This window comes from Tamandua tetradactyla, chromosome 4 (genome assembly GCF_023851605.1).
Source record: "Tamandua tetradactyla isolate mTamTet1 chromosome 4, mTamTet1.pri, whole genome shotgun sequence".
NCBI lineage: Eukaryota > Metazoa > Chordata > Mammalia > Pilosa > Myrmecophagidae > Tamandua > Tamandua tetradactyla.
Genome location: NC_135330.1, coordinates 2251672 through 2323760, shown reverse-complemented (window position 1 = coordinate 2323760; position 72089 = coordinate 2251672). Strand labels below are relative to the sequence as shown.

General features: G+C 43.0%; 1 protein-coding gene and 1 pseudogene across 1 annotated transcript; one reads left to right on the top strand and one right to left on the bottom strand.

The window, feature by feature from the left end:
• Nucleotides 1–25058: 25058 nt before the first annotated feature.
• On the top strand, nucleotides 25059–27783 carry IVL (involucrin). Its single transcript, XM_077155659.1, has 2 exons — nucleotides 25059–25102; nucleotides 26149–27783. Exon 2 carries the CDS (start codon nucleotides 26172–26174, stop codon nucleotides 27444–27446), a length of 1275 nt encoding a protein of 424 aa, XP_077011774.1. The 5' UTR covers nucleotides 25059–25102; nucleotides 26149–26171; the 3' UTR covers nucleotides 27447–27783.
• Nucleotides 27784–28120: 337 nt separating this feature from the next.
• Nucleotides 28121–33063, bottom strand: LOC143680107 (cyclic AMP-dependent transcription factor ATF-4 pseudogene; annotated as a pseudogene).
• Nucleotides 33064–72089: the final 39026 nt, after the last annotated feature.

Below are 72089 nucleotides of genomic sequence, written 5' to 3'. Positions count from 1 at the left end.
CTGGGGTTGCAGAAAGTAGAAGTGGAGAGAGGCTGCGCTTGGGCTGGGCCACAGTGCGTCAGTTTGAAAGTGACAGCTCAGCGGGTACAGCTGTCAGCCCCCATTGACTCACCGAGCCCCGATTTAGTTCAGGAGAGCTGGGTGGGGGGGAGCCCAGCTCAGCACAGCTAAAAGCGTGACAGCCTTGGCCCTGTGCCTCCTGCACACTCAGGGGTGACGTGGACACCAAAGTAGGTCATCAGACACGTATCCTTAGTAGCCACCTCACAGTCAGAAAAGCTGCCCTCAGCATCTAGGGCAGGAGGAGGCGGCTCTCTGAGTCCCACGGGGACTGTCAGGAAGCCGCTGGTATAGGAAGGAGATTTCAGTTCCTGTGCCCAGGCCCTCCAGCCCCACCCCGGCCCACCTGCAGGACACAGAGGAGAACAGAGCCAAAACACGAGGGCTAGGGCTCCATAAGCACCTAATGAGAGGGTGTGTGGGGCAGGACAGGGAGGGAGTGGCCTGCTGGGAGTGCAGGGAAGGGGGAGGACGGGGAAGGATTTTCTGGGAGGGCAGATGGAGGGCGGGAACAAAGCGCTTCATGTGAGCTGCTCACATGGGCTCCACTTCCAAAACTTAACGAACACGGGGCCCAGCTCAACAGCTGCTGCCACCGACCTCAAGTTCTTCCTTCCTTGTGCTTGTGCTTTGGCGTGCACACACACACACACACACACACACACACACACACACACGAGCCTGTGTGCTTCGTGGAAAGCCCACAGAAATAACTGGTTCAGTTCAAAGAACCAGTTTGGTCCAGAGGCTTTTTCAAAACTCCTGGAGGCTGGAGGGTGGTGGCAACTCACCTCAGCAGCTGTCACTCCAACATCCGCAAGTCCTTCTCCACCCAGATGACAGGGCTCTGACCCACACATGGGTGTGTCCTTGTGGGCTAAGCCTCCAGCTGGGGGTACAGAATAAGAATCCATAGTGGTGGAGAGAGTTGTAGAACCAGGCCTGGAGCTCAGGTCTTGTGATGCTGATAGCAATGTCCTCTCCACTTCACTCGGTGTCAGCTGACTTCCTCGGGCTGAGGTGGTGCACTCACACAGGTGTGGCAGTGTGGGCGAGCACATGCCCTGGGGTGGGATGGGCTGAAACCCCACTTAGGAACAACTGAGCTAGCTCTCTAAACTTCAGTTGTCCTCACACGTAAAATGGGGTCAAAATGCCAACTCTTAGGCTGATAATGACTATCACATGAGAGAATGTTATGGACTTAGAATCCAGTTTTTAAGGATCATTCTGTTTCCATTAGCTGAGAGAGCATAGGACAATTTCTTATGTGTCCTGGTCTCTCAGTTTCTTGACTGTGAATGGCTTCCTTGTGGGGTCAGATGAATGGCACACGAGAAGGGGCAGAGTTAAGGACCTGATCCTGCCTCGTACGGGGTCTTGTCCTGCTGACCCAGCATTGGCTTCAGTCATCACCTGCAGATATGTTTGGGGGTCAGGGGAGGGGGTAATGAAAGCAGGCAGCTGCCTTTCCTTCTGATGAGAATGCTCTCCTCTTTTTTCAAGGATCTCCCAATCTCAGGAAGATGTGTGACCAACCGAAGTGCAACCCATGCTGCCCAACGCCACCCCAATGTTGTGTTCAGTCAAAGTGTTGCTGCTTGGAGGCCAAGCCTGAGTGCATTTGCCTCGACAGGGAGCCTACACCCAAGTCATCCGAAATTCAGGAAAAGAGCTCCGAAACTCAGACCCAAGCCCAAAATCTACAAAGTGGGCCCAAGCCAGGGCAGAAGAAGCCAAGCAAATAGTTTGTCTCTGGGGCCATGCCTGCCACTTTGTCAGGGGCTGGGGGGATAACCGAAGGCCAAGCTAGACCCACATTTAGAAAAGCTGTTGTTTCATCAACCACCCTCCCAACCATTGGCCCCTATTTCCCTTCATAGCCCCCATTCTAGGGAGGCTCCCAAGTGAAAATGGAAGGTAGAAGAAGCTGGAATCACCTTTCCTAGTGGCCCTGATGTTTAGATAGCACAAAAAATAAAAGAGCAATAAAAAAAAAAAAACGCCTCTCTTTGTTCCTAATCTACTTATGAAGTCATGTTTGATCTGCGAGGTCAAAAGCCCAAGAAAACATTCTGGGCATATCCTCTGCTGAGCAACATTTAGTGTGACAGACTTACCCTGGTTTTAAAATGAAAGTCCTTGCATCCCAAGAGCCCCTTCAGCCCAAGGCAAATAGGGATGACTGGTCAACCTAAGTGCAGTGACTCCAACACCCCTTGTCTCTGGGGCCTTGATCAAGAACATGCCCTTGGGAGTGATTTTCCTTCTCCATCCCATAGATTTTAGGCATGAGGTAGAGTAACCAGGACTTGGCTGGAGGTTTTAGGCTGGTGACAGGCAGTGAAAACCAGAGGCATCAGCATTGGCTCTGGAGTCAGAGAACAGTCATTGTAGAGCAAGCTGTGTAGAGGGCTCTGTTTCCTTATCTATAAAGTGAGGATGATGGTGCTCACCTAAGAGGCAATGGTAAGGTTATTATGAGAGTTAAATGGGGTAATTCATTTAAAGGGTTTAGATTGGGTCTGACACACAGCTGGTATTCAATACCTGGTTCTCCTTAAACTTCCCTCTGTGGCCGCCAGGACCTTCTATCTCTCCAAAGAAGACCACACTCCAGTGATTTCCCCCAAACACACCCTTGTTAGTCTACAGGTGCCAGAGGAGGTAGAGAAAGCTTCACTCCCCACACTTGTCCACTTCAATCTTTGATGCTTTCTTGGTGTATAACTGACATGTCACCTTGAAAATTAGCCTAATGCCCCTTCTATCCCTTTTCTTGTCTCTCTCCACCCACCAATCCCCAGAAAGCTACATATCTCTTTTCTGTCCCTATGCATTAGTTTGCATTTTCAATAATTTTATATAAATGGAATCATGTAGTATATATTTTTATATCTGGCTTCTGTCACTCAGCTACTACTTTGCAATTTAACCATGTATGTATCAAAAGTTCATTCCTTTGTATTGCTGAATAGTAAACATTTCACTGCACAAATAGACTGCAATTTTTTTATCCATTGATCTCTTGATAGACACATGGGTTGTGTCTATCATGGGTTTTTGCCTGTTGCACAAAAGGTGCTATGAATATTCAGGTACACGTCTTTGCATGGACACATTCTTTCATTTCTGTTGTGAAATGACTGTGTCATATAGTAGGTGTATATTGTAGTTTTTAGGAAACTACCCAACTGCTTTCCAAAATGTTTATTCTACTTTACATTTCCACCAGAAGTGGATGTGTTTCAGTTGCAAGCCAATATTTTGTATACTCAGTTTTTTGTTTTTGTTTTTATTTTTAGACATTCTGATCTGTCCTTTTATTTCACTGTAGCTTGATTTGCATTTCCTTGATGATGAAGATTAACTACCTTTCCTCGTTGTTATAAGTCTCCATGAATCTTGTTTGGTGGATTAACTGCTCAAATCTTCTTTACCAGTGAAGTCACCCGTTGCTGGGGCTTCTTGGGGGGAAGATTTTCAATTGAAAATACAGTTTCTTTAATTGAGATAGAGTTTTTAGATTATCTATTTCTTTTTGTGTAAGTTTGCTGTTCCAATCTTTTAAGGAATTCATTCATTTCATCTAAGTTTTAAAATTTATTGTCATAAAGTTCATAATATACTCTTATTATTTTTAATATGTATGGAATTCATACTGTAGTTAGTTCCTTCCTTCCTGATCTTTATAATTTACATTTTCTCTTTTTCCTGCTTAGTCTGGCTAGAGTTTTATCAATTTTATTAATCTCAAAGAATCAAAGAAGTTTTTTGTTGCCTTGGGTTTCTATGTTTTCAGCTATTTCATTGATTTCTATTCTGAATTTTTATTACTTCCTTTCTTCTGCTTACTTTGGGTTTAATTGACCCGCTTTTCTCAAAGTGGAAAAATGTGGAAGCTGAGGTAATTAATATGGGATCTTTTCTTTTTCTAACTTGGGCCTTCAATGCTACAAATTTCCCTCTACGTACTGTGTTAGCCATGTCCTCCACATTTTGATTTGCTGTGTTTTCATTTTCTAGATCAAAATCCTTCCTAATTTCCCCTTCATTTTGTTCTTTGATGCATGTATAATTAGAAAAATTTTATTTTTCCAAATTTGGGGGTATTTTTAAGAGATCATTCTGTTATTGGGTTCTAAGCTTACTGTGGTCAGTGCACACATTTCGTATGACTTGAATCCTTTTAAATTTATTCAGATTTGTTTCAAGGCCCAGAATATGATTTATCCTGGAAACGTTCCACATGCACATGAAAAGAAAGTGTTTTCTGATGTTGGGTGGAATGTGTTGTACATGCAAACTAGATCAATTTGTTTGACAGTGCCGCTCACATCTTCTCTACTACCACTGACTGTCTGGACACCTGGTTAATCAAGTTTTTAAGAAGTGGCATTGAAATCTCTGGCCATAACTTTAAATTCTTCTATTCACTCTCGCAGTTCTAACTGTTTGGATTCATGTATTTTGAAGCTCTGCTGTTAGGTGAATAAATATGTAGGATTCCTTCTATCCTTTCTGTGAATTGACTTATCATTCTGAAATGACCTTCTTTAGTCCCCATGATGGTCTTTACTCTAAAATCTTCTTGAAAGTCAATTTTAGCCACCTCAGTGTCCTTTTGATTGATATTAGGAAGGCATTTGCAGTCACATCATTTACTTTTTTTCTTTTTGCTTGGGCAGGCACCAGGAATCGAACCTGGGTCTCCAGCATGGCAGGCGAGAATTCTGCCCCTGAGCCACCATCGTACCGCCCTCTCATCATTTACTGTTAACCATTAAAGTGGGATTTTTTGTAGGCAATATGTACTTAAGTCTCTTTCTTTCTTTTTTTTTTTTAACAGTTCAAACTGACAATTTCTGCCTTTCAATTGGGGTATAATTTCAGTTACTTTAAAAGTGAATGTTGATATGGTTAGTATAATCTATCATTTGCAATATTTTTTCTAGTTGTCTTACCTATTTTCTGTTTTTGATTGTCTTTTGCCTTTTTGGAAATTGAGTTTTTTAATAACCCCATTTCATCTCCTTATTGGGCATATTCTTTAACTCCGTTGTGTTGTTTTGGTGGTTATTTTAGGATTTATTGAGTAAATATTTACCTTACATCAGTCTATACTGTTTTTATACCACTTCGCTAGTAGTATAAGAACCTATTATAGTAAACTTCCATGTCTTCTGAACTTTATGCCACTGTTACAATACATTTTCTTCTACATGTTAAAAGCTCACAACACATTGTTATAAATTTTGCTGTAAACAATCATTTATACTTCAGTTAGTGTCAAATAATAAAGTCTCTTCATTTTAACTCATTTAGTTCCTGTTTAGAGTGTTCTTCCTTTCTCTGTGTGGGTCTATAAGAGGCAGCAGTTTAAAAGCTCACCTCTGGCAGTTTCTTGCCTCTCAAGAATCCCCGTCATTTCTACAAAACTCCCAGGAGAAAATGTAGAGAAGCATCTTCAAGATTTTGTGTTAGGCAGTGGTTCCTTAAACTGTACACCCAAAGCACTAGCAATGAAAGAAAAAAATAGATAAATTGGACCTCCTCAAAATTAAAAACTTTTGTGCATCAATGGAATTTGTTACAAAAGTGAAAAAATGGAAGAAAACATTTGAAAGCTACGTATCCTAAGAGGATTTAAAATTCAGAATATATAAAGAACTCTTACAACCAACAGCAAAAAACAAATAACCCAAGTTAAAAATGGGTAAAAGGAGGGGGTGCAAGAATGATTCAGTGGTAGAACTCTCACCTGCCATCGGGAGACATGGGTTCAATTCCAAGTCCATGCACTTCCCCCCAAAATAAACAGACAAAAACTAAACAAACAAAAAAATTCAACAAATGGTGCTGCAATAATTGAACACTCACATGAGAAAGTAATGAAATGTGACCCTGCCATACAGGATACAAAAAAAAAAAAATGGGCAAAAGACCTGAATAAACATTTCTCCAAAGAAGAAATACAAATGGCTCAAAAGTGAATGCAGGGCAGTGAGATCGTGGCTCAGTGGCAGAGTTCTCGCCTAACATGTTGGAGACCTGGGTTCAATTCCCGGTGTCTGCCCATGCCAAAAAATACAAAACAAAACAAAAACAAATGAAAAGATGCTCAACATCACTAGTGATTAGGGAAATGCAAATCAAAACCCCAATGAGATATCATTTCATACTCACTAGAATAGCCACTATCAAAAAATCAGACAGCTACAGGTGCTGGAGAGAATGTGGAAAAATGGGAATCCTCATTTATTCTGACAGGAATGTAAAATGGTGTTAGCCACTGTGGAAAACAGTTTGGCAGTTCCTCAGGAAGCCAGGTATAAAATTACCATATGGCCCAGCAATCCCGCTACTGGGTATATACCTAGAAGAACTGAAAGTGGGGACTTGAACAGACATTTACACACTGAGGCACATAGCAACATTATTCACAATTGTCAAAAGATGGAAGCAACCCAAGAGTTCATCAATCGGTGAATGGATATATAGATATATATACACACACAATGGAATATCATTCAGCCACAAAGGGACGAAGCTCTGAAGCATGAGACAACATGCACGAACACTGAGGACATTATGCTGAGTGAAATAAATCAGACACAGAAGAACAAATACTGTGTGATCTCACTGATATGAACTAATTACAATAAGCAATAGAGTTAGAATCTAGACTGTGGGTTACCGGGAGGTAGATTGGGGTTAGAGAATGGGGAGTAGATGCTTGATTTGTACAGAATTCCTATTTCAGTTGATGGTAAGGATGGATGGCGATGATGGTAGGATGTTACTGTAAGTGCAACTGACAGCTCTGAACTATAGAAGTGAGTGTGGTTGAAAGGGGAAACTTAAGCATGCATTTGTTACCAGAATAAAAACTAAAAGGTAAAACGTAGGACTGTACACAGAGTGAACCCTATTGGGGATGATGGTTATAGTTAACAGTGCAAGCGTAAGAGTATTCCATCGTGAACTATAACAGACACTCAATACAAGGTGTTAATAAGGTGGGATATGGAAAAAATCCACCCGTCTTATGGAGGATACGTAATACTATCAATTGTGGTATATATTCCACAGCAATGCAAGGTGTTGGGGGTGGGGTGGGGTGTGGGAATCCTGAATTTTATGCATAATTGCTTTGTGAATCCACAACTTCTCTAGTCAGGAGTCACCGTCCTTCATTGCCTGGTATCTGTATCTTGAGAACCATTGCCCTATATGCTTTGCCTTTTATTTTTAAAAACTGTTTCAGGCAGAACGATCAATCTGGTCCCTTTGGCTTTGTGTTCACCAGAAGTGGTGGCTCACTGTTTTACCCAGTCATTACTGGGCACTGAATAGCTGCCAGGCTGCACGTGACGCCCACCAGACGCAGTGATAAATCACGTCTGTCATGGGGTGCTTATGGTATGGAGAGCAAGGCAGACAAAAAGATGGTTTCAGTACAATGGTTTTCAGATAGAAATAAGTGCTGTAAACTTGGCAAGCACTTTTTTTTTTTTTAAGTTGCAACAACCTAACTTTCCTAGAAATACCTTCTTTCCCCAGGGATCTCTTTGGGCTCTTCCCCCACAGAATGAAAAGCAAAGCCATGTGCTGTTTGCTGAGGCTGCAGTAATAGGAATCAGGTCATGGGCTATGGTCCAAGGCTGAAATGACTCAACAGGCTAATAATAAGGCTGGAAGCTTAAAAAATTTGTGGTGAGGAAATCTCTTGGGGCCTTCACAAAGGCTAATGAAAACCCTGGGTGGAGGGCATGGAGGTTTGGAATGGATGACAGGTCCCTGAGATCCAGTGCCTTCAGGCTGCAGACCTGCTCCGGAATCTGGAGACGTGGCCCCGAGGTTACAACAGGGGCCGGGGGTCCCTTCCGCTCTGAGAAGCTGGATGCATGAGAGGTCAGGGCAGTGAGAGAGGGAAGGCCAAGGGAACATTTTGTATTAAGAATACTTTTAATGACAGAAACCCCAAGTTAGGAAACTGAAATATTGGAGAGACTTAAACGTGTCTTTAAAACTCGAATATAGCTAGTTTCTCCCCCAACACTGGAATAACTGCTGGTTAGTTGGTTAAATACCGGATGAATAGTTAGGTTGCATTTAAGAGTCATGGATTGAAACAAAAAGGCTGCATTTTTAAACACAGTCATCATGCTCACACAACAGAACAGCTCAAGAGGCCCAGGAGCTGAGATGGGCTGGGCCTCTTCGGTTCACCTCACACTCTCCCATAGCCTTCTGCACGGATCAGGGAGCCTCTCCCCTCCTCCATATGTAGGTCAAATACAGAGCAGGCTCCCCGAGACTCAGACAGACGAACGTTCCCCCCCCCCCCCCCCCCCCCGTGTCACGTCACACTGCAGCTTCCCTGGTTCTAACTCTCCTCCTCTCCCACCTCCACCCTCCTTGAGGTGGGCACAGAGTCCGCCAGCGATCTCGGCGCTGCTTGGCTCTAAGGGGTGTCGGGGTTGGTGGAGGTGGCAGTGCCGTCTTTCCTGACCTCGTCCCCTTATGTAGATTCCACACTTTGTTTGGCCTCAAGGCCGGTAAATAGTGTCTGCTGCTTGGAGTTCTGGGGGGAGAGAGTGGTTGTGATTGCTGATACTGCCAGGGCTGTTGGAGGCAGTGGAGGAGTGAAACTCTAAGCATGGAAAATCACCAGCCAAGTGCCAGGGCAGATACAGGAGAGAAAACAGGGTCTGACTGCTGCCTACAGAAGCTTGGGGCCATTAATGGGGAGGAAGAGACATTTACAGTCGGATGACCACTGCTGCCAACAAGTGGAGAGATCGTTACATGGGGCTGGAAGTTTAGAATATTGTGACCTCAGCCTTTTTCTCACGTGAAGCTTTCTCAGCGGCCATCCCCAGGCCAGCCTTAGTGAGGGCCTACGGCTGGATCATGAAAGCAAAGAATTAAAAAGTCTTAAGTTTCTATCTGGGTTTTTGGAATTCATTACAGAGTTCTGAAAGTTCATGCTTCCCACTAAGCATACTGCAATAAATCTCAGGGATAAGAGGAGAAGCTGTGGGAGAGGAGGTGCAATGTTGCCTGCAAGATAAGCCAGAGTTGACCAAATTACCTCGAGCTGAACACATTCAGTTTTCTCTCCTCAGGAAGGGTGACTAACCACCAGAGGTTTATCATATAAAATCACAGCACCATATTTTTAACGTGAGTAGACTCATTCCTTCAATAAGCAGTTAGGAAGGTGGACATATTGGAGAGACCCTGCCAAATACAGCTCTACGCTTTGTTCCAGCTCTCCTTCTAGTGAGAAAGGGGAAAAATCAAGTATACAAATCCATACGTATCATAAGCTTAAACAGAAATGTGTGCCATAATGAAGTCACACAAGGAACTGGGGCAGACTAGGATAGAGCAGGAAGTCTATCTTAGATAGGGTGACTAGAGGAGCCATCTCAGCAAAGTGACATTTCAGTAGCAGCCCTAATAATGCAAAAAAGAAAGTCACAGGGATATTTACATAAAAACTACAGGAAGAGGGAATTGACTGTTCTCCAGGACAAACACCAAGGCTGGCTCCAAACTCGTACTTAGTTCCACAAGTAGGAACTAAGAAGAGGCAAGACGGTGTTGAAATGAGCAGGGTCTACAGAGAAGCCAGAGTTTCAAGGGCTTTGGTCCCTCGGTGATACCTTCTTGGTGGAGAAATAGCAGAAAGCAATGAGCAGAGTTAAGAAGAAGCGGGACAAAGGAAATCAGCACTGGCTCTTATTCCATTTACCTGTTTCTCTTTACAACAAAATGTTTTGGAAACATTCTCTATCCTCACTGTTTCCAAATCCTTTCGTCCCATTCACTCTTGAACCCACTTCAATCAGGCTTTTGTCCTCACCGCTGCTTTCAGTGTATTTGTCAAAGTCATGAGCCATCTCTACGGTGCCCCATCCAATGGGCATTTTCAGTTCTCCTCTTCCCGGCAGCTCCCTCCATCCTCACCCCTCCCCCATGACAATGCGACTCCTCCTGCCTTATGGGATACGGTGTTCTCCGGGTTTGAATTCTACTGCCCACTCCTTCTCAGTTTTCCAGACTTGCCCCTTTTCATCTCCCTGGCTGCTCACCATTGGAGTGACTCAGGGGATAATGTGCCTTTTCTCTTTCCTATCTGCGCTTATTCCCTTGATTCTCTCATCCTGGCTCATGACTTTAAATGCCACTGATGTGCTGATACAGCATGAATCTCTTTCTGAACTCAGGTCTAATATATATAATTGCCTCCATGGCAACTCTGCTTGGATATCTAATAGGCACCTCAAATTCAATACGTCCCGGAACTCACTGCTGACCTTTTGCACCAAACCAGCCCTCCTGGAGTCTCCTCCATCTTTGTTAATGGCGGCTCTTTCTTTATGGTCGGTCACACCAAAACCTGCTGAATCATTGCTGACTCCCTACTGATACCTTAAACATAGACAGTTAATAAATCATATTGGTTCTTTTAAATTGTATCTACAATTAAATAAGAAATTAACTAATTATACCCATAATTCTACTAGATTGTATCTGTATTTCCCTCACTTCCACTGCTATCGCCCTAGTTCCAGGCCACCACTAAGTCCTGCAATTCTAACTGCTTCCAACATTGCCACAGATTCTTTAAAAATGAAGATAACTAGTGTCATTGTTCTGTGCAGTTTTCTAATGGCTTCTCATTCCACTCACTGGGAAAGCCTAAGTTCCTACTTGATTTCTTTCCACTGCCCACCCCCACCCAGTCCCCCGGCCTCACCTTTTAGAGCTCTTTCCCTTGTTCATGCATCTTCAGCTACCCAAGTCTTGCTGTTTCCAGAACATGCCAGGAGAACTCCTCCTCAGTGGATCTGCCTTGCTGTCCCCACTTCCCCAGCTATCGCCATGCTTGCCTCTTTATCCTCTCTTGGTCCTTGCTGTGAGGCCTTCCCCGACTGCCCCATTTCAGATAGAGGACATCTCCTCCAGCAGCATCCAGGAACTCTTTTCTTGTCATTCTTCTCAACACGGTACTTCTTAACAACTAACATGCTTCATATTTCAGGCATGTACTTATTTTAGTTACTGTCTACCTTCCAACCTCGAGTGAAAGCTTTAGGGTATTAGGGATTTTGTCTGTTGGTACAGTGCTGTACACCTCCTTCTCCAGGGGCCTGGAGCAATCCCTGGCACGTAGAAAACTCTAAATAAGCAGCAACTGAATGAAAAAAATCAGTCATTAGAGCAGATGGTAGAAAAGGCATTTCCAGCGGACAAAAATGGAATGCACAAAAGTGACGAGGTGAGTAAAAGCCAGCTCAGGAGATCTACGACCTGTTCCAGACCTGCCCCTGACTCTATGACCACGTGCAAAGCCTTCCCTCCTCAACAATTCTAGGCTGTCATCTGTAAAAGCGAGTGTTGAACTCAATGACCGTGATGGTCCCGCCAGCACCATCTTCGCAGGCTTTGACTCTGAGCTGGGCAAGATAGTGGCTCCAGGTAACTGGGTCCTGAGGCTCCTGGAAGAAGTGCCCCAGGAGCAGACAGAGGAGAAGGACAGGTGAGGCTGGCCTCGAGCACGCAGGCACTTGCAGTGAGAGGAACTCGATCTCGCGTCTCTCCCCTCTGTGCTCTGTCCTCTCTCCCCTTCTGCACCCCACCACCCATAGCTGGTTTTCTAGTAAAACCTGGGCGGCGAGAAAATAACTTTTCAGCTATTCCAGCAATCTCCAGCTTGCCTGATTTCTGGTTTGCAGCTGAAAACAAAAGGACTCCAGCATGGACATTCAACAGCCATCTCTGTCTTCAGGAGTGGAGCTGCTGGCAGGAAGCAGAGCTGAGTGTGACCCACTTGCCAGATGGGAGACGACTGCAGTTACTCCACTACCCTGAGCCTCAGCTGTAAAGTGGCATTTACTGGGTCTTTTGGGGATTTGACAAGACAATGAATGAGGAATTCTGCAGCAGTGTCTGGTAAGCACAGGCTTTGAAGTTCTGCTTCCTTTGCGTTCCCCAGAACGCTGACTCAGCCTTGGCTCTGTTCACACCTGCACCCGGAGTCCAGTTACTGAGCGCTCACTTCGTACCCATCTCAGCCTCTCCATCAGACAGGAGTACCCTGAGACCAGGAGCAGGGTCCCCCCGAAACTGAGGCTTGCTGAGGTCAGGGATTGGATCCCCTTCTCGGGCTGGGAGGTGTGCCAAGGTGCTCCTCAGGGCCCAACGGGGACCCCAGAGACCCGCACTTCCCCAACTTTCGGCCTTGCAACCTGTTTGGGGGTGGGTCGTGAGGTGGGGCGGGGGCACAAAAGAGGGGGTTGCATTGTTTCAGGGAGGAGGGAATGGGCACATCTTTCTCTCTTTTCTGCTCTGAACTAGACCACACCCATCTCGAGGCCTGGGGCACCCCAACAGCTTCAGAAGAAATGCTCAACAGATACAGAGAGCACTTAGGAAGTACCCACAGCCCGGTCAGAAGGGCTCCCCAGGACCCAAGACAGGGGGTGACCATCTCGTCCAGGACCAGACACTTTGCCCAGATTTGACCCACCCCACACACGTCACATCTGAGCGGCACCTGAGGGGCCTCTGCAACCACTTCCAGGAGTAATTTTAAGAGGGATGATACCTCTCGGGAGGATCTACCATGGGTCAGGTGTTCCCCTCCACGCCCTAATTAGCAGGGGGAGCAGGGCGGGTAGAGTGAGAATCAGGAGCCCCGGCCAAGTCCCAGGAAGACCCCTGCTTCTGTGTGCTGGTCTGACCATTGAGGACACTTCGAGGGAGGCTGCACGACCGGGCTTGATCCCTCTGCTCCCCGTTAGTTCCGCAGACTGCCTCTTCCCCCCTCTGATGGTTCCTCCCCCTCCCTACACCAGGAACCCTGCTCCTCTCTTCTGTCGCCTCTACCAAACCGTGCCCCTTCCATCCCTGCCTTCCTCTCCGCACATGCATCTGTCCCCACAAAGTCCTCCTGCCATCGTCCCGCATGGCTCTTTGCCATTCAGTTCCCATTTCACATTGCTGGCGGAGCTCTGACTGTGTGATGTGACTCCAGCTGTTCTCCTCACACTAAAGATCTGGATTCTACTTTCTAGGTCAGATTTAGTCCCGGACTGCTGTTCTCCTGCCCAAGCAGGCCCCAGGTCCTTCCACCCACACCACGCTTGGGGAGTTCAAACCAGTTTCATTCAGACTGGTGAGCCCCCACGGGGGCACCAGGCCACGCAAGGCACAGAGTCTCACTCGCCACACTTGTGAAATACTACCTGAGACCCAGCCGCCTCCTGAGAAGGAGGAACGAATGGTAATCAGGCAGCCTGGCGCCTGTCCCTACCGTGTGACCTTGGATCTTCGGTGTTCTCATTTAACTGAATGAGAAAGTTCAAGCTGATGACCTCGGAAGCCCTTCCATTCTTAAACTCTATTTTGGGAAGGTAATGCATTCCATCCACAAATATTTGCCTTGACTCCCAATAATAAAACAGCGAATTTTCTGAGTACAAACTATGTGCTGAGTATCTATTATTTCATCTGAACCACACAGAAATCTAAAGAAGCATTTTTATCCCCATTTTACAGAAAAGAAACTGAGGGTAATAGAGGAAAGTGACTGTCTAGAAAGCAAAATGTGCATCTGGGACTCAATCCCAGGCCTGACTCCAAAGCCAGCATCTATCCTGGAATTCCAATACCTTTCTCAATCGGATTCACCAGAGCTGGCAGGAGACCGTTGGAAGACGCCTGTGAGGTCACCCAGTACAACTTGACAAGCGGCCATCAGACGCTCCGGCACCTGGAAAAGCTGCAGCTCAAGTGAGTCCTCGCCCAACGCGCACGGAGCCGGTCAGTAGGCGCAGGATTTTGAGAAGAGAAAAAGTTTCCTTAACAAACACTAGCCTTGCAAAGACAGGACAGTTTCCTCAAATCTGTCTCCCCCAACTTTTTACAGCATTTGGACGCAGGCTGGCGGCTTAGGATAATACTCTAAGATGACAAGAGCTGCTGTGGATGACAAGGCCAGGGGCAGCCTACTTGCTGAGTACCCACAGAGTGACGGCACGCTGCGGAGACAACTGCTGGGCCCTCTGCCATCAGACCAGCTTGGTTCAGCAGGATAGACTAGGAAGTTGGGGTGCTTCCCTCTGGGCTGACTTAGATTCACCAGCAAGGGTCCTGAAAGGGCCCTGCAAGGGCCCCTGACTTCAGGATTGCAGAACAGGAAGAGACACAAGCAAAGTCAGCCAGGAGCTGTTTAGGTAAGAGGGTGTAGTTTCAAGGACCAACATCAGGAAAACAAATGAGCTGGGTTACAATGAGCTGAGAAATGGCAACTTTGACAATTTCGTCAGGGAGGAGCCACTTTGGAATGTGGTTCACAGGGGGGCAGGGATGAAAACGGGTCAGGACCCACTGCAGTTCCCCACTGCTGATGTTCCTTTTGTCAGTTTTGAGGAAATGGGGCGATTGTATTCAGGCTGCTTCCTGCTAATTCAGGGCATAGCTGGGGAGATGGAAGGAGCCTGGAACGTCTTGGCTTATTGCTGAAGGAACTTGTCAGCTCTGGGGACTCCAGGGCTCAGCGGTGACAGCGTCCGGTTAGGCACAGGTGACCACTTTCCCCTCGCATGGAGGTCAGGCTCACAGAGAGGGGCAGCAGGAGTAGGTTAGTAATATGGTGGGAAGATACATTATTGCTCCGACAATTGAAAAAGTGACTCTAACTCTGGCCATAAGCAAGCCTGATGAAGTATAACAAAGGTTATGAGACTTATTGCAGCAACAAGAGATAATAAGATACAAGGCCGAGCAGAACAATCGATGCTCTTTACTCACCTGGTGGCTTGTCTCGAAGAGGAATTTCAGACCAGAGGTTGGTTGGCAGGTGTCCGTAGATGAAGCTGAGCTGTTTTTCTTCCTGATGGGAGGGGTATCTCCTTCCTGGACGGCCTGGAACTTCACTCTGGAGCGCTGTACTCGCAGCTTCATTCCCGGAAATGAAAAGATGATGAGTGACAAGTAGGACCACACAGGGCCCTTCCCACTGAGGTGTTAAGTGGCCACCTGGGTGCTGAGAATTCCAGGCCTTAGGCTGTACCTGCTCTCCAGGCTGTAAACGTGAAGAAACATCTGCGGGAATCAAGAGATGGTCAGAAGCATAACTACGAATAACTGACAGTGTAGCCGCACGATAGCTAACACATTTACTAGTTTTTATTTCCAAGGCTAAATGACCATTACTGTGGTGGTTGTTTTTAAGGCCAGGTCCTCCATATGGCATAGAATCTAAGTCTGCTTTGGGGGCTACTCTAACCCAATGCATGGCGATTGGTAACACTTTGATTCAAGTTTGCTTTCGGCAAATTTTGGCTAAGGTTTTCTTTAATGTTTGTTTCACTTTTTTCAGTTTTTCCAGTAAATTTTTTAGTTTCTCCAGTCAACTCTCCAGTACATTTCCATGTGCTTCTAAGGCATATGTAGGTTCCAAGAAAAGATGTGAAGCTTTTGACACTTCTTGGGTAACTTTAGAAGTCAAAGCATCAAAGCATTGCTATTATTATTTTGAATAGATTTAGGCAACCTGAGCTTAGGAGTGATTTTTATTTTTAGGAGGGTTTTAACTACTTCAAATGGGTCATGCTTAATGTCTTCATTGCTTGAAGTTAAAAGTATTCTTTCCTCGGAGGTAACTCTACGAGATGCACCCCTGAGAAGGTATCTTTAGAATCAGCGTGAGGGTTAACTTTCTTTGCTGAGGTGCGAGCTTTGGTGAGTGCAGTGAGTTCAGAGTCTCGGGCTGATGTTCCTGCAGGAAGACAGAAGCCTTGAGGGTCTTTGAAGACTTAGAATAGCGTACCCTGTTCTCCAGGGCCTGCTGCCGAGCAACTCCAGGTCAGGGCTTTTCAGAGGCGCGTGTACAGGTCAGGGCTGCTGGAGGACGCTTCTTTAGTTAATTGTCTGCAGTCCTGCTTAGGTTCCTCCTGGTCCTTCTCTGGCAGGAGAGTTTCTGGGTTTAGGCAAGTGATCGCCTTGAGCCTTACATTTGGGTCATTAAGTAAAAGGGCCTGGCACTTGTTGAAGTGTCCCGCGGTAAGCCAGCATCCGCCCTTTTGCTGTCGATGGGCTGGGCGGTGCAGACCCTCCTGGGCCTTCTCTCGGCCTGGACTGCAAGCAGAACCTTGTTTGGCACGTCTGGCACCAGAGAAGACCCGTCTTCGGATGAGGAGGGCTGCTTGGAAGGCCCAGGTTTGGTCTGGAGGCCCTTTAACATCTATTTTCTCAGCAGGAAGGCGACTTGAGCATTTAGTTTAGACAGGGTGTCTCCGTTAGGCACATATTCTGGCTGTGCTGAAGGTGAGTTCCCCTGATTGGCAATGGAGCGGCTGTGAGGACTCTAAGCACAGGACTGACCTGGCAGATGGACTCTTGTTGATCATTTAAGGTGGAGCAGGTTGTCCCCGTGTCTACGAAAACATTTTCTCATTTTTAGAGATCCCGGGGCTGCTGGTGGGTGATGGCAGTAGAATTACTAAGGTTGGAAGGAGCCCCAGGCCCCTGGTTCTTGGTTCCTCTTGTTCCCTGTGAATTACGAAGCTGAGACCTGGGTGTAGCAGAAGCCTGGTTTCCTCCTACTTCAAGGGTGTCGGGCGCTCTGGCTTCCTCGCAGCCGGCCACAGCTGTGGTCCTAAGAGAGGAGAGGGTCTTGGCGTCGTGGCCGGGGGCCCAGGGGGCTACCTTGTGTTGCTCTCCTCTCGGGATCCTCCAGTTTTGTCGAGGCCCGGCCAGGCCTTGACTGATGCCTGCACCTATCAAAGCAGCTTGATGTTTCACCTGCCTTGCTTGGGCTTGGTCCCAGGTGTTCGAGAACTTAGGTTGAGGCGTGGGCAACCCTAGTCTGCCTTTTAAGTCTTGTTCCCTGGAATCAGCAGTGAGGGCTCCTGCTTTAATGGGTATTGCGCTGCCTGGGCTGGAGCAGGGTCCCGGCCGCATCGAGTCCCCTGTCCGGTATGTGAGGGTGGGACCCGTCCTTCCTGATACAGGGGTCAGCTGTCGTCACGGCCTGGGGCGGGCTGGGGCGGGAGGGAACGTTCTTCCTCTGGATTTTTCCCAGAGGGTGGTGGAGTTTTGGAAACTCGAGGTGTAATGAGGTAACTTTTCATCAAAATTAAAATCGAGGAATGCCTTCTTTCTCGGGGACTGAGTTTTCTGGTGTCCCGTGGCATCTTTCTGAGCCATAAGCTGACAGTCTTTTTCCTTTTCCTATCATGACATAGAAGCATGAGGCCTTTTCCAAATGAAGCTACTTTTAGAAACAAAATACTTGATTATTAACTTGTATTGAGATTATTAATCATGGACTATAGCAGAAGTTTTTCCTGCTTCTTTTTCATATTTTTACTAAGGTTCTGTTGCTGCAGAGGTAGCATATAATTTATACACTTGCTCTGCTTTTCATTTAAAGCTCTTTCTAACGGTTGCTGTTGAAGATACATGGAGTTGACTATGACCACGTTCAGAGAAGTTGGAAAGTAAAACGTAACTGCTAAGGAAAGCTGGTTGTGTCTGTGACCTGTAATTTCTTTAAATAATTAAAACTATGATTGGCAACACTCTCCTGTTGTCTAAAATTATGCATTCCAGTAAAGAACAGTGTTGTCTCTAGGAATTTTATAAATTAAAAAATATATTTTTATTTGAACATTTTTGTCCCTTCAAATTTCACTAACAGTCAGAATTTTTTTAATTTTTATAACAATTTTAAACATTATTTATGCAACTTATATCAATGAACTTAATTACTTTAAGTTCTTCATTTTTTACAAGGTAAAAGAATAAATCCTTCCCAAGTGTTTGAAATAAAATGATTCTCTTTTAGGGTTCGATTTTTAGAAAGTAATGTTAAAGTTGTTAGGTTTAAACATTATGTTAAACAGAAAAATGAGCTATTGCAAAGCAATATTTGGTTTCTTATTTAAAGTTAAGGAAAAGACGTTTCTTTTAAAAGAGAGAAGACTTGATTTTTTTAAAACAGCCAAGGACATAATAAAGTCAACATAAAGTACAAGGAGATATTCTGATAAAACAGAACACTTTCTGCCTTTTACATTGTTTACCAAAAAAACTTGCAGGGCGGGCCACGGTGGCGTAGGGGTAGAGTTCTCGCCGAGACCCGGGTTCGGTCCGGTGCCCGCCCACGCGAAAAAACTAAAAACTTGTATAGTTTCTTACTAAAAACAGGTTAATCTAAAAAACTTTGTTACTATAAAAGAGAGAAAACTAAATTTTAGTTTTGTGTCAATATGTTATTTGATACCAAGGCTTTTAAAAGATTTTGTAGTTAGAGGTATCAAATTTTACCTAACTTTGACCACAAGAAATACATTTCCTTTTCCATGGACTTTCTGAAACTTTCTAAATCTAAAAAGTTTATATATAAATGCAAAAGCTTATATGTAAATAAAAAATAAAAACTTAGATTTAGCTCCACATTTTCTTCTTTCTTATTCTGTAACAATCAGTCTTTTAGGACAAAATTACTCTCTTTTTCTTTTAATAAAAACACAGCCTTCATACCTTACATACTTAAGTTGCCAAAATGATTCTGGAAACTGTTTTGAAGCAAATGTCTTACAATGTACAATTACTATCACAATCAAACTGGTCAGATTGATACTAAATACTTCAAACACTGTAGTCAATGCGTTTTGGAAGCAGTAATATACAATCTTTTAACAAAGATGAATGGCACATATAGATATTATACTGTCCCCTAAAAAGACAATGTACTGTGTATGATTTAATTTTATACAAATATTGAAAACTATGGAGATATTTTGCTTTACAGATTTGTTAAATCTTTGGTAATTAGATATAAATACAAATTTAATTCACGTAAAGCTTGGAGAGAACTCTTTCCCTGAAGGAATTACTTTTATTTATGAAGACACACCTAATAAGCATCTAAAATATTTATTGTAAATTCTACTCCATTCCTGTTAAAAGACTCTTAGAATGCAGTGCATTGAAAGACATTTTGCTTTTTTTAGAAGTCTAAGAGTATTGGTGGCATGCTGTATTTTTTCAGAAGGATTTAGGGACTTTCTTTCCAAAGTCTGGGCTGTTTATAGTAATCACAAGAACGTGCGCTTTGAGCCTTGGTGCAGAGAGGGTTTGGTGGGCTTATTTAGCTCTAGTTTTAGCTCAAGAGGATCTCTTTTTTCTCTTCATTTTTTTTGTTCCTAACAGTTTTGTTTATTCGTATATAATTCATATGAATTAATTGGCAAAGGCTGACTCTCCAGGCTCATGAGTCTGAATTATAAGATTGAATGCTTTGAAAGACTCATTGAATCTCCAGTAGGATTTGGAAAATCTTGTCATTATAAAAGGGGAATTAGGCTAAGCAGAATGCACAAGGAGAAGACAGGGCGGTGTTTTTTAAGAATACCTGACTCTCTGTTTCCTCAATTTTCTGGGAGTCTGGGTGTATTCATTTACACACAAATGCATGTGCACACACACTCATTTATCTTTAAGCAATTTGAATAGAGCTCTCTCAAAAAATTCGTTTATTTGGTATTACCATCTGGAGGTAGGAAAATATACATTAAACAGAAGGATTGTTCTAGTTTGCTAGCTGCTGGAATGCAGCACACCAGAGACTGATTGGCTTTTAATAAAAAGAACTATTTCATTAGTTCTTCAGAGGAAAGGCAGCTAACTTTCATCTGAGGTTCTGTCTTATACAGGAAGACAGGGTGATCTCTGCTGGCCTTCTCTCCAGGCCTCTGGGTTCCAACAACCTTCCCCAGGGTGATTCCTTTCTGCATCTCCAAAGGCCTGGGCTGAGCTGCGAGTGCTGAGATGAGGTGTGCTGAGCTGCTTGGGCTGTGCTACGTGGTGCTCTCTCCTTTAAGCACCAGTCAATTAAATCAAACATCATTCATTGCAGCAGGCACGCCTCCCAGCCGACTGCAGATGTAATCAGCAACAGATGAGGTTCACATGCCATTGGCTCATGTCCACAGCAACAGAGCTAGGTACCTTCACCTGACCAAGTTGACAACTGAATCTAACTACCACAAAGACTCAAATAGAAAGTCAAATGTTGAAAACAGAAGTACGTAAAAATATGCAACTCATTAGTTTGAACAATAATTCTGCACTCTTTTCTGTAAATTCTTATTCTGGTAAAGACGCAGAAGATTGTATTCATGGGAGAGCATTCCAGCTTTCTTTTCTTTTATAATATGACCCTAATTGTAATATAGTATTTTCTCTAGAGAATCGTTCTATTCTTTTTCATTAAGTTCATAACTTAGCATTGGCTAGTGATCTAAAATTCATTTAAGAGGGTTGTAACTCTTTTTAGTTGCTGTTCATGGTGCCTTAGGTGGAATTAAAGCAACTAGTCAGAGATGATCAGTACAATACGAGGTACCAAATCCAAGCACCATAGGAGCACGTCAGTGGCCAACTCTCTCAAACCTTGAGTCTGCATCTGGTAACTAAAAGGTCTGAGGTGCCATTCCAACCCACGATCTTAACCGGTAGCCAAAAACTAAAGTGAGTTTAGCCCACAACCAAAGCAAACTTAACAGAGTTGGAGCAGGAGGGGGCACGTACACAAAGTTACTCACTCGAGCAGTGTCTGTTCCCAGAACTGTTTCTCGCCCCAAAATGAAGTGCCATTGGGATCAGCAACGTGAGTGGGAATGGAGTTGAGTTTCAGCCACCAAGCCTCTGGACAAAGGAGTCTTGTGACCACCAAGAGTCAGCAGCGGACACCCTCTCATGGGGTTACAGAGTCCTCAGGCGAGGGGTCTTAAGGACCCTGCCCTATAGTGAGTGCCAAATTGCTGTGGTGTAAACGTGAGTCTTCGCCCCATGTGCACAGAGCCAACCAGCAGGCACTGGGATTGTGAGAAGAGAAAAAGTGTATTTATCAAAGGCTAGCCTTGCAAAGACGGAGGGACAGTTTCCGCAAATCTGTTTCCCTGAACTGGCAAAACTTTCAGTCTTTTATAGCATTTGGACATAGGCAGGTGACTTAGGACAATACGTAGGGTAGATGACAAGGCCAGGGGCAGCCTAATTGCTGAGTCTCCCTACAGTGACCGCACCCTTTGGCGACTGCACACACCTGCTGGGCCCACTGTGGTTAGAACTGGCTGGGTTCAGCCGGATAGCTTAGGAATTTGGGGTGTTTCCTTCTGGGCTGACTTATATTCATCAATAAGGGGCTGTGTGCAGGCGTGCCCAGCCTCAGGGGGCTACGTGGAAGGCACCTGACTTCAGAGCTGCATGACAAGATAAGGGGATATGGCAAGTTCAGTGAGGAGCTGCTGTGGTAAGAGGGTGCAGTTTCAGAGCACAGCATTAGTGAAACAAAGCATCTGGGTTACCGTGAAAAGAGGGGACTCTGACAGTGCAGTGAGGGAGGGAGCTGCTTTGGGAAATGGTGAACAGGGAGGCGGTATCAAAAACAGGTCAGGGCCCACTGGACGAAGTGCCCCCTGCACTGGAGGTCAGGACACTCGAGTCCAGCTCTCGGCAGACTTTGGGCTCTGGTGCCCATCTGTGGGAAGAAGGGCTGAAGCCCGGCGGAGGGACGAGGCTGTGTCAGGGAGGCTTCTGTGCACGGGGCACGGTGCGAGGCATTCCCCAGGCACGCCCGTGCGCTCTCTAGGGACTTCAGCTCAGAAGTTCTGCTGCGGGGACTCAATGACAGATGACCCAAGGTGGGACGTCACCTCCAGCGGGGCCAGTGCGGAACGAACGTCTCCTTTACCCCACTCGTGTTTGCCTTTTAAGCCTTTGCCCCATTGCTGCCACCATGAGCAGGATATGATGGCCCTCCACAGCTCTCGGATGCATCTGCAGTACCCATCCAGCTTTAGAGGCTGAAAGTGAGAGCCTGCGATCCAACAGCCAGGCAGGGGAAGGCGAGGGAGATGTCCGAGGGAGATGTCCGGGAGGCAAACAGGAGATCAAACAGATCTACCCAGGGCCCAGGAAGGAAGAGTCAGCCCATCTGGCCATTCCTTGGTCTCCCCTCCCTCCCTTGCCTCGTTCTCCAAGGAGCAGTAGAGGGAAATACAAGGCAAGTGGGGAACAGCGAGCAGTAAAGGAGAGGTGGAGGAGGGGCCCTCAGGGCTTGAGCTGCGGTGTGTGGGGAAACCCTGGAGCCGGTCCCAGGCCTAGGGCATAGAGGTCAGGGCGTGGGCAGTGCTGGGAGGGGGCCTGGAGGGGACCGGAGCCTGTGGGTGGAGAGGGGAGGCAGGGACACATCGCCATACTGGGCAGCAACCCAGGCATGGGCAGACAGGAGGGAATGTGCAATCTGCTGGCCGGGTCACCTCCCCAGGAGCACCCGCCATCGTCCATCCTGGCCATTTGTGAGAGTTGTTCTCAGCATCCCTCCCCCAGGGCACTGAATGGACATGACTAACTCTTCTTCCCCTGCAACCAAGCAGTGGTTCAACCAGGTCGTCTCACTCGGGAGAGAAAGAGAAACCAACCAGTTCTGCTTCTGGGAGCGAAGTAGTCAGTTCTTCACGGGGCTGGCACCGAGCCCTCTGTGTGTGCAGTGGGACGTGAGCTCATCTTCGCTGCACTGCGTGGGGGCGGGAGGGCACACAGACTCATCCTGTGGACCCAGGGCCTGTGAGGTCACACAGGGGCTGAAAGAAACTCCCAGACTCATGCACACCTGCCCCCAAACGGGGCCATCCCTGGGCAGGCAGAGTGCGGGGCTTCTGAGCCCCTGAGAGTTGGGGACGTTTTCAGCCCTGCACGCACAGACACACACCGTCTCACTCTGCCTTCCTCCCTCCTCCACACCCCAGCTTCGCCCAGTGGTCAGAGGTTTGCACACATTGTCCTCCCCACAAAGCTCTCATTATGCCGTGAATCAGAGGGTGGGAGCCGACGTGGCAGATGTGGAGCTTCTGAGAACCCATAAGACCAGTATGACTTCCTGGGGCCTCGCCTGCTCCTTGGGACAGGTAATCACAGGGCCAGGGAGAGGCAGATTCCTCCCCTGTGAGGTCAGCTGCCAAGCTCTAGGGCGCCAGCGTGACCCTGTGAGGCTGCTCGGTCACTTCTCCCCAGCAGGGACTGGTGGTAGAGGAGAGGAAGCAGCGCCTTCCCTGCACAGGAAAACCCAGTCCTCGGCTGATGGGGAAGCAGTGTGGAGTCCCGGAGAAACTGTGTGAAGCGGGTGGCACCCCAGAGGCTGTGCATCGCTCCGGATCCTCCATTTGTCTTTCCAGACTGACCATCAAAGCGTGGCAGACAAAGTGCTGTGAAGAGTATTGGGGCTCAGAGGACGGTCCTGCTGGGAAAGCTGGGGAGAGTCAGAATGCTCCTCAAATTCCAGAAATCAGTGAATGTCCTCATGTTGTTCCAATTGTCCTTTTTTTTCTGCTTAGGTTAGAAAGATGAGGGGATAGGGTTTAAATAAATGTGTTCATTAAATAAGCTATTAACCAACTGTTAAGTCAAAGCTAGGCACAACCTCAGTCTTGTTTCGACGCACTCACATGCACACGGGCATGCGTGCACACCTGAGCACACTCTAACACTGACATGCCCACTCGTCTCTTCACGGATACTCACAGAGCCCTGTCACATGCAGCGGTTGTCATAGGTTCTGGGGAACCAGCGGGAAACACTCCGGGCAAAACCTGTGCTTTTGTAGAGCTAATCTTCCTATGGGAGGTACAGACAATAATCCAGCAAACAGATGCAGACGAACTAACTCTGAGTGGAATGAAATGAGACTGAAGGACCCTTTAGATAGGGCGGCCAGGGAGGCTTTCTAAGGAAGTGACACTTGAGCAGCCACTGAAAGAGGGGAAGGAGCCGGAGACCCAGGAAAAGTCTGCCCGCAGGGTCGGCGCCCGGCGCGTGGTGGCACAGCTCTGCCCTAGTCCTGTGAACTGAGAATGCTCAGGGACGCAGGGGCCCAGCTGCCGGGGAAATGTCAGCAAGGGTTGAGGCCCCCAGAGGAAGGCAGAAGCCAGGTCTTTCCAGGCCGTTGTAGTGAGTTTGATTTTATTCCAGGTGTGCCAGCATGCCTGGAGGAGGGAGGGACGTCCCCAACCCCCTCCTGGAAGATGGTCGAAGCAGTGTTCAGAGAATGATTTAGAGAAGGCAAGTGGTTGATTTGGTTTTGACTGTTATGCCTTTGTGCATCTCCAAAAAATGTATGGAAAAATGTTATTTTATCATCCTAAAAAGCAACACTTACTATTTCATTCATTTTATATATTTAATGTCTTTTTTCTTGCTTAATCTCACAAGCTCGGCATTTGCGTGGGCTCTTCTGTAGCTACAACCCTGGGCCAGGGGACTGGGCAGCTCCTGGCACGTAGCAGGAGACCCCAGATGCCTCCTCTTGGCCTAAAGGCACCCACTCCCTGCCAGCAGCACAGTTTATTTCTATGCAGAATTGGGTTATAGATACACCCAAGAGAGAACAGGCATGTGGGCTTGTGGTCAGAGACTCCTCCAGCCATCCCCGTCCTTTCATGACAAGCGACTCTTCCCTTCCTGTCGCCACATCCTCAAGCCTGGACATCCCAGAACGACATGGAACTTTCCATCACATGCCCTTGGAAATGAATTCCACGGTCTAATAATGAGCATAAACCTATTTTACAGATGAAGACGTTGAGATTCAGGGGACAAGTCTGCTGAGGTTGCAGCACAGCAGGAACAGGCATGGGGGGCCCCCCAGTGCCTCCTCACCCGGCCCCCCGTGCCTGCAATGCGAAGCCACCCTGGCATGGCAGCCCCCAGGACTGTCTGGCCAGGCAGGAGCAGTGTGACCTGTGGACAGGGGCCCTGAGGGATTCGCTGGTTACGGTGCCTGTGATGAGTCAGGAAGGGGCTGGAGGAAATTGACCAACTTGAGTGGTGAAACCAGTCCATCCCCTTCAAGGTGAGGAGGAGGGCAGGGTGGGGAACCGTATAAAACCTGCCTGGCTGCTGCTCAGCTCAGCACTCCACTAGAAGCCGCTGGCTTGTTGCCGTCCGTGACCTGGTGAGTACCAGCTGCTGTGCCGGGCTGAGCAGCATGCCTCTTCCTGTGGGAAGGCTCAGGCCACTGTGCTGAGGGAAATGCCCCATGGCATGGAAAATGCAGAACAGAAATCATTCCCTCCCCTTCCATTTTTTCTTGGACCTTACTTTGCACGGTGGCAGAGTAAGAGCTCGTTTCATTTCTAAAACTTGTTTGATTTCACCTGAATATGTTTTGGCTTACTTTAAGGGGCAGGAGATTTCCGGGGAACACTTGCAAACCTTGGCTGTGCTGCAGAAAGGGAGACCTGCAGAGGATGAAGCTTTCTGTTGGTAGGAGTCCAGGAAGAGCAGGCAGTGGGAAACCCCACTTAGAAGTGCAAGCCTTGAAAGAACCAGCCCCCAGCAATCAGTAGTCTTCTGGTTCTCATTGCACCCTGGCCAGGAACTGGGAGCCAAAGCTCAGAGTCAGGAGAACCAGAAGCTCTGGAGCTTGCTGTGCCAAGCTGCTAAGTTTTCTTCTCAAAGAAGAAATCTGAGGCTCAGAGGGGCTAAGTGACTTACCCAGGAACACACAGCAGTTTAGTGGGAGAGTGCACCCTAGCAAATGTCATGTGACTCCAGGGTCAGGCTCTTGCAGGACCTCTCAGATGCTTCTCAGCGTAGGGCACTGGCCTTCCAGGCCTCAGGGCTTCCCAGAGACCTTTCTTCTCCTAGTACCTCACCTCTCACGTGGAATAACCTTGGAACTCCTCTCTCCTCCGTGGGCTGTGCAGGTAGCAGGCAATGCCAGAATCAAATTAGGGACAGGAGCAGAGGGTTAAACGGCACCCAGCCCGCCCCTGCAGGACAGCGCTGGACAAAGGGCCCCCTACTGCTCTTGTTGAGGACGAGAGGCTCCCTGCGGGGCCTCCCTGTTTCTCCCCGTTCCCAATCTTCCCCTCTGCTACTCGGGGGGAGAGAAGTGTCCCATCCACGTGGAGAGAGGGAATGCTGAGAAACCACACGGCGCTGCACACTCAGTTCCTCTGTCCGTGGTGTACTCCTCTGAGCCCTCCTGTTTTCCAGGTTGACCTGACGCAGCCTTCAGGATGTCCCAGCAGCGCACACTGCCCGTGACCCTGCCCGCGGCCCTCCTTCCGCAGACCCTCGAGACCGTCTCCCCTCCAGCCGACCCCCAGCAGGAGCATGTGAGACAGCCAGCGCCACTGCCTGTCCCCTGTGAGCAGCTTCCCTCTGAGTTCCCATTGGAGGGCCTCCTGCCCGTGGAAGTCCCCCTGGGGTCCGGGGACAAGCACACAGCTCCGCTGAGGGGAGCGTCCGAGCAAGGACCGGCGCAGCAGCAGCAGGAGCAGCAGGACTCACAGGAGCATCTGGAGCAGCAGCAGCAGCAGCAGGAGCCCCAGGGGCAGGAACAGCATGCGGAACAGCATGTGGAACAGCAGCAGCAGGAGCTCCAGGGGCAGGAACAGCATGTGGAACAGCTACAGCAGGAGCCCCAGGGGCAGGAACAGCATGTGGAACAGCAGCAGCAGGAGCCACAGGGGCAGGAACAGCATGCGGAACAGCATGTGGAACAGCTACAGCAGGAGCCCCAGGGGCAGGAACAGCATGTGGAACAGCAGCAGCAGAAGCCCCAGGGGCAGGAACAGCATGTGAAACAGCAGCAGCAGGAGCCCCAGGGGCAGGAACAGCATGTGGAACAGCAGCAGCAGGAGCCACAGGGGCAGGAACAGCATGTGGAACAGCAGCAGCAGGAGCCCCAGGGGCAGGAACAGCATGTGGAACAGCAGCAGCAGGAGCCACAGGGGCAGGAACAGCATGTGGAACAGCTACAACAGGAGCCACAGGGGCAGGAACAGCATGTGGAACAGCAGCAGCTGCAACAGGAGCCACAGGGGCAGGAACAGCATGTGGAACAGCAGCAGCAGGAGCCACAGGGACAGGAACAGCATGTGGAACAGCTACAGCAGGAGCCACAGGGGCAGGAACGAAAGCAGCAACAAGAACATCAAGAAGCAGAAAACCTGCAGCAGCAGGTGAAGCAAGAGAAAAGAGAAAGGGAGCAGAAGCTGAAGGAGCCGTTGGAACAGGAGAAGAAGCTACTGGACCAGCAGCCAGATCAAGAGCTAGCAAAGAGAGAAGAGCAACTGGGAAAGGAACAAGAGCATCTGCTCAAACACTTGGAGCCCCAGAAGCAGCAGCTAGAGCCATCAGCACAGCAGGAGGCGCAGCCGGAGCAGCTGGTGTTCGTCCCGGTTCCTAGCCAGATCCAAGAGACCCCGCCAGTGCAGGCACCAGATGCGGAGGTCTCGGCCCCTGCAGAGCAGCAAAAGCAGAAGGTGGAGTGGTCCCCGAAAGCATAAGGAGCCAGCCGCAGTGTCCCAGAACCTCTCAAGCCACCCCACACAAGTGAAGAGAGCCACCGCCCTTGCTTACCTCAGCTCCCCAGCCCGGGCGGCACCCCCGCATCTGCGAACCTGCCTGACCCCGTCCCTCTGCCAGTCTCTCTGTCTGTTAGTGGAAGTGGGAAGGAGGATGCAATTGCCTTGATCCCACCTCCTGTGACCCCAGTCTAACCTCAGGGAACCAGAGCCTCTGCTTGAGTGACTGTTCCTGCAGTCACGGTGATTTCTTCCTCAGTTCCATGACTGCATCTGTGAATGTATACAATAACGCATAATAAATCCTAAATTTCTGGCATCATGTGTACTCTTTGACTTCTTCTTCTCTGCCTCTCACCGTATCATAACTGTGTGGGGTCAGTGGTTGCAAGTGACTGTCTTGGTCCCTTTCTAAAGGACTGACATCCTGTCTCATCTTTTATTCTGCTCCCAAAACAACCCAACACATGCAACAGCTGCTGAAAGAGAAACAAAACCCAAGCGAAAGAAACCAACATGAAAAGGGGTTAAGTTATCTGACGGGGGAGTGGGAGGAGGGTCTATGTCTCAGTAGAGCAGGGTCTTACACTATGCACAAATAGACCAATCTCAGCACATGCCAAGCTCAGCTCTACACTTTTGAGCCCTGACTCATCTTACACTGGAGGGAGAGGGCACTGGAAAGCTGCCAGGGGGCTGGAGGCTCCCGACTGGGCTCTGGTCCTTCCCTGGGGACGTTGCCAAGCCTCCGCCTGGGGTTTCTCCCTGCAGGGTGCTCTGCTGGACCCCAAGAGTCTTACAGTCTGCCTACGTGGCTGAGGAAGAACTCAGAAGAACAATGGAAGCAGGACTGGGCAAGGTGGGAAGAGGAGACACAACCAAGGATGGGCCTAACTGTGAAAGTGACAGACACTTCTGGAATTGTAGAGACCAAAAATGCTGAATGAGCTAGAGAAATATAGCTCCAGAGCCAATGCTTCCATTCTTCTCCTCCTTTACCCTGGCTCCCTGACAGTTCCGTAGCCTCCAGGCCATCAGTCACAGCAGGACTTGGGCTCGCTCCCTCCTGGGATAAGCTCTACCTTTAACTCTTCCAAACACTTGTCCAGCTCCTCAAACACATCATCCCAAGCAGGTCGTCTCAGTCATGAGAATATTAAAGTACCCGCAAAAATTCAAACTCATTAGATCTGAATGGCACTGGGTCTCTCCTACTCCCCACCCCAGCCCAGCAGCATTCATCACGATTTCCCCTTTGGTAACGACACTGTGTGTGCCTTCGCCAAGGCCAGAAAGGGCATCAGTCTTCCTCACTCCTCCTCCTCCTCCCTACCCTTCACCAACAATCAATCAATCTTACTGTCTCTACTGTGACGGTTAAATTCCTATATCAGCTTGGCTAGGCAATGGTGTCCAGTAGTTTGGTCAAGCAAGCACCGACCTGATTGTTATTGTGAAAGTATTTCATGGATTTAAATCATTACTCAGTTGACTGCATCTGTGGCTAATCACATCTACAATTAACAATGGTGAGTGCCTTCAGAAATGAAGAAGTCTCACCCAATCAGTTGAAGATCTTAATAGGAGAAGTGATGATTTCAGCAGAAAGAAGAATTTCTATCTTGACTTTAATCAACCAGATTCTCCCAGGAAATTTATCAAAACCTTCCATACAGCAGCTTGCAGCTTGCCCTACTGAGCTCAGAGGTGCTCATCCCCATGGTCACATGAGCCAATTCCTATATAACTCTTTTAATATTCCCATATATTGATGTTTACTTTTCATATTTGCATACATAATATTTGCATATTTTGTTTGTCTGGAAAGCCTTAACTAATACACCTACCAACATCTCCAAGCTCAAACTGAGATCACCTCTCACCTTCACTATTCCAACGTGTTTCAGGCTGGCCTCTCTTGCTCTCTGTCTCCCCACGTACTGCCACCCACCATCACACAGAGGACAGCATGTTCTCCTTAGAATTCTGATATGGCCACATCACTTCTTGGCTCAGTGCGTCCGTGGTTCTCCTTACTTTGTAGAGCATGAGAAAGTGGGGCCAAGTCCTCCAGCACTGGAAGGGCTGAGAAGAAGCCCGAGTAGGGTTGGGTGGAGAGAATGGCAGCAGAGGGGAGACACAGTCAGAAACACCCAGAATGTGTGCAGATTGTCTTTGAAGTCATTTTTTACTAGACTCCATCTTTTAGAATAGTTTTGGATTTACAGAAAAATTGAGATGATTGTACAGATGTTCTGCCCCTTTCATTGTAGAATGGTATTAGAAACCAAAATCTGGACATTATGTGTTTCCATTGCCGCTGGAGTGTCACTTCCTTTAGGCCTTCTCAGCTGATGCAGTAAGAAATGTGTGTGTGTGCTAACCTGTGTGTCCATAAACATTTCTAAATGTAACCACCTGTATCTGGATTAAAATAAATACAAATTTATCCTGATTACTCGACCCTTACCCATCACCACATGGATTGTCCAAGCCTCCTTTCCTTTCTTACCTGTAAATTCCTTCTCCAAAAGCGAGAATCAAGCGCCCACTATCTACCATACATTTATATATTTCCAGAATACATGTATAGCAGCAAAGGAATTGTCAACCTATACCCTCATGTCCCTGGGGGAAATATCTTTATTGGAATATATTGCTTATGGTCAGTTCCTGTGCTTTTAAGCTTATAGACTCCACTCATTTCCAAAGTTACTTCCATCATCACCTTTACTCCCTAAACCTTTCAGTGAAATTGTTTCATACATTTGTTCTACATTAACAATCCTGTCAAATCTGCATTTCTTCCCAGGATCTGCCAACCTCCTCAGTTATTTTCCAGATTTGTGTGCATTAAGGTACACTCTTTGTGTTGTAAACTTCTATGGGTTTTCTATAGTTTTGCCTTTCCAGAATGGTCTATAAATAGAAACATACATAGACTGACTTCTCTCACTTAGCAATATGCATTTAAGGTTCACCCAAGTCTCTTCATGGCTTGATAGTTCATGTATTTTATTGCTGAACAATATTCATTCATACGAATGTGACAATGTGTTTATTCATTTACCTATTAAAGGACATTTTTGTTGCTTCTAGCTTGGGGCAATTATGAAGAAACTGCTACAAATAGTTATGTGTAGGTTTCTGTTTGGACATCAGTTTTTAAATCAGTTGAGTAAATCCCTGGGAGAGGGATTGTTGAATCCTGTAAATGGTCAGAATGTATTTAGCTTTGTAAGAGACTGCCAAACTCCCTTCCATTTTGTATTCCCACCAGTAATGAATGAGAAATCCTGTTGCTTCATATCCTTGCCAGCATTTGCATTGTAAGCTTGTTGTATTTTAGCTATCTTAATAGCTCTCTAGTGGTATCTCATTATTGTTTTAATTTTCAATTCTCTAATGACAAATGATGTTGAGCTTATTTTCATATGCTTATTTTCCATCTGTATATCCTCTTTGGTGAAGTATCTGCTCAGATCATCTACCCATTCTAAATTGGGTTATTCATTTTCTTATTGTTGGGTTTTTTATATTTTCAGTTTATCAGATATGTGCTTGGAAAATATTTTCTACCAGTTTCAGCTTGTTGTTTAATTGTCTTAACAGTGTCTTTCACAGAGAAGTTTTAAATTTCAATAAAGTCCAACTTATCAATATTTTCTTTCATTGATTGTGCTTTTGATGTAGTATCTAAAACTTCATCATCAAGCCCAAGGTCACCTAGATTTTCTGCTATAAGATCTTCTAGAAGTTAGATACTTTCATTTCATGTTTAGGTCTATCATAAATTTTGAGTTGGTTTTTGTGAAAGGTGTAAGGTGTGTGTCTAGATTATTAGCATTTTTTGGCATACGGATATTGAGTTGTCCTGGTACCATCTGTTGGAAAGACTCTCCTTTCCACTGAATTGACTTTGCCCTTTTGTCAAAGATCAACAGATTATATTTGTGTGTCTCTATTTCTGGGATGCCTGCAATGTTCTATTGGAATATTGGTCTATTCTCTTGTCAGTATCATTCTGTTTTGATTACTGTAGCTTTAAAGTCAGTCTTCAAATTGGGTTGTATGAGTTACCCAACTTTGTTCTCCTTTGGTTTTATGTTGGCTACTTTGAGTCTTTTACCTTTCCCTATAAACTTTTTGCTGATATCCACAAAATAGCTTCCTGGGATTTTATTAGAATTTCATTGACTCTGTACATAAAGTTGGGAGGGATTAACATCTTAACAATATTGAGTCTTCCAACTTGTGAATATGGAGTATTTCTCCATTTGTTTAAATCTTCCTTGATTTCTTTTATTACACTATGGTAATTTTCACATATAGATATTGTACATATTTTGTCAGATTTATACCTGAGTATTTTGGGGGGGACCTGCTATTATAAAGTGTATTGTGTTTATCATTTTGAATTCTGACTGTTCATCTCTGATATATAAGAAAGCAATTGACTTTTTTTTCTCTACAAAATAACTTATTACCACACAGATTCATAGCAGGCTTGAGCCTTTTCTTCCCTCTTGCTTTCTGGACCTCAGGCATCTTCCATCAAATCCTTCAATTACTGGCTCTCCTTTGCTGAGGGACCCGCCCTCTCTTTCAGAGTCCTGTTCTTCCTCTCCAGCCCTTCACAGTCTCCAGAGAGGGATTCCTGCTCTGCTCTCTTCTTCTGACCGTACCTACTGGCTGCTGTGTTGTTCTGCTCCATTTTTTTCAACTTCTTGTCCAATTTCTCTCCTTTCACTTTCGCTGCTACCATTTTCTCCCAAGGAGGGGTGTAACGTTTGGGGCGGGTTGTGCCACCAAGGGTCCCTGGAGATGGTGGGGTCCCATTTGGAGAGCCCCTGGAGGTAGAGGGGCTATTCTTGGGAGAGCCCAGATAGGGGCTCAGGGCTCATGCAGAAGCCGCTGTCATTATCTGAGGGGCACCCTCTCCCCTTAAGCACAGAAGGATGGCTGTAACATAAAGAGTGCAGCTTCCCTCTCCTTCAGAGATGCCACTCACTGCCAAGTTCCAAACTAAAGGAATGATCTATAGGGATGGCATGTCCCAGGCGGATGGGAAAGAGGCTGGAGGAAGGTGAAGAGGGCAACATGGTTGGTTTGGGTACACTTTCTGGCAGCTGGTTAACTGGGTTCACTGTGTGGGTGAGCTCCTATCCTGGGCGGAGGGTCGCACAAGTGTCTTCAAATGTGGCCAAAGCTCTTCGGGCATAGTTTCCAGGTCACTTAAACTGATGAGGGCATCAAAACAAGCCCCTTCAGATCCATTTTCTCCACCATCCGATCTGTCCTGGAGAAGGCACCCTCCCTACCAGCCCATCCTCAGCCAGCAATTCTGAGGAGCCCGTCTCAGCCTTGTCTCTGGAGAACCCATGTGGTTCCAAGTGCTTGCCCACCTCCACGTGACCATCTAAGACCCCAAACCCGACTGGTCGAAGGGAGACATCAAGTGCCCTGCCAACACCTGGACCTTGCTGCTCAGGAACCTCTCAGTCGGTTGTTGGGCTTTGCTGGATTCCTGCAATGGCTCCATTCGGAGGTGTCTGTCAGTCACAGCAGTGCTGCTGCTGGACGCCAGGACACTCACCATAGCTTGAGCTGCTGGGGACTGTGGCTGCCAAAACTGGAGCTACCACCTCTGGTCCTCCCTGGAGGTTTGGACCCTGCTGAGCGGGTGCTGGGGTGGTGAGACACCAGCCAGGACTGACGCCTACAGGCAGGAGAGAAAAGGCCAGCAAAGGACTTCTGTATGCTGCCATTTGGGGTCTTAGATGGTCACGTGGAGGTGGGCAAGCACTTGGGACCGCATGGGTTCTCCAGAGACAAGGCTGAGACGGGCTCCTCAGAACGGCTGGCTGAGGATGGGCTGGTAAGGAGGGTGCCTTCTCCAGGACAGATTGGATGGTGGAGAAAATGGATCTGAAGGGGCTTGTTTTGATGCCCTCATCAGTTTAAGTGACCTGGAAACTATGCCTGAAGAGCTTTGGCCAGATTTGATGACACTTGTACGATCCTCCGCCCAGGATAGGAGCTCACCCACACAGTGAACCCAGTTGACCACCTCGTTATAATTTGTATTCGTTCTAGGAGAATTTTTTGTAATTCTTTGAGACTTTCTATAGAGACAAGCATATCAGTTTTATACCTTCCCTCCAATCTGTACACCCTTCCTTTTCTTGTTTTATTATATTAGCTGGCACCACCAGTATGACTCATGCTGGCATGGCTGGAGTGGGGAGAGGGGACTGCTTGCTATGTTTCTGCTCTTGGAAGGCAAACAAGCAGTTTCTCACCATTAAGTACAATCTTAGATGTAGGCTTTTTTGTGAATGTTCTTTACCTGAGTAAGAAATTTCCTCTCTACTCCTTGTCTGCTAAGTATTTTTATCATGAATGATTGTTGGATTTTGTCTGTTTTCCTATTTTTTTTATATAATCCTATGATTTTTCTTCTTTAGCTTGCTGATATGGTAGAATGCCTTAATTACTTTTCAAAAGTTGTACCAGCATTTCATACTTAAAATAGATCCCACGTGGTCATTGTATTAATTTCCTAGGGCTGCTATAACAAATTGCCACAAACTTGGGGACTCAAAAGAATACAAACATGTTCTCTTGTCATTCTGGAGGCTAGAAATCTGGTCTTAGTGGGCCCATGCCCTCTCTCACGGCTCCAGGGAAGACTTCTTGCCTCTTGCAGCTTCCCGTTTCCAACAGTGGCCAGCAATTACTGGTGGTCTATGGCCTGTGGCTCATAACCCCAGTCTCCGCTCCACCTCCACATGGAGTTCTCCCTGGTGTGACTGTCCTGTGACTCTTCTCATCTTCTAAGAGCACAGTCATTTGGATTAAGTCCTCCCCTACTCCAGCGTGAACTCATCTTGACTTAATGAGTAACATTTGCAGTGACCCTATTCTGAGTTAAGGTCACGTTCTGAGGTAGTTGAGTGGGATTTCGACATCACCTTTTGGAGGGCATAATTCAGTCCTGAACAGTCATGGTGTGTATTTTATATCTATTTTTGAAATAAGTTTGCTAATATTTTTGAGGGTTTTTGTGTCTATGTTTATGAGTGATATCTGTCTTTAGTGTTTCTGTGTTATAATGCTTTGTCTAGTTTTAGTATTAGGGTCATGTTAGATTCAAGGCATGAGTTAGAAGTTGTTTCCTTTGCTTCTGCTTTCTAGAAGAGGTTGTCCACAGTTTGAATCATTTCTCCTTTAGAGGTTTGATAGCGCTCATCAGTGAAACAATCGGCCTGGTGCTTTTTTTGCGGAAAGTTATTTATCATTGATTCGATTTCTTTAAGAGTTATAATGCCCACTTAGGCTACTTCTCCTTGTGTGAGTTTTGGTAGTTTGTGTCTTTCAAGGAATCATGTCATTTCATGTAGGTGATCGCATTTGTGGGCACCCAGTTGTTTGTAGTATGGCTTTACGAGCATTTGATGGCCGTGGTTGCAGTCATGATGATTCCCCTTTCACTGCTGATATTAGAAGTGCACATCTTCTTTTCTTGGTTAGTTGGCTTCAAAAACCAGCTTGGTTTGGTTGATTTTCTCTATTCTTTTCTATTTCATTGATTTCTCTAACTTTTAGTATTTTATCTTCTACTTGCTTTAGATTTATTGTTCTTCTTTCTCCAGTTTCTTAAGGTGGAAATGGATTAAGGATTGGTGAAAATTATTCTTTTCTGGGATATTCATTTAAATATTTTTGCAAATAAATGTTTTTGCTGCATTCTATAAATTTTTACAAGCTGCGTTTTCATTTTCATTTAATTCAAAATACTTTAAAATTTCTCTGATATTTCTTTGACCCATGTGTTATTTGTAAGAATGTTGTTTAATTTACATATATTTGGGAATTTCAGCTATATTTCTGTTATAATTTCTTAGTTTATTTCCATTGTGATCTAAACATTCTTTGTATGGTTTCTGTTTTTTAATTCATTAATGTGTGTTTTATGACCCAAAATATGGTCTATTTTGGTTTCTATATATTCCACTTTCATTGGTTGAAATATTCTACAAATGTCAACTGGATTAAATTGATTCATAGTGAGGTTTGGTTCAACTATGTCCGTACTGACTTTCTGTCTGCTTCATCTGTCAATCACTTAGAGAGGGACATTTAGTATCCAACTACAGTAGCAAATGTGTCTATTCTTCTTTGACATTCTATCAGTTTTTACCTCATGCATTTTTCTTGCATTGTAAGCATTATATCTTTATACAATCATCTTTAAGAATCTAGGCTACTGGAACATGGCTCAACAGTTTCAAGTACTTTGCTCCAGCCACTCCAATACACCATAAACTAAAAAGGGATACCTATATAATGCATTAGAATCACCTCCAAGATAACCTCTATATACTGTTTGGAATCTCTCAGCCACTGAAGCTTTATTTTGTCTCATTTCTCTCTTCCCCTTTTGGTCAAGAAGGCTTTCTCAATCCCATGATGCTGGGTCTCAGCTCAGCCCAGGATTTCTGCCCCACATTGCCAGGGAGATTTACACCCCTAGGAGTCATGTCCCACATGGGGAGGTCAGTGAGTTCACCTGCTAAGTGGCTTAAAGAGAGAAGCCACATCTGAGCAACAAAACAGGTTCACTGTGGGTGACTCAGGCCTAATTTTAGGTAGGCTTAGCCTATCCTTGGCAAGAATAAGTTTCATAGAGGCAAACCTAAGATCAAGGGCATGGCCTATTGATTTGGTTGTCCCTGCCGCTTGTGAGAATATCAGAAATTCTCCAAATGGGGAAGTTGAATATTTCATCTTTTCTCCCCATCCCCCCAAGGGGACGTTGCAGAGTCTTCTTTATTCACTGCCCAAATTACTCTGTGATATATAGGGGCATCACACTAACCTGCACAAATCAATCCTCATGTACTTTGATGTTTTATAGTTAGGAGCATACATGTTAAGAAATGTTATGTCTTCTAAGAGAATCGACCCATTTATCATTACGTAATGCCAAGTTTAGTCTCCCAAATTTTCCTCGTTCTTAGTTCTGTTTTTTGTGAAATTATTATATCTACTCTAACTTAACATTGTATATAGTTCTCCATCTCTTTATTTTTAGCTTAATTTTGCCTTTATATTAAAATGGGCTTCTTGTAGACAACATATACTTGGTGGATTTTTATTCGCTGTTAGACTTTCCATCTTTTAATTCGTATATTTGCACCAGTTATATACAAGTTGATTCCTGATATAGTTTGACTAGTATGTACTATGTTTGTAAATGCTTTCTATTCATTGCACTTATTCTTTGTCTTTTGTCTTCCCTTAATTTTTGCCATTTCCTTCAGGGCCTACCCACTGGCAAAGATTTCTCTCAGCTTTTGCTTGTCCTGGAAAGTCTCTATTTCTTTTTCAATTATGAAGGATAGTTTTTCTAGATATAGAATTCTAGGTTGGAGTTTTTTTCACTTCAACACTTTAAATATTTCACTCCACTCTAAGTTGGTGTTTTTCATTTCAACCCTTTAAGTATTTCACTCTACTTTCTTCTTGAGTCCCTTGTTTCTGATACAATGTCTAGTGCAATTCTTATCCTTGTTCCTGTTTAGGTAAGTTTCACCTCCACTCAATCCCCAGTTCCCAGCCTATTTTAAGATTTTCTCTTTTTTTTAGTTTCCTGTAGTTTTAGTGGAATATACCTCAGTTTAATCTTTTGATATTTATCCTGCTTGTGGTCTCTGATCTTCCTGTAACTGTGCTTTGATGTCTATCATCAATTTTGGAAAATTCTTAGACTTTGTTACTTCAAATAGTTCTTCTTCTACATTCTCTCATCTCCTTCTGGTATTCCAACTACATGTATGTAAAATCTTTTGAAATTGTCCTACAGTTCTTGAAAATGCTTCTGTTTGTTTTGTTTTGTTTTTTTTCACTCTTTTTTCCTCTTTGCATTTCAGTTTGGGAAATTTCTATTGGCATTTTCAGTTTCACTGATTCTTTTCTCAGCTCTATCTAGTCTACAGATGAGACCCATCAAAGGAACTCTTTGTGTTAACTCTTTGTATTAAAAGTTTTATTGATTGCTAGCATATCCTTTTGATTCTTTCTTAGAGTTTCCATCTTTCTGCTTATGTTAACCATCTGTTTGTTTCATTTTATTGACTTTTCCATTAGCACCCTTAATATATTAATCAAAATTATTTAAAATTTCCATATCTTTATCATATCTGGTCTGGTTCTGATAATTGCTTTGTTTATTCAATATGTGTTTTATCTTGTCTTTTAGTCTGACTTGTAGATTTCTGTTGAAAGCTAGACATAATTATTCATTAAAGGGCAAAGATAAAAAGGCCATTAATATGAGATTTTCTGTTAATCTGACTAAGGATCTGTGTTGTGTTTAATATTTGATGTATCAGTAAGTGCCAGAGACTTCAACTTCTTCAGAGTCCTTGCTTTAGTCTTCCTTCTCTTTGGTTTTCCCCAAGAACTCCTTTTTAAGTAAAGTCTGAGCCACATAGATCTTTCAGCTTTAATTGACAGTTGAACTGGAGCTTTGTTATGTGGTGATGAGGTATAGGGAAGGAAAGCATTCTGTAATAGTATGATTATATCTACATATTTCAGTGTACCTGTGTACCTGACTGTGACCTTTTTAAATGTTACTTAGCATCTTTTTCTCCCTTAGATGAGACCAGAAAACTAGAAGGGGCTGGAGTTGGTGGCTACTATTTTTTCTAGGTAGATAAGGATCTGGTCAAGTCTTTCTCCCTGGAGAGTAGGCTTTTGTTACAGAGAATACTCTGGACATGCAGAGCAGAGAATGGTTACCTTTTCCCTCTCCTCTTTAGAAGATATAAGGGTATTTTTTTTTTCTTACCTTCACTTTGAGAACATGATGGTGTTCCTGAAAGTAAAACCCATGAAAGTTAGTGCACCTCCATAACAGGGAAGTTTCTCATTCTAAGTTCACACTGAGTTCACACTGAGCCTCCAGCAATTCATCAACAGTACCATTTAAGTGTTCCTACCATTTTATGGCTCCAGTGGCTTCTGCTCCAGGCAAGCTGGCGTCAGCTGTGTTTATGTGTATCCGCTTGTCTCTCTAGATTTTGGAGGTGATGGTTTGCTCTATGACTTCAATTCTTTGACGGATACATGAAAAGTCATTGATCATTAAGATGTTCCACTTTTGTCAAATTGTAAGTATGGCAGTTCAATTCATTCAAAATTATTATTTAACACCTGTATTTTTTTTCAAGGACTGTGTGGTCATGTTTGTTCTTATATCAGGATGATAGTGTTAATTACTGACATCAAATAAATGAACTCTCCAGCAAGATGTGGCAAGTTGATCACCCTTACACACTGCCTTGCTTTATCCACTACCACTCCAGTCAGGGTGAAGCACCAATACTAAATTCTTCCATGTTGGTCTATAACCTTTTCCATCCCACTCACACATTGTATTACGTGCATGTGTCTTTGTGTCTGTCTTTACTACTATACATCAAGCCCCTTGAAGGCAGGTTTATATCAACTCAATTTTTCTATCATTATTGTCTAACTCAAACTGGTAAATCACCAGTGATCAACAAATATCTGTTGAATGAATAAATAAATGATGATACATTCTACCCTCTAATCCTTTGGAATATAACATATATTTGTAGTTCTTTCTGGAATGAGAAAGTTCTGACCACTCCCTTCTTCTTGAAACACCTTCATTAACCCACATGATTTCAGTATAGTTTGCTTCTCCTACCTCTCAAAACAATTATCTTCAGCTTTCTCTGTTCACATCCTAAATGACAGTGTTCTTGCTAGAGCTCTGTACTGGGACGTTTTATCTTCTTACTAACATCTTCTCTCTCAAGAAGATCTTTCCCTGCCTGGGGTCTTAAGTGATTGTCTATATATTGATGATATTTACACCTCTTTCTCGTACCTTGCCTCACCTATGAACTACAGAGAGGTGGATCTAAAGTTCTGGTACACCTGTCTACCTGGAGTTCTCACAGGTACCTCCCATTCAAGAAGTCCCAAACCAAACTCATTATTGTACCTCCTGTAATGGGTGTGTGTCATGTTTCTGCCTGTTCTGTATTAGGTAAACATCATACTATAGTTTGGAACATCAATATAAGTTTGGAAGACTTTTCTGTCTTATAGTGGAAGCCATGCATCTGTTTTCCCAGCTCCATCGCATCTACCGCACAGGAGATAAATCAGACACGCTCACAGTGCATTTTCTTTTTTTAATGCAGTTTTATTGAGATATATTCATATACCAATGCATTTTCTTTCAAAATAATTAATGATGAGAAGTGGAGTGCCACAAGGAATTGTGTCAGATGAAGGTAGCTGAAGGTAGAGAAAGGAGAGATATGTATCCTTCCTGGGCATTGATGTCAGAGGTCATAGTCTTGACTTCTATCACTTAGGGTTTGTGGTGCAAGCTTCCGTATCATTGGTGTGTTATTATAGCTATTTAGAGTATGCCTTGCTATGTGTTCAGTCAAATGCTCATCAATTGTTCTTGTTTGGATGGAAACAGACAATTGTGATGGTTTGGACATTGCATGGACCCCAGAAGACCATGTTCTTAAAGCTAATCCATTCCTGGGAGTGTAGACCTATTCTTGGTAGGAACTTTTGATTAGGTTATTTAGGTTAAGGCCCCAGATGGTGCTTACTCCTTTCACTGGAGTCCTTTATAAGAGGATGAGATTCAGAGAAAAAAAAAGAGATAAAGCCACAGAAGACAGAGAGAAAAGACACAAGCTGAGAGAGAATGCCATAGAAACAGAGAGAAGCTACTGATTCAGGAAGCTGAAAGCAATGACGCCCAGAAGAAAAGGGAGAGACCAGCAGATGCTGCCATGTGCCACGTATCTATTGTCTTATGTCTAGAATTGGACATCTTCATGGCCTCAGAACTGTAAGCTTGTAAACTAATACAAAAATAATTTTATCTCTTTTGCTTAGCTCTTTTGCTGGTTTTTTTTTTTTTTTTTTTTTTTTTTGTATTCCTATAGATAGTTTTGAGCTTGATTCTGTGACTTAGTTAAGTTACTTCAAAGTTGTTTGATTCATTTTCATCTTGCTTTTAAGAATTGTTAGGTGTTAAGTCTTGGGTTAACCATTTCCCACTGCTTAGTAAGGCCCTTTTGAGTACACTAGCCATAGCTTTTTGAATTATGAGTTATTACAGTCTGGCTGGTTGAGACAGACACACATTCTGGCCCTGTGAGATTACAAAGTGCTGTTCCCTCTGATCTTTTCAGGTGGCTCCTTCCCTGGCCTCGGGTAGTTTCCTTACCTGTGTGCTATAATCATTGCACATCAGAATTCCTAAGGGGACCCTTTGCAGATCTCAAGATTTCTAACTCTGTCCAACTATCTCTTCTTTAGTAAGACGTCCAATGAACTCTAGACACCTTGGTCTCCCGACACTCTCAGCTCCATCTCCTCAATTCAGAGAGTCCAACAGTCTCTGCTGGTTCCTTCTTCCTTCCCCTAGTGCTTGAAAACTTTTTAAAGGCAGCGAGGTAAGGCAATCACAAGGCCTTACCTCCTTTGTTTCCCTTCTCTCATGGATCACTGTTTTTTGTGGAGGCTATTGTTTTATATATTTTGTTGCTTTGTTATTTTATTTTTATCCATGATGATCATGTACCTAGACAAAAAAAGGGCTTATATTAGTTGAAGAAGGGAAGAATGGATATTGGAGAAATAAGTGAGCAAATTTGTTTTATTCCATGAGGGTAGAGATAGTTCCACATTAGAAAAACCTATTAATACAATTCATATTTGAAGCAAAAACATGTATATTTGTACACAGCGTACAGAAAATCATTGGTTAGTTTTAATTATTTTAATGATAAGTTTATGGATATGTATATTTGTATTTTTATGCATAAATATACTTATATACACCCACATATAAACACATAACATATATATTGTATAGAATATAAATAAACTTATAGATATGAAATAACAATGGTAAAAGTTATAAAACAGTATTGAAAAGCAAGAAGATATTAATTAATGGTAGATACAATGTTTATGGAAAGGAAAATTCAACAAAATATCAGAGGGATGTTAGTTTCCTCCAAAGAGATTTAAATATTCAGCGATGTTCTAATCAAATTCCAGTAGGCATTTCCTTAGTGGGGATGACCAATTGGTTTAAAATTTTACATAAAAGGAAAAAATCCAAGCATCATTGTTTTAGTTTGCTGAAACTGCTGAAATATACCAAAAATGGGCTGGTTTTAACAAAGGAGGTGATCCCTGTGATTGCCTTACCTCGCTGCCTTTAAAAAATTTTCAAGCACTAGGGGAAGGAAGAAGGAACCAGCAGAGACTGTTGGACTCTCTGAATTGAGGAGATGGAGCTGAGAGTGTCGGGAGACCAAGGTGTCTAGAGTTCATTGGACGTCTTACTAAAGAAGAGATAGTTGGACAGAGTTGGAAATCTTGAGATCTGCAAAGGGTCCCCTTAGGAATTCTGATGTGCAATGATTATAGCACACAGGTAAGGAAACTACCCGAGGCCAGGGAAGGAGCCACCTGAAAAGATCAGAGGGAACAGCACTTTGTAATCTCACAGGGCCAGAATTTGTGTCTGTCTCAACCAGCCAGACTGTAATAACTCATAATTCAAAAAACTATGGCTAGTGTACTCAAAAGGGTCTTACTAAGTTGTGGGAAATGGTTAACCCAAGACTTAGCACCTAACAATTCTTGAAAGCAACATGAAAATGAATCAAACATTTGAAGTAGCTTAACTAAGTCACAGAATCAAGCTCAAAACTATTTATAGGAATACAAAAAATAACCAGCAAAAGAGCTGGGCAAAAAGATAAAATTCAAAACTTCCTGGTACCCAATCAAAAAGTACAAGTCATTCAAAGGAGTACGATATTATTATGCGTAATGAGGTAAAAAATGAATCCATCTAAACTGACACAAAACTGATAGTATAAAATCACATAAGCACGTAAAAATAGATATTCTAATGGTGTTCCATATATTCAAAAATTAAGTAAAAACATGGAAGGCATGAAAGACCCAAATGAAACCTTTAAAGGGAAGACTAAGAGGTCTGAGATGAAAAACACTCTGAATGGGATTAGATTGGTAGGGTTATACAGATTGGCCAGAGTAGAAGAAAAGACTAGTTAATTTGAAGACAGAGAGATAGAAACTACTCAAATAAAGAGATTAAGAAAAAGAGAGAGAGAAGAGCATCAGGGATCTGTGAGGTAAGTTCCACAGCTTAATAGATGCATAACTGGAGTCTCTGAAGGAGAGGCACCAGACAAGGCTGGTGAAGGAATAATGACCAAACATTTTCCAAATTTGAGGAAAACTCTATAGATCCAAGAGTCTCTGCAAACTCCAAGTGCCAGAAACAGGAAGACAACTATAAAAAATCACATTGTAATCAAATCACACAAATATAATGACAAAAAGAAACTCTTGAAAGTAGCCATAGTAGTGAAAACATATGCACAAACCAACAAAGGTATGATAACAGCAGATTTCAGTGGTCACGCAGTGGAGAAAGATGTTTAAAATAATGACAGAAAAAAAAAAGACCCAGTGATCATAAAATTCTACGCACAGAAAACGTGTCTTTCAAAAGCAAAGGTAATGAAAGGCCTGTACGCGGGCCGTGGGAAGAGGGCAGAGCAGGACGCGCGAGGAATCGGTCCCTCCTCCAGAGCAGCTGGCACACAGGCAGGACCTGTCTGAATCAGCTATTTTGAAACCCCAGAATCCAGAGGAGCACTGGCAGTACCCGGGAAGAGTGAGAGGAGGAAGCTGGTGAATTGCAGTAGATGCCACTGAAACGCACCCTGCACCGGCAGCAGCCGTCCCCTGCCCCCAGCCTCATGGGCAGCTTGCAGGTGCCAGGGTGCAACTTAAAGTCGCAGTTCTTGAAGATCTGGGGGCATGGTCAGGACTCTGGCCTCTGCTGTGGTTGAGCTACTTCAGGTTGCCGGGGCCTGGCCCTGGGAGTGGCTCTTTGTTCCAGCCCAGCCTGGACGAAGGGGGTGAGGGGACCTAGGGAGGGTTCAGTGCCGCAGAGCTGCAGAGGCATTTCGAAGGGCTGTGTTTGTGGGGCAGGTGTGAAGACAAGAAAGCACAGCCTGGGGAGCACGGGGGACACTCTCCGTGCTCTTCCCGGTCCTAACGTCCTCCCTTCCAGGGCAGTTTGGAGCGGCGAGTGCCCCCTTCTGAGGTCCTGGCCTCGTTTCTGCTGAGAAAGACTGACTTGGGACAGTCCTCTCTGGAAAAAGGGGAAAGTAATTACAAAAGTGAAACTAGTCTAAGAGACCTCCAGGACACCATCAAGTATACCAATGCATGCATTCTGGGAGCTCCAGAAGAAGGGGAGAAAGGGACAGAAGGAATATTCAAATAATGACAAAAAAAAGTCCCAAACTAAGCAAAAGACGTGAATAAGAACATCCAGAAAGTCCAGAGGGCAGCCAACAGGAAACACTTGAAGAAAACTATGCCCCATCGCATAAGGACCAGACCAAGACAAAGGACAGGCAGAGAGCTGTGACAGCTGTAAGAGAAAAGCACATGCCATGTACAGGAGAGCACCGATCGACTGAGCCACGCAGGCCAGAAGACAGTGGGCGGAACACCTAAAGTGCTTAGAGAAAACAATTGCTAACAAAGAATTTTTTGTTGTTGTTAAACCAAGAATTGTATATATTAGTGAGACTTTCTTTCAGTTACGAGGAGATTGACATCCCCAGGGAAACAAAGCTGAGAGAGTTCACCGCCACTAGATCTACCCTGAAAATAATGCCAAAGGGGGTTCTTTAGACTGAAAGGAAAGGACATCAGACAGTGGTTCAAAGTGGCACAAAAAATGAAGATAAATTAAGCCAGCAGAAACTGTCGGAAATAACAATTTTGAAACTCCAGAGGCCAGAAGAAACTCTGTAAGCTTCCAGGGAAGAGTAGGAGGAAGTGTCTGATAAAGTACGGTAAAGAGCTATAAATTTCTCTCTCCGCAGGGCAGCTGCCAGTGCCCACCCCTCACTGTCATGGCAGATCACTGTGGGGTCCAGCCCTTGGCTGGCTGAGTGCTTCCAGCAGAAAAGGACACGAAAAGCCTCTTCCCCAAGAACAGCGGGTGCATGGCCAGACACCGGGCATGGCCTCTGATTAGCAAGGTCAGATCACTAGGCCTGGGTCTGAAGGGAGCTGTTATTTCAGCCTGCCGGAGGAAAAGCAGGGGCGGCCACTGTTTCAACCCTCCCTGGACAGGAACAGAGCAGAGGAGATGTCGAGATGCTTCCTCAGGGCTGCAGGGAAGCTTCGGGCTGCGTTTGCTGGGCAGGCCAGGAGAGCTCAGCTTTGGGGCAACATCAGAACTTTGTGGTGCTCTTCTTGATCCCCTCCACAGGAGACTCTGAGGCCATTCTCTGTCCCCCTTCATGGGTCTCTGGCTCTGTTTTATTTTATTTTATTTTTATTTATTTATTTATTTTTGCGTGGGCAGGCACTGGGAGTTGAACCCGGGTCTCTGGCATGGCAGGCGAGAACTCTGCCACTGCGCCACCATTGCCCACCCTCAGGCTCTGTTTCGCAAGGGAGAGACCAAATTAGGAAAGCCCCGACCTCACCAGCGTGACCCCATCCCAGAATTTGCTCTCTACGCCAAGGCAGCATGAGGCAACGACAGGAGGGTAAAAAACATAGAGGTGGACAGTTTGGGACAAAAGCTTGCTGCTTCAGATACCTGGGGAGAGAGGATGGTCCCCTGGGAAACAGAGGCACTCAAACTCGTCTAGAGAGGGGCTCTCCAGACAAACGAACAAGCAGAAGCCCAGGACAAGGCAGAGGCCCAGGAAGATGGAAAACACTGCACGGTGCATTGGTCCTGGGCAGACCTTCCTGATGGGGGGACTGGAGCTCCAGGAAATCTCCATCTTATCACCAGCTGGTTACAAAACCTAGAAACAGACAGCTCAGGGAGTGCATTCCAGAGTCAGCATTTAAAATATTAAAATTAAAATAAGCAAAAAAAAGAGGATAAGACGAACAAAGGAGCACGAAATGAAGGCCCATCTGAAGGAAGAGGATAAAAATACAGAAAACACTAATGAAGGAAACAAGGAAATGACCATATCAAACAAAGCCTTTAAAAAAAAAAATCTCAAAAATGCTTAAGGAGATGCGGGAAAGTACAGAGAAAGGACTACTACCTGACAGCAGGAAAACAATGAATGAGCAATATGAGTAAGTCAAAGAAAGAAATGAAAAAATAAATAACAAAACAGAAACACTGGAGTTGAAGGCCACAGGAATGAAATGAAAAACCGTCCAGGAGGGCTTCAAGAGCAGTCAGTGTGCTGCTGGCAGAAGGAAGAACCCTGAAGGCAGGACGTCCGAGGTGAGTCAGGCTGAGGAGCAGAAAGAAAGAAGGAACGTTAAAAGAAAAAATAGCATAAGAGGCTATGGGAGACCACTAAGCGTATGATTTCAGGAATCCCAGAGGGAAAAGCAAGAGAGAAAGGGGCGGAAGGAATAGTCAAAGAGGTAATGACAGAGAACTTCCTAAACTCAGCAAAGGTGTGCATGTCCCTTCGAGAAGCCCAGAGAACACGGAACAGGATAAACATGAAGAAAAACCTCCTGCCATATATTACTCACATTATCAAATGGAAAAGGGGAACATTATTACCACCCACTGAAATAAAAAGAACTAAAGGTGGATACCATGAAAAAATCTTACCAATAAATTAGATAATTTAGATGAAGTGTAAAAATTCTTAGAAACACACAAACTACTCACAATGAATCATGAATAAATAAACTAATTCCTAGTAAAGAGATTAAATGAATAATCAAAAACCTCACAACAAAGAAAAGCCCAGGACTAGATGACTTCACAGGGGAATTCTACCAAAGATATCAAGAAAACAATTATAATTCTGCTCAAATCTTACAAAAAATTGAAGAGGATGAAAACTCCCTAACTCATTTTTTGAGGCTAACATCACACTCATACCCTAGACAGATAAAGATATCCCAATAAAAGAAAACTACAGACCAATACCTCTTATGCATATAGATGCAAGAATCCTCAAAAAATATTAGCAAACTGAATCCAACACCATATTAAAAGAATTATACACCATCATCAAGTGGGATTTATCCCTGATATGCAAAGTTGGTTCAACATAAGAAAATCAATTAATGTAATACACCACATTAACAGAATGAAGGGAAAGAACACATGATCAAATCTTAATCTGTATAGAAAAGGCATTTGACAAAATACAGCACCCTTTCTCAATAAAAGCAATCAAAACATTAGGAATAGAAGGAAACTTCCTCAACATGAGATCCTACTTAACGGTAACAGACTGAAAGTTTTCCCCCTAAAATCGGGGATGAGACAAGGATGAACATCATCACTACTTTTATTCAACGCCGAACCTGAAGTTCTTGCCAGAACAATTAGGCAAGAAAAAGAAATAAAAGGCATCCATATCGGAAAGGAAGAAGTAAAAAGTTCTCTATTTTCAGATGATATGAACCCATATACATAAAGTCCTAAAAGATCCATACCAAAGTTCCAAGAGCTAATAACTGAATTCAGCAGTCACAGAGTACAAGATCAACACCCAAAAAACAGTGGTGTTTCTATGCACAAGCAATGAACAATTGAAAGAAGAAATCAAGAAAAAATTCCATTCACAATAACAACTAAAAGAATCAAATATCTAGGAATAAATCTGTTCAAATATGTAAGAACTTGTACACAGAAAACTACAAAACGTTGCTAAAAGACATAGAAGAAGACTTAAATAAAGGGAAGGATATTCCATGTTCATGGATTGGAAGACTAATTATCATGAAGATGTCAGTACTATTCAAAGCAATTTAGAGATTCAATTTGTAGATTCATTAATTAAAATTTCAACAATCTTCTTTGCAGAAATGGAAAAGCCAATTATCAAATTTATATGGAGGGGTAAGGGACCCTGAATAGCTAAAGGCATCTTGAAACAGAAGAATGAAGTTTGAGGACTCAAACCTTCAGATCTTGAAACATATTACAAAGCCAAACAACATGGTATTAACACAAGGAGAGACATATATACAAACAGAATGAAATTGAAAGCTCATATATCAACCCTCTCATTTACAACCAACTGAATTTTGGCAAGGTGGCAAAGACTACTCAAACAGGATAGAATGTCTTCAGCAAATGGGCTGGGAAAAACTGGATCTCCATTTGCAAAAATAGGATGACCCCTACCACTCACCATGCACAAAAGTCAACTCAAAATGGATCAAAGACCTACGTATAAGCGCTAAAACTGTTAAACACCTAAAAGAAATATAGGGAAGCATCTTCAGCACCTTGTGGTAGGCAACGGTTTCTTAGACTTTATACCCAAAGCACAAGCAACAAAAGGAAAAAAAATAGACAAGTGGGAACCCATCGAACTAAAAAACTTTTGTTCCTCAGAGAACTTTATCATAAAAGTAACAAGTTAACCTACACTTCGGGAGAAAATATTTGGAAACCACACAGCTGATAAAGGACTAACATCCAGTAAATTTAAAAAAAATCTTTCACTTTAACAATAAAAACACAACCCAATTTTAAAATGGGCAAAGGACTTGAACAGATATCTCCCTAAAGAAGATATACAAGTGGCCAGAAGGCATATGAAAAGATACTCAAAATCACTAGTCATGAGGAAATGCAAATCAAAACCATAATGAGATACATTTCATATCCATTAGAATGGTTGTTATTAAAAAATCAGAAAATAACTAGTGTTGGATAGAATGTGGAAAAATAGGAATACTCACTTACTGCTGGTAGCAGTGCAAAATGCTGCAGCTTTTGGGGAACACAATGTGGTCGTTCCTCAGAGTCCTAATTTAGAACTGCCATATGACCCAATAATCCCACTACTTGATATATACGCAAAAGAATTGAAAGCAGAAGCTCAGAGAGATATCTACACATCCATGTCCAAAGAAGCATTATTCACAACTTCCAAAAGTCGGAAGCAACCCAAGTGTCCATCAACTGTTGAATGGATAAATAAAATGTAATATATTAACACAATGGAATATTATTCGACCCTTTAAAGAAAAGGAATGAAGTCCATATATATGTGAAACATAGATGAACTTTGAAGACACCATGCTGAGTGAAATAAGCCAGACACAAAAGGGAATATATTGTGTGATCTCACTGGTTTGATACAAGTAGAATAAACAAACTCGTAGAGTCAGAATCTAGAATATAGTTTAACTAGGTGACTGGGCATGGATATAGCATGGGAAGTTAAGGCTTAAAATGTACAAGATTCCTGTTTGGAATGACGGAAATGTTTTAGTGATGAATGGTGGTGTGGTAGCACAACATGGTGAACACAATTAACAACACCAAACTAGACATCTGAACATTATTAAAAGGGAAAACGTTAGATTGCATATGGTAAAAGAATAAAATTTTAACAAAATCTATGGAATTACACCACATGAACAGTGAACCCTAAGTTCAACCATGAATGTTAATTAATAGCGTGGTTATAAAAATGTGCTACCATTAAATGCAACAAATGTTCCACACCGATGTAAGCTATTGGTGGTGGGTGGCATACAAGAATTCTTATTTTATGCCTGATTATTCTGTAAACTCACAGCTTCTCTAATAAAGGTAAAGAAAATAAAGACCTCTAGTAAAGGTAATATATGGGTAATTTTAAATACCAGTACTATTATATTGTATTTTTTGGTGAATAACTAACTTCTTTCTTCATGCAGAGGCTAAAATGCAAATGTATAAAAATTAATGGTAAATCTATGGTTTTTAATATACAGTGTACAAGGATCTAATTTGTAACAAGGACAAAAACGGGGGACAGAGTAGTATAAGTAGTGTTTATGCTATTGAACTCAAATTGGAATCTAATCAAATGTTATTATTATATGTTTAGGGTGTTAACTTTTAACCCCATGAAACCCAGAAGGAAAATATATGAAGATATATCTAGATAGAAATGAGAAAGGACTTAATATTGTACAAGAACAAAAACTCAAATAAATATTAGAGTAGGCATTAATGGGAGAATTGAAGGACAGAATAGTTATAACTTAGTAAGACTAAATAACAAAATGGCAGAAGAAAATCCTGCATTATCAATAGCTACTTTAAATGTAAATGGATTAAACTGTCCAGGCAAAAGATAGAGATTGAAAAAGCATAGCCCAACTATATGCTGTTTACAAGCAATTCACCTTAAATTCAAAGAAACAAAGTAGTTTGAAAATGAAAGGATGGAAATATGTATATATACCATGCATAGTAACCAAAGGAGAACGGGGGTAGCTATGCTAATATTATATAAAATAGGTGTAAATAGAAAACTGTTATGAAGTAGGAAGGTCATTAAATATTGATAAAGGGGTCAATTCAACAAGAAGATGTAACACTTATAAGTAGATATGCAATGTGTCAGTTTGAGACTTTTCTGTACTCCAGAGAAGCTATGTTCTTTAATCCTCATTCAATTTTGCTGGGTGGGATTTTTTTATTGTTTCCATGGAGATGTTACCCACACAATTGTGGGTGGTAGCTTTTGATTACCTGGTTTCCATGGAGATGTGTCCCCACACAGTCAAGGTGGGTCGCTTACTGGACCCCTTTTAAAAGGGAACCATTTTGGAAAAAGCTTCAATGCGACAGAGCCCACACAGCCAGAGACCTTTGGAGATGCAGAAGGAAAACAACCCAGGGAAGCCTTATGAAATATGGATAAAAGGCTAGCAGACATCACCATGTGCCTTCCCAGCTGGCAGAGGTGTTCTGGATGGCATCAGCTTTTCTTAAGTGAAGGTAACCTCTTCTTGGTGCCTTAATTTGGACATTTTCATGACCTTAGAGCTGTAAACTTGTAACTTAATAAATTCCCTCTTTACAAGCCATTCTGTTTCTGGTATACTGCCTTCCAGCAGCTTTAGCAAACCAGGATGTACACCTGAGAGCAGAGCACCATGAAGAAAATATTGACAAATGTGAAGGGAGAAGTATACGTTTCTATGTTAATAATAGGGGACATTAATCAAACTTTCAATAATGGATAGAACATGTAGGCTGAAGATCAATAAGGAAACAGAAGTGGGATTGCAAAGTCATAAGATTATTCTATGCCTAACTTTCCGAGCAGGAAATCTATAGCTATAAATGATTACATTAAGAAAGGTCTCAAATCAGAGACCTAAACTTTAAACTGGAGGAACTGCCAAAAAAAAAAAACAGCAAACTAAATCCAAAATGGAAAAAAAAAAAAAAGGAAAGGAAGGAAATAAAGATTAGAACAAGGATAAATAAAATAAAGAATAAAACAAATTAAAATCCCTAAAATTAGTTCTTTGAAAAGATAATAAAATTGACAAATGTTTAGCTATATTAATGAGGAAAAAAGAGACAGGACACAAATAACTAATATCAGAAATGAAAAGGAGGACATTACAACCGACCTCACTGAAATTAAAAGGACTATAAGTGGATGCTATCAACGAAATAGATAACCTAGATGAAACGGACAAATCCCTAGAAACACACAGACTACCGACTCTGGCTCAAGAAGAAATAGAAGAGCTCAAGAAACCAATAACTAGTAAAGAGATTGAATCAGTAATCATAAACCTTCCAATGAAGAAAAAATCAGGAACAGTGGCTTCATAGGAGAATTTTACCAAACAGTCCAAGAAGAATTAACTCCAATCCTGCTCAAATTCTTCCAATAAAACTGAAGCAGAGGGAACACTCCCTAATCTATTCTACAAGGCTAACATCATCCTCACACCAAAGCCAGATAAGGATAAAAAATATTCCATCTAAATGAAGACAGAAAAAGAGAAAAAAAGGAACCAAAAACCAATGGGACAAATAGAAAACAAGTAACAAGTTAGTTGATTTAATCCTAATGATAATCCTAATAATACCAATTGAAAATGGTCTAAAACAGATCAGCAACCTTTTTTCTAAAAGGGCAAGCTTTTATATATTTAAGCTTTTGGATTGTAGAGTCTCTATCACAACTTTTCAATTCTGCCATTATAGTGTGAAAACATACACTGAAATAAGTAAAACCAGTGGGTGTGGCTGTTATCCAAAAGAACTTCACTTACAAATCCAATGTCAGTCCATGAATTGTATTCCTCTGACCCTTCATCTAAGCACCCAATTTTCATGCAGAAATTTTCAGATTGGATAAAAAAGCAAGACCTATTTGTATACTGCCTACAAAAGACAAAAAACAGACAAACAAAAAAAACCAAATATCACTTTAAATAAATATACACAAACAAGATAAAATATCATTGGTGAATGGTAGGCCATGATCACACTGATTTAAAAAAAAACGGAGTGCCTATTTTAGGGTCAAACAAAGTAGATTCAGAACAAGAAATATTACCAGGATGAAAAATCATCCCTCTACAACGAAGCGGCGAATTCTTCAAATGGGCATAAAATCCTAACCATTTATGCTCTAATAACAGAGCTTCAAAATACATGAACCAAAAGCTGATAAAATTGCAAGGAGAAATAGACAAATCCACAATTATGTTTGAAGATTGTACTATCCGCTCTCAATAACTGACAGACTAATTAGGAAGAAAGCAGTAAGCATCTAGAAGACTTGACCAATACCAACAACAAATCTGAACTAGTTGGCATGTATCGAACCCCCCTGCACGGCATCAGATCACAGTTCTTTTCAAAGACACATGAAGCATCTGCCAAGACAGAGCATGTCCTGAGTCAACGTCAAAGGATTCAAGTCACGTAAAACAAGTTTCCTTATAACAATGAAATTAAGTTAGAAATCAATGATAGAAAGATCGACAGAAAATCCTCAAATATTTGGCAATCATACAATGAGTTCTAAATAATCCACAAATAAAAATGGAAATTATAAAATATTTTAAACTAAATGGACACAAAACATAAAGCAGAACGGGTAAAGCAGTTCTAAGGGGGTATCTATAGCACTAGAATTCCTATGTTAGAATAGAAGAGAGGTATTAAATCAATAACCTCAGCTTGCACCTTTAAAAACTAGAAAAGAAAGAGTAAATTAAATTCAAAGTAAGTAGAAGAAAGGAAATTGTAATGATCAGTATGGAAATCAGTAAAATGGAAAACAGAAAATCAATGGAAATAAAGCTGATTCCTTTAGAAGATAAATACAATTGATACATCTCCAGCTAGAGAGATCAGAATGAAAAAAAAGGTGAGAGTATGTACAAATTACCAATATCAGGAATCAGAGAAACATCACTACACATTCTTCAGATATCAAATTATAATAAAAATATATTTCATCCATAGAGCCACAAGTGTCTTACAGGCATCCTGGTTATCTGCCAATTTCTACTCGTGATGACGTCATTACATGATGTCACTAATAAAGACACTGATATGATGTTCTTGGGAACTTCAGATGATTAAGGGCCCTCCGACTTTATTGTGTCAAGGAGAAAGAAAATGAACATAGACCTAAGGCAAGACTATGAATATATATTGCTGCCCATCCTAAAGGAATGCAGAGTAATTCTTATTATCCTCCCTCCTGACATGTGTTGAAAAGAACATGCTTATAAATATCAGAAGCTGGATTCATCCACTCGGCAAAGCATTTTGTATCTTGTATAGAAGATGCGACAAAGTCTCCCACTTTGAGTCTGTGGGAACCTACACCAACTGCCGTGATCCCTGCTTTTTCCAGAGCTATACTGGAGAATTGATTAGAGATATAGTGGGGAATCCTAAGAATGTCATTAATCTCTGCTGTTTATTTTCTATCTTATCAGGACAGGGGGGATAGTCTCAGGGGGTTCAATTTGACCTTTCTACTTTGACAGAAACAAGTCAAGGAACAACTATGAGGAAACTGCCAGTGGCTAAGCATATCCATGTTATAAAAATGGTCAAGGGACAGTCCCTGTGTATTGGCCTCTGATGTTTACTTCTTTGCAGCAGGCTGAGGCCATTAGTCCAAAGCCCAAACTCAAATTCTACATATCCAATTGCTTTAAATATAGATCAAATAAGTACGTTTTTAACCTTTAGAGCCTGTCTTGTTTGCATGCCCCACAGATCGCTCTCAACATCTGCTCGCCTTAGGTAAGACAATCCTGGGACTATTAAAGTCTGAAATCCCAGCTCTCTAACCCAGAGGTTCCCCATATGCTGCTGAAGCGGCAGCACCCAGACGCACATGCCCCCCACAGCCCTCCCATTTCCCTCTCCCATGGATTCCCTTCTCCTGCTCCCCACCTGGATATGGCCTTAAGCCATTGCCTCTGGGCTGGATGTCCCATCTCCAGCAAACTGGCCGAGCACTCCAGTAAAACTCAGTGTGACACCGCCATCTCGTGGTCAAATCTTTTTTTTCTTAATCTCAAAATTCTTAAATTTACCTAAAGTGGCAGGGAGGGTGGGATTTGGTGTTAATTGAGGAATTGATATAGTGTCTACTCAGTCAATTAAATGGCAAATTGACTAGTCAGCTTTAAATGGATGTGGCTCGAAGTGTGGAAAGCCTCTGCGTCTGTTTGGTGTGGGATTGCTTCGTACCACGCTCTTCCTCGGTCTCCCCTGGTGCCTCATTAGCCGTCATGCAATCGCAGCAAAATTCCAGTGACCGACACTGTCAGAGCCAACTGCGGAAGCTAAAGGTACTGAACTTCCCAGGGAGGGAGCCATCTCACCTGCCTGGGTCTCCTACGAAGAAGGTGCTCGATGTCGGCTAAGCCGCTAGCACAGAGCGATGCTGTCATTCTCGCCCCCACCCCCCACCCCCCTGCAGGAATAGCTAGACCCCAGCTCTTGGGCTGCGCCTGGGAGAGCATTACATAACAAGACTAGAGGTCAGGAAGTGTGTAGCCCTGCCTTCCCAGGCCTCGGAAGGAGCTGACTACTTTGTTTTCCCCTTAGGGCAGCTTCTTACTAGGATGGCACCTGGAAAGGAGCGAGGAGCCCAAACTTCCAAGGGAGAAGAGATGGTGGAAGGACCCTGAGGAAGCAGACTGGGGCCCTCTAGAGGCAGAGGGTGTTGGAGGCAGCACGGTGTCGTCGCCCTTACAGCAACTGGGATCACTTACCCTCTGCTTTGCTGGTAATCTCTGCAAAGTAATAAAAAGAGAAAAGGCGAAAGAAGAGGACCAAGAAGGAAATGGACTCTCTCTCTTGCTCTGAGGCCCAGTCTCTTCTGAAGGACGTAGCATAAGAACCAAAATCCCTGGCTATACAGAATATATCCAGCTAGTAGCAAGCTCCACCTAAGTACAGGATGCAAAAATGGGGTCACTGCTAAAGGGTCTCACGTAATTGATGCAAAACATAGGAATGGCCCACAAAGGATGCTTTGGACCCCTAAAGTAATATATCTTGAGACAGATTTTTATCACTTGAAAGGCTGCAGACCCCATGTGAGTACTCATAACTGCCCAGAAACTGTCCATGGAAAATGTTTGCGGAGGACCCCATTGAAATACAGCAGCATCATGACAAACAGGAACAAAAATGGGCACAATACATAATTGATATTTATTGTTTAAATAAATTGATCCACTGGTGAGGATTACATATGAGTGCCCCTGAGCTCAGACCTAACTTGGTACATAGAAGAGCTAACAGCATTTTTACAAACTGTTTATACCAACAGCAAAGCCCATTTCATGCCCATGCATACATCTGATGCCATTTACTGCTGGTAATCTGCAAGGAGCTCAAGCACCAATCCACACCAATTCAACCAAGGAGGAATATACAGCTGCCCACCAAATTAAACCTTGATTTAGCCTTAGCCACTAAAAAGCAGAAGACAGTAAATTTAACTGCACGTTGGGTTTGTTTCCATCAACCAATGTGCTGCTTTGAGACTGTTGTGTATCCCAGAATGGCCTTGTTCTCCACTCCTGATTCAATATTGTCAGATGGGATCGTTTAAAATCGTTTCCATGGAGATGTGCCTTGCCCAGTTGTGGGTAGGAGCTTTTGATTAGGTGGTTTCCATGGAGATGTATCTCCACCCCCTCAAGGTGGGTCACTTACTGGAGTCCTTTAGGAAGAAACCATTAATTGGAAAGATAGACAATAAAGACTGAGATGATATAATTTAGTAATGCCTGGAGTGTACAATGATGGTGATTAAATGTGCAAATTAAAAAAGGGTTTTGCATGAGGAAGGACAAAGAATATCCGTATTGCAGGGTGTTGAAAATAGATGGTTGTTCTAGTTTGCTAGCTGCTGGAATGCAACACACCAGAAACAGATTGGCTTTTAATAAAAGGGGATTTATGTTGGTAGTTCTTCAGAGGAAAGGCAGCTAACTTTCCACCGAGTTTCTTCCGTACGTGGGAAGGCACAGGATGGTCTCTGCTGGTCTTCTCTCCAGGCCCCTGGGTTCCAACAACTTTCCCTGGGGTGACTTCTTTCCACATCTCCAAAGGCCTGGAATGAGCTGCGAGTGCTGAGATGAGGTGTGCTGAGCTGCTTGGGCTGTGCTACGTTGACCTCTCTCATTTAAGCACCAGCCAATTAAGTCAAACATCATTCATTGCAGCAGGCACGCTTCCTAGCCAACTGCAGATGTAATTAGCAACAAATGAGGTTCACATAACATTGGCTCATGTCTGCAGCAACAAAACTAGGTACCTTCACCTGGTCAAGTTGACAACTGAATCTAACTACCACAATGGTCATCCATGTTTTAAACTTCAACCTCTGGGTGAAACTAAAGGGAGAAATATTTACTCGGTGCAAACTTTATATTTTGACTAGTGCAATTCCTAATTTAGCTTATATGCTCAGTTTAGTTGAACACCATAAGTACATGGAATCTTAAATATGGCATGAGATTTTATTGGTTAGTCCAGGTTAGTGTGATGCCCCAATAAATCCCAGGTTAGTGTGATGCCCCGATAAATCCCAGACTGATTTGGACAGTGAATACAGAAGTATTTGCAAAGCCCCTTGGGGGAAAGAGAAGGGGGAAAAATTCAACTTCCCCATTTGGAGAATTCCTGATATTTTCACAAGCAGTGGAGACAGCCAAATCAATAGGTTGAGCCCTGAATCTTGGGGTTTGCCCTTATGAAACTTTTATCTACAGTATGGACAGATGAGTAAAAACTGTGAATAAAAATAAGTAATAGGGGGAACAAAGGTTAAAATAAATAGAGTAGGTGGAAATACTGGTGGTCAGTGAGAGGGAGGGGTGGGGGTATGGCATGCATGAGTTTTTTCTTTTTTCTTTCTTTTTCTGGAGTGATGCAAATGTTCAAAAACATGATCATGGTGATGAATACACAACTATGTGATGATGTTGTGAGCCACTGACTGTACTCCATGTATAGAATATTTGTATATCAAGAATGTCTGTATGTTTATTTGTTAAGGTTTACAATAAGAATATTTGAAATGAAATAATTTTTTTAAAAAAGAAGAAACCATTTTGGCAAAAATTTCAGAGCCAGCAGAGCCAACAGGAGACCGAGAGGTTTGGAGATGCAGGAAGAAAATGCCCCTGGTGAAGCTGTTTGAAATCAAAAGCCGACAGACCAGAAAATACCAGCCATATGTCCCAGCTGACAGAGGTATTCGGGACCCATTGGCCTTTCTTGAGTCAAGATGTCTGTCCCTGAATGCCTTCATTTGGACATTTTTCTAGCCTTAGAACTGTAAACTTGCGATATAACAAGTTCCCTTTAAAAAAAACTCTTTCTTTTCTGGTATATTGCATTCCAGTAGCTTTAGCAAACGAAAATAGATTTTGGTACCAGAGAAGTGGGATGCTGCAGTTTGCAAACATCAAGCATGTTGGAATGACTTTTTAATGGGTCAGGGGAAGATTCTGGAGGAGTCGTGAGGATCTTGATTGAGAAGGCCTGGGATGCTTTGGAGAGACTGTTAGCACAATTGGGACTCTAAAGGAGCATCTGATGAGGCTTTAGACAGAAATGAAGAATGTGTCATTGTAAACTGGGAGAAAGGTGACCCTTATTTAAAAATGGCAGATAATTTTTTTTTCAAAGCTGCACAGGTTTATTGTGAGAGAGAAAACAACAGAGTGAAAGCAAGAGGAGAGCAGGCAGGTGGGACCCAGTGAAACTTGTCAGCAAAAGGAAAGGAAAAATGGCTCCAACTCTCTTTCTGACAGCTTGCAATTTTAAAGGAAAAAACATGCCAAGAAGGGTAGGGAGTGATGTGTGACTGCAGGCATCGCTGGGAAATATCAGCCTGGTGCAGATTGTGACTTCATGCTTGTGGTTATCTGGTCTGGCCTCTGACAGGTGGGGTGTTGGTACATTTATGCTCATGAAAATGGTAGATTTGACCAAATTGAGTACTGTTATTGGCTAGAAGTTAGAATTTAAAGGCAATGACCCAGGAAATTGGCTGAGGAAACTAAATATAGAAAATGCAGCCTGGATACTCCTTGCAGCTTACAGTAAAATGCAAGGGGGAAGAGATGAGTTGAGACCTGAACTCTTGGGTTCAAAAAAACAGAAATTGATGGTCTGGAAAGTTCTGGGCTTCCAGAAAGGGAGACCCCATCGAACAGTGTCCCATGTGAGGATTTAACCAAACATGGAACCAGTCAGCCATTTCAGAGAAAGCCAGGGCTGGAGATGGAGTTATCCAGGAGGGACTTGTGGACAGCCCTGCTGTCTGATGGGCATGATCCAAGGCTACCACCTGGAAAATGGCAAAATCATTGTGGGGTCTGTATAAATGGAACCACTGCCATCTGGACTAAAAGGGACAGAAAAGGGACAAATTGAAAGAAAAATAACTTCAAAGGCAGAACCATGGAGGCTAATGTCTGAGGCCAAGAAAATTCAGGCCAGGAGAGCATATCCACTCGTGCGTGTGAAAAGGGTGAGTTTGCTCTGAAGGCAGGTCTGCTTCAATGTTCTGTAAGTTTTGGTGCCTCAGACCTCAGAGAGGGTAGAGCTCATTCCTTAGGGACTGTGAAGATCCTTGCTGCCACCCCATTTTTCTGAGAGATTTGAGTGTGTGCCCTGGAGATGGCAGAGAACCCCAGTACTGCTGATGCTTGAAGAGGGCAAAGCTGAGGAAAAGGTGGTCTCCCCAATGTCCCCCAAAGTTGCAACCCTCACCCCAGCATTCGGAGAGAGCAGGGCATCTATGTAAGCCTTTGGAAAGGGTGGGACTGCCACTTTCTAAATCCTGAGACTAAGTGACTCTCAGACTTTGAAATCTAATGGAGATGGCCCTGCAGGTTTTTGGAACTGTTTGAGTCCAGTGATCCCTGTTTTCCTTTTGATTTCTCCCTATGAAAATGAGAACATTTATTTTATTACTGTCTCTCCTTTGTATATTAGAAGAAGATAACTTGTTCTGAGTTTTACAGATCCAGAGCTAGAGGAGAATTTTGACTTAGGACAGATTATGCCTGTAGCTGATTTTGATGAGATTTCATACTGTTTCTGACTTTGTGATATTGTAATGGAATGAATGAAATTTGTATATGGAAAGAACATGTCTTTGGGGGATCCAAAGGGTGAAATGTGCTGGTTTGAAACTATTGTGTGCCCAGAAAAGCCATGTCCTTTGATCCTGATTCAATATTGTTGGGTAAGATATTTTTTATTAAGTTGTTTCCACGGAGATGTGAACCACCCAATTGTGGGTGAGACCTTTCGATTAGGTGGTTTCCATGATGTGTCTCCACCCATTCAAGGTGAGTTGCTCACTGGAGTCCTTTATGAAGGAACTATTTTGGAAAAACTTTCAGAGCCAACAGACCCAACAGGAGACCCAGAGGTTTGGGGATGGAGAAAGAAAATGCCCCCAGGGAAGGTGCTTGAAATGAAAAGCCAAAGGTCCAGCAGACACCAGCCATGTGCCTTCCCAGCTGACAGAGGTGTTCCAGACCTACCGGTCTTTCTCGAATCAAGATATCTTTTCCTGGATGCCTTTGTTTGAACATTTTTATAGCCTTAGAACTGTAAACTTGCAAATTCATAAATTCCCTTATAACAGCCATTCCATTTCTGGTATATTGCATTCGGTCAGCTTTAGCAAACCAAAACACCAATTTGGTAACATGACACTTTTCTCCTGGCCAAGCTTCCTATCAAAAGGTGAACTTATTACCTTAGCCAGTGACATCCAACAACAATATGGAGATGCTAATCTCACACAAATATGTGGCCAATGGTGGACTGAGCCCAGAAACAAATTAGTTGACCCAGGGGCTGAATGCTTCTTTGATGATGACATTGTATGTTCTTACTAACACCACTTGGAATTGCATTAAGCCGAACAAACTTATCTTTATAGGAATGCAGAAAATACAAACAGGAGAGGGAGCCTGATGTTCCTGAATGGGAATTAAATAGTATCCCATAACACCATCCTTGACCTAACCTGGATGATATTTCCTGTCCTTGGGTTTGGCTCAAAATTCCAGTAGAGTTTTACTCAGCAGTGGACCCTCCAAGCACTTGCCCCACAAACCACACTAGCCACATCTCTCCAAAGCCTTAAACGAGCTTTCTCAATAGCGCCCTGGTACTAAGCACCCTAGATCACTAATTTTGGGAACAATAAGAGTAGCATATGTGCAAGACACAACAATTAAAAGAAACACAGTTAGCCATGCCCCCAGATTATTCACACAAGTTAAACAAAGAGCCCAAGGACTGGAAATCTTGACTGAATGTCTTCCCAGTTTAGGGGCCATGGTGTTAGAAAACCACATGGTCCCACAGTATTTATTTGGGGCTGAAGGAGTGGGGTTGGAGAGTCTTGTACTTGCCAACATATCCTGCTGCATACAGGTAGATAACACGCACCAAGTTTTACAGGTAGCCAGACATGCACCAGAGAGCACATAATGTCACTCTAGTCACAAAGCCAGCTGAGCAAATAAAAACTTTCTCCTTTGCTAAACTATTCCTCTGGCCTTACCCCACTAAATGGGTGGACTGACTGTGGACAGGCTTTGAAATTCTGGTTTGAGCCCCTTATAGGGTTCTGAGTTTTTATCACTTCTCTAAACCCAGGCATTAGGAAATAGCATGTAACTTAGATTATAAAACAAAACGGGGCTATAGAAATGGGTTATATTGTATAAATGGGTCAAAACGGCCCCTATTTATTGGCTCCTATGTTGTTTACCTGTTCACTGCAGGCTAGGACTGTTAGTCCAAAACTCACCTACACTGAACTAAAATTCTTACAAATCCAATTGTTTTAAATATAGCCTCAGTAAGTATATTTTTAGTCATTTGGAATCAGCCTGCTTTTTATCCCCACAAAACTGCACCCAACATCTGCCAGCCATAGATAAGACAATCCCTAGGGCTATCAAATTCCTTAAACCCACTGTTGTCTTTTGGAGCTCTCTTATGCAGAGACTCTTTATCATGCTACTGAGCAACATCACTTAAACATGTAAGCCCCCCCTCTGATTTCCCACTCTCCTGGGAATTTACTTGCATTCCTCCTGGATTTACTTCTGGGCATGGCCTCATGCCACTGTTTCTGGCAGGTCTCCTGTTAAGGAGGGCTTCTCATGAAAATCTGTCCAAGCGCTGGTTGCTTCTGTCACCTCATGGTCGAAGTTTTCTTGGTCAATCCCCAAATCCTTGAACCTGCCCCAGTTCATCCTACAAGTGTGCACACAGAAACTGGGGGAAATTACCATCGGGTGTGTCCATGGAACCATAGGACCCATTGTGGGAAGGTTCTGGGTCAGAGCTCTATCTGGTGACTTCCACAGGCCCTAATCTACCGGGGATGCCATGACGGTGCTTAGGTCCTCTTTTATCAGTGTCGATTCAGATTATGTCTCTAATAGTTCTCAAAAGATCTGGGTACTTCCCTTCCTACAAAGTCCTGTTACCTGGGCAAAAATTGGAAATCACTACTGTACAGTTACCATCGGGCTACAGGGTCCTTCCTCAAGAGGGCTGAGTCTCTTCCAGTTGATGTGTTGAGAGTCACAGAGCTGGCTCAGGTGTGGATATTGAGTTAAGAATTGTGACTTGACTTGGAAGCACCTGACATTAGCAATTATATATATATATCTATGGAACAAATATGCATATATAATGGTTGACCATCTGTCTCGGCCCTAGAAACATCTTCTATCATCCATTACTCCAGACACCTGTGGATCAGGGCACTTCAGTCGCCATTCTGGCATTCCAATTTGCTGCCTATTACAGTAATCACACCAACCTTGCACCAGCTATCCCAATTCCATAGGCAGGTCACATATTGCAACTCCTATAAAGGTTTCCATGGATTCTCCAGGAGGAGTGGCTGGCTGAAGTAGAGAAAGAAATCCTGCTTCCTGACTGCTGAAAGCATCAGCTCTCTGTTGAAGGTCTTCAACTGGTTGGATGAGATTTCTCTCATTGCTGAAGGCAATCTCCTTTGCTGATTGTAGATATAATCAGCCATAGATGCCACCAACTGACAATTTAAATCTATGAAATACCCTCACAATCAGGCCAGGGCTTACTTGACCAAACAAATGGACATAATCTAGCCAAGTTAACACAAACTTAACCATCATAGGACACATACTTAATTAAGCAAGAGTGGGCCATTTCTGCAGGCTAAGGAAATGCAAAAAGATTCTGAAATTCAGTGTTATCAAGAACATCTGAAAAGGTTCTCCTACATCACAGCTTTAGGTTCCACTACTTCCCTTTCAGGGCCTAGTCTTTGGCCAAAGAAACACACAATGCTTCAAATTCAGCATTCTAAGGTGGCACTAGTAGGTATTGGAATTGAACCCAGCTCTACCACTTACATTCTGTGTGATCATGAGCAAGTGACCTAATACTCTCGATCTGTTCTTTCATGGTACAAATGAAGACAGAGTCTTGGCCAAGCCGGCAGCTTAGTGAGGTGTGGGATTTAGTTTGTCCTCCAGAGCACGAATATACTTGTTGTTGTTCCAAAAGAAGAAGAGAAGGGAAAAGGAGGAGAAAAACTAATGGAGGAAAGTATCACTAAAAATTTCCCAACTCTTATCAAAGACTTAAAATTATAGAACCAAGAAGTGCAGCATACCCCAAACAGAATTGATCCAAATAGACGTACTCTAAAACACTTACTAATTGGAATGTCAGATGGCAAAGAAAAAGAGAGAATCTTGAAAGCAGCAAGAGAAAAGCAATCCATCACATACAAAGAAAGCCCAATAAGACTATGCATAGATTTCTCAGCAGAAACCATGGAAGTGAGAGGACAATGGGATGATATATTTGAATTACTAAAAGAGAAAAACTGCCAACCAAAAATTCTATATCTAGCAAAAATGTCTTTCAAAAATGAGAGAGAATTTAAAACATTTTCAGACAAAAAAATCACAGAAAATTTGTGATCAAGAGACCAGCTCTGCAAGAAATACTAAAGGGAGCCCTAGAGACAGAAACTAAAAGACAGGAGAGAGAGGTGTGGAGAAGAGTGTAGACATGAAGACTATCAGTAAAGGTAAAAAGAAGGAAAATTAGATATGACATATAAAATCCAAAAGGCAAAATGGTAGAAGAAAGTACTGCCCATATAGTAATAACACTAAATGTTAGTGAATTAAACTCCCCAATCAAAAGACATAGACTGGCAAAATACATTAAAAAACAGGACCCATCTATATGCTGTCTACAGGAAACACATCTTAGACCCAAGGATAAACATAGATTGAAAGCAAAAGATTAGGAAAAGATATTCCATGCAAATAATAATCAAAAAAGAGCAGGAGTAGCTATACTAATATCCAACAACTTAGACTTCAAATTCAAAACAATTAAAAGAGACAAAGTGGGACACTATGTATTAATAAAAGGAACAATTCAACAAGAAGACATAACAATCAAAAATATTTATGCACCAAGCCAGAATCCTCCAAAATACATGATGCAAACACTGAAAAGCGAAATAGACACATCTACCATAACAGTTAGAGACTTCAATTCCCACCTCTCATCAGTGGACAGAACATCTAGACAGAGGATCAATAAATAAACAGAGAATTTGAATAATACAATAAATGAGCTAGACTTAACAGACATTTATAGAGCATTACACACCACAACAGCAGGATATACCTTTTTCTCAAGTGCTCATGGATCATTCTCAAGGATAGACCATATGCTGGGTCACAAGCAAGTCTCAATAAATTCAAAAAGATTGTAATCATACAAAACACTTTCTCAGATCATAAAGGAATGAAGTTGGAAATAAATAATAGGCAGAGGGCAGAAAAGTCACAAATATATAGAAGTTCAACAACACACTCTTAAACAACCAGTGGGTCAAGGAAGAAATTACAAGACAAATCAGTAAATATCTCGAGGCAAATTAAAATGAAAACACAACATATCAAAACTTATGGGATGAAGCAAAGGCAGTCCTAAAAGGGAAATTTATTGCCCTAAATGCCTATATCAAAAAAGAAGAAGGAGCAAAAATCGAGGAATTAACTGTCCACTTGGAAGAACTAGAGAAAGAACAGCAAACTAACCCCAAAGCAAGCAAAAGGAAAGAAATAATGAAGATTAGAGCAGAAATAAATGAAATTGAGAACATGAAAACAATTGAGAAAATCAACAAAACCAGAAGCTGGTTCTATGAGAAAATCAATAAGATTGATGGACCCTTAGCAAGATTGACAAAAAGAAGAAGAGAGAGGATGCAAATAAATAAAATCAGAAATGGAAGAGGAGACATAACCACTGACCCTACAGAAATAAAGGAAATAATGAGAGGGTACTATGAACAACTAGATGCTAATAAACTAGACAATGTGGATGAAATGGACAATCCCCTATGAAGGCATGAACAATCAACATTTACTCAAGAAGAAATGGATGACCTCAACAAACCAATCACAAGTAAAAAAATTGAATCAGTCATTAAGAAGCTCCCCAAAAAGAAAAGTCCAGGACCAGATGGCTTCACATGTGAATTCTACCAAACATTCAAGAAACAATTAGTACCAATCCTGTTCAAAATCTTCAAAATAATTGAAGAGGAGGGAAAGCTACTTAACTCATTCTATGAAGCCAACATCACCTTCATACCAAAACCAGACAAAGATATTACAAAAGAGAAAACTACACACCAATCTCTTTCATAATTATAGATGCAAAATCCTCAATAAAATTCTTGCAAATTGAATCCAGCAGCATACTGAAAGAATTATACACCATGGCCAAGTAGGATTCATCCCAAGTATGCAAGGATGGTTCAACATAAGGAAATCAATTAATGTAATACACCATATCAACAAATCAAAACAGAAAAACCACACAATCATCTCATTTGATGCAGAAAAGGCATTTGACAAAATTCAACATCCTTTCCTGTTGAAAACGCTTCAAAGGATAGGAATAGAAGGGAAGTTCCTCAACATAATAAAGGGAATATATGAAAAACGCACAGCTGACATCATCCTCAATGGGGAAAAACTGAAAACTATGCCCCTAAGATCAGAAACAAGACAAGGATGTCCACTATCACCATTGTTATTCAACATTGTGTTGGAAGTTCTAGCCAGAGCAATTAGACAAGAAAAAGAAATACAAGACATCAAAATTGGAAAACAATAGAAGACATCTCACTGTTTGCAGATGATATGATACTATATGTCGAAAGACCCAAAAAAATCCACAGCAAAACTACTAGAGCTAATAAATGAGTACAGCAACGTAGCAGGTTTCAAGATCAACGCTCAAAAATCTGTAGTGTTTCTATACACTAGTAATGAACAATCTGAGGGGGAAATCATGAAAAAATCCATTTACAATTGCAACCAAAAAGAATAAAATATTTAGGAATAAATTTAACTAAAGACACAAAAGACATATACAGAGAAAAATATATGAAATTGTTAAAAGAAATCACAGAAGACCTAAGTAAATGAAAAGGCATACTGTGTTCATGGATTGGAAGATCAAATATAGTTAAGATGTCAATTCCACCTAAATTGATTTACAGATTCAATGCAATACCAATTAAAATCCCCAAAACTTATTTTTCAGATATAGAAAAACCAATAACCAAATTTATCTGGAAGGGCAGGGTGCCCTGAATAGCTAAAAGTATCCTGAGAAAGAAAAATGAAGTTGGAGGTCTCACACTACCTGACTTTAAGGCATATTATGAAGCTACAGTGGTCAAAACAGCATGGTAATGGCATAAAGATAGATATACTGACCAATGGAATTGAATAGAGTGTTCAGATATAGACCCTCTCATGTATGGACAATTAATCTTTGATAAGACAGTCAAACCAACTCATCTGGGACAGAACAGTCTCTTCAATAAATAGTGCCTAGAGAACTGGATATCCATATGCAAAAGAATGAAAGAAGATCCATATCTCACACCCTATACAAAAATTAACTCAAAATAGATCAAAGACCTAAGCACTAGATCTAGGACCATAAAACTGTTGGAAGAAAATGTAGGAAAATAGCTTATAAATATTATAATAGGAGGCAGTTTCCTAGACCTTACACCCAAAGCACTAGCATTGAAGAAAGAAAGAAAGAAAGAAAGAAATGGGAAATCCTCAAAAGTAAACACTTTTGTGCATCAAAGAACTTCGTCAAGAAAGTAAAAAGACAGCCTACACAATGGGAGACAATATTTGGAAACAATATATCAGATAAAGATCTAGTATCCAGAATATATAAAGAGATTGTTCAACTCAACAACAAAAGACAGACAATCCAATTACAAAATGGGCAAAAGACTTGAACAGAAACTTCTCAGAAGAAGAAATACAAATGGCCAAAAGGCACATGAAAAAATATTCAACTTTCCTGGCTATTAGGGAAATGCAAATCAAAATCACAATGAGATATCATCTCACACCCACCAGAATGACCATTAGCAATAAAACAGAAAACGACAGATGCTGGAGAGGATGTGGAGAAAGAGGCACACTTATCCACTGTTGGTGGGAATGTCAAATGGTGCAACCACTGTGGAAGGCAGTTTGGCGGTTCCTCAGGAAGCTAAGTATAGAATTGCCATATGACCCGGCAATACCATTGCTAGGTATCTACTCAGAGGACATAAGGGCAAAGACGCAAACAGATATTTGCACACCAATGTTTATAGCAGCATTATTTACAATTGCCAAGAGATGGAAACAGCCCAAATGTCCATCAACAGACGAGTGGCTAAACAAGCTGTGGTATATACATATGATGGAATATCAGGCAGCTGTAAGACAAAATAAAATTACGAAGTATGTAACAACATGGATGGACCTTAAGGACATTAGGCAGAGTGAGATTAGCCAGAAACAAAAGGACAAATGCTGTATGGTCTCACTGATATGAACTAACATTAATGAATGTACTTGGATAACTTCGGTTAAGAACAGAGGTCATCAGGAGATAGAAATAGGGTAGATATTGGGTAATTGGAGCTGAAGGGATACAGATTGTGCAACGGGACTGATTGTAAAAATTCAGAAATGAACAGCACAATACTACCTAACTGTAATACAATAATGTTAGAAGACTGAATGAAGCTGAATGTGAGAAGGATAGAGGGAGGAGGCTTGGGGGCACAAATGAAATCAGAAGGAAAGATAGATGATAAAGACTGAGATGGTATAATCTAGGAATGCCTAGAGTGTATAATGATAGTGACTAAATACACAAATTTAAAAATGTTTTGCATGAGGAAGAACAAAGGAATGTCAATAATGCAGGGTGTTGAAAGCAGATGGTAATTCATATTTTAAAACTTTAACTTATGTGTGAGACTAAAGCAAAAAATGTTTATTTGGTACAAATTTATATTTTGACTAGTGCATTTTCTATTGTAACTTATGTGGACAGCTTAATTGAACACCTTAATTACATTGAACCTTTAGTAGGGCATAAGATTTTGCACGTTTGTCCAGAGTGATGCCTTGATAAATCCCAGAAGGATTTGAATAGTGAATAAAAAAATATTCACAAAGTCCCCTTGGGGGAATGGTGAGAAAGGGGGAAAATTCAACTTCCCCAAGTGAAGAATTCTTGATATTCTCGCACGCAGTGGGGACAACCAAAGCAATAGGCTGAGCTCCCAGTCTTGGGATTTGTTCATATGAAACTTAACCCTGCGAAGGATAGGCTAAGCCTACTTAAAATTAGGCCTAAGAGTCACCCCCAAGAGAACTTCTTTTGTTGCTCAGATGTGGCCTCTCTCTCTCAGCCACATGACAAGCAAACTCACTGCCCTCCCCCCCTCTACATGGGACATGACTCCCAGGGGTGGAGTCAGTCAGGGTGGACCTTCCTGGCAATGTGGGACAGAAATCCTAGAATGAGCTGGGACTCAGCACCAAGGGACTGAGAACACCTTCTCGACTGAAAGGGGGAAGAGAGAAATGAGAGACGATAAAGTGTCAATGGCTGAGAGATTCCAAACAGAGTCGAGAGGTCCTGGAGGTTATTTTTATGCATTAAACAGATATCACCTTTTTAGTTAAGGCATAACAGAGAGGCTGGAGGGAACTGACTGAAAATTTAGAGCTGTGTTCCAGTAGCCATGTTTCTTGAAGATGATTGAATATTGATATAGCTTTCGCAACGTGACTGTGTGATTGTGAAAACCTTGTGTCTGATGCTTCTTTTATCTACCTTATGGACAGATGAGTAAACATATGGATTAAAAATAAATAAATAATACAGGGAACAAATGCCAAAATAAATTTAGTAGGTTGAAATCCTACTGAACAATGAATGGGAGGGGTAAGGGGTATGGTATGTATGAATTTTTTTTTCTGTTTTCTTTTTATTTCTTTTTCTGAATTGATGCAAATGTTCTAAGAAATGATCATGATGATGAATATGCAATTATGTGATAAAAAGAATGTTCATATTGTATGTTGATTGGTTTTATTAATAAAAATTAAAAAGAAAATGAAGACAGAGTGGACAACAGTGTCTCAGTGGCAGAGTTCTCACCTGCCATGCCGGAGACCCAGGTTTGATTCCTGGTGCCGGAGACCCAGGTTTGATTCCTGGTGCCGGAGACCCAGGTTTGATTCCTGGTGCCTGCCCATGCAAACAAAACAAAATAAAACAAAAACAACAAGAACAAGAAAAAAACACCTCCTATGACCTACAGAGTGCAGGGGTGGCTCAGTGGTAGGATGCTCGCCTTTCATGTGGGAGACCCGGGTTTGATTCCCGGACCATGCACCGCCCAAAAATAATAATAATAATAAAAATGAAGACAGAAATGTGGACCTTTCAACACAGATTTGGTTGTTAAATCATATTTGCCAAGTACTTGGCACAGGATCTAGCGCCAAAATGTTCAGCAATAGGAGGAAGCGTTCAAAGCCATCCAGGATTTCAGAAGCTCTTTTCATTAACCATTCATTGCCTCTCGCCTTTTACTTGCTTCCCTAAGACAAACCCTAGGGCTGCCCATTAGAACAGGCTTGACTTCTTTCTTATTAAGTGCCATGTGCTGTTTAAAGCATATTACATCCTTAATCCATTTAATACTAAAAATATGAAATATATAAAGAGCGCACAAGAAGTGTTAGGAAATCTGGGCTGACTTTGATTAATCAGCTAGTGTAAACTCTATCTGCCGGTAGGGAGTGGGGAGGTCTTCTCATAAGGAACACGCTGATTATGCTTTGGCTTATCTGTTTTCAGAATTTTCTGAGGGCGAAGGAAGGAGAGAACAATTAGAGCAAATAGAAGGCATAATGGGTCACCCAACTCCTGTGAAGGCTGGCCAAAACGGAGAGTATCCACGATGGGCTGACTGTCCTTCAAAGCGTCTGTGGTCTCTCGTTAACCTCTCGTGCCATAGTTCAGAATTGCAGGGCTAGAAGAGAAAGCCTCTGCCAAGGACGGCTGCAAACACAAATCTCGTGTGTCCAGGCCTCGTGTGCGACAACTCAGAGGAAATAGTGATGAATAGGGCAGTCTCTGCCCTGAAGCACTTAGAATGAGCAAATGTACACATGACTGTACAAAAATTACTGTTACATTTGTTGTGTTGACCACACACCAGTCACAATGTTAAAAGCTCAGCATGCATGATCTCATCTTCTCTGCACAGCAATGCTGTGATGTTGGTGTGATTATCATCCTCACCTTACAGACAAGGAAATTGGGGTTCAGAGCGGAAACGTCTTTGTTTTCAAGGTCAGCTAGTCATTGAAATTCAAGCACAGATATGTGTGAATCCAGAGCCTGTGCCCTTGCATTTTAGAGGAAAGGGAGGTACAATATGCTTCGGGGACTCAGAGTGGAAATCTCACAGAGGGTTAGTGGACTGTGAGAACACCTTCTTGGAGGAGGTGACACATGAGCAGGGCATTGAAGAATGCATGCCAAGGGATCAAAAAGGGATGGAGTAGGGTCCCAGAGGGAACTGCACAGGCAGAGGAATAGCTGTGGGGAAACACAGCGGGTGTGAGTAGAATGATCGGTTCGGTTTGGCTGGAGTGTAGACAGTCAGATAAAGTGGAAATGTCAGTCAGTCCTTGATACTTTTATGGACTGACTGCATTCTATGTGGCCCCTGAAATAAGCTTGAGGAAACTGAAAATGAAGTATAACATGCAATTTCCAACCCAGGTGGAAAGACAGAGCCTACCAGTGCTGTGTGGATTGAGGAGTCTTACTGAATAGCAGGGACATGGCACTCTGAGGAGCAGCTGAGGGAAGAAGGATGAAAGTTAGAGTTGAGGAGTGAAGTAGGACAGGTCTGACGTGGGGATTCTGCCCGGAAGGAGGGTCATAAGAGGAGATGCCTTCACAGGAGGCCACTTCTGTAGTGAACTTCTCCTTTGGACCTCAGTGGAAGTACATGGTCTGACAAGGCTACATGTGCTCAAACGAATATAGGACATAATACAAAATAGACACACTTTTTTAGAAGAGCTGTGGCATGCACTACCCTGAAAGGAGACCTGTGCTTGGCATCAATAAGTGTATCACTATTACATTATTAAAATTTGCTTTCTTCCTGAGTAAACGTAGAATAAAAATATGCACCCTGTCCTCCTCTCTGGGTAGTGGTAAGGCTCCAAATTGAGAGAGAAGACAAAGAGACACAACTGCTGCCTCAGTTCAGCCCACGCTCCACTCAGCAGAGTGACCTTCCTTGAGCAAAGCTCAGATCAAGTCACCTTGTCTACAGCTCCCACACCTCTCACAGGTGGGACTCACCCCCTGCCTGGCTCTGTAAACTCACCTTCTCGTCACCCACTTTGCTCCAGTAATATGCTGCTCACCAAAAACATCACGACTGACTCCGTTCTCAGGTCTTTGCAGCTGCTTTTCCTCTGCAGATCTGATCTTCCCAGCATTCAGGCCAGCTTCAGTGTCCGCCAAGATGCCTTCTCGGAACATTTTAATCGAACATGACTATATGTGGATTATTCACAGCCCTCAGTACTTAACTGAAATTATGTTGTTTACTCATTTGTCTTTGGTTATGTATGTGCTTATCATTTCTTTTTCTCCACCAGTTTGTAATCTCTGGGACAAGACACCATGTGGGCCCAGCTATGCCCTGTGCTCCCTGTGCCCAATGGTAGCTGGAGCATGGCAGGCATTCAGTAAGTGCTTGCTGCTGACAGGTGGACCAACACTTTGTAAATTGAGTTTTCTGCGTATAGGATGTCCTTTATAGATCCCACCCTGCCCCGCATAATTAGGGTTCACAAAGAGCTTTGGGCTGTAACAAGGAGGGACCTCCCGTACTACAGCTCATAAGCCTAGAATTTAGTTCATGCCTCAGGCGAATATCTAGTCACTTCCCACAGTTACCCAACTACCCTGCTCCTTTGGACCTTTGTTAGAATGGTGGTGGAGTGATGGAATGGCTTCCAGAGAGCTAGGTAGGGATGGAAGGAAAATCAGGTGGAGAGGGAAGACTTCTCTGAGACAAAGGGCTGGATAAATTTATCTCCAGATGTCTCATCTATCCCCCAAATAAGGAAACATCTAGGAGAAAAAAGAGTTATGTTCTTGACCTCAAGTTACAATCAGTGCATTGAGAAGACAATAATGAACAGGCTTTATTTACTCTAAAAAACCTTCCTCAATGCTTACTGGCTAGGGGAGCATGTCCTCTTCTACATGCTATGACAACTTGTAAATAACTCCACCATATATTATTGAAATTATTTGCTTATTTGTTTAGATACCTGCTATAGATTATGCGAACATATATGGCCTAGATTCTGTCTCATACACTGCTGAATCAACACATTTCAGTGCCTGGAACATAGTAGATGCTCACTAAATGTTGATTGAATATGTATTTTTTGAGGTACACCTTAGTGAGCTCTCCGATTCTATAAAGTTCTTCCTCACAGTCCTGATGTACACTGGCCATGAAATCAACTACTCAGTGTCGCTGGCATCTAAGACCACACCCCTCTTTAGATAGACTCAATGGCTGTGACGACAAGTTCCTGAGCAGCCTCATAACAAAAGGAGGGGTCAAGAGATGCCAATCCAGGACTCGAATCGTGAGGATACCATTATTCCCTTCCTTGAAGAAAAACAGACATATCTATAAGCACAGA

Bases quoted from the DNA above. Each gene is read 5' to 3' on its own strand.
- IVL (XM_077155659.1), top strand. From the start codon at position 26,172: ATGTCCCAGCAGCGCACACTGCCCGTGACCCTGCCCGCGGCCCTCCTT.